The sequence below is a fragment of the Cupressus sempervirens genome, chromosome 11, assembly GCF_028749045.1.
Source record: "Cupressus sempervirens isolate cs-2001-9-10 chromosome 11, ASM2874904v1, whole genome shotgun sequence".
Lineage (NCBI taxonomy): Eukaryota > Viridiplantae > Streptophyta > Pinopsida > Cupressales > Cupressaceae > Cupressus > Cupressus sempervirens.
Window position 1 is genome coordinate 49079680 of NC_143128.1, and position 72089 is coordinate 49151768.

The window sequence follows — 72089 nt, forward strand, 5'->3', positions numbered from 1 at the left end:
ATTTGGCAGTTGGCAACCTTGTACTAACGAACAGTACAAGTTTTAGCATCACCCGAGATTGCATCACAAAATTAAAATGGAGTAAGATCTCCAAAAATTGAGAGAGGTTATTTTAGGTCTCTGCAACATGGTTCTATAGCACTTAGAATCACATTCATACCTCACATGAATTTCAAGATGTACCCCGTAAAAGACTGTTGCCCTATGACATTTAGTGACTCTTAGGGATTTTTAGGTTTAGTGTAGCTAAGAATGTTCAAGGACTCAAAGGGATGGGATGAGATTAGGGCTAGGGTTTACCTAACCACCTAGAGCTAACATAATAGACAATTCACTCCCACAATGAATGGTGAGGAAGATTTGGCAGTTGAAATTTGTGTACTAGCCAACACTACAAGTTTCAGCATCATCTAAGATGGCATTGCAAAATCAAAATAGATAAATATCTCCAAAAAGTGAGAGAGGTTATTGTAGGCCTCTGCAAAATGGTCCTATAGCATCTAGAATTTCATCCATACCTCACACAATCTTTGAGATATGCCCCATCAAAGGTAGCTACCTAATGAAATTTAGTGAATCTTAGTGATGTTTTGGTTCAACATGCCCAAGAACATTCGAGCACTCAAAGGGATAAGATGAGCTTGGAGATAGGCTTTACCTAGACACTCAAAGTGAATAAAATATATAGTTTGATCCCACAATGAAGGGTGATGGAGATTCAACAATTGGCAACTTTGTACCAGCCAACACTACAAGTTTCAACATCACCTAAAATGGTGTCACAAAAATAAAATGGATTAAGATCTTCAAAAGGTGAGAGAGGTTATTGTAGGTCCCTATAAGATATTCTCATAGCACATTGAATTGCATCCATACCTCACACAAGCTCTGAGATATGCCCCATCAAGAATTGCTACCCTATGACATTTCGTGACTCTTAGGGACATTTTCATTCGGCATGCCAATGAATGTTTGAGAACTATAAGGGATGGGACAAGCTTGGGGCTAGGGCTTACCTAGCCACCTAGAGCTAGTATAATAGATAGTTCAATCCCACAATGAACGATGTGGGAGATTTGGCAGTTGGCAACTTTGTACTAGCCAACATTACAAGTTATAGCATCACCCGAGATGGTATTGCAAAATTAAAATGATGTAAGATCTCCAAAAATTTAGAAAAGTTATTATAGGTCTCTAATATATAGTCCTATAACAAATAGAATCACAACCATACCTCAAATGAGCTCCAAAATGTGCCCCATCAAAGATTATTTCCCTATGGCATTAAGTGACTCTTTGGGATGTTTTGGTTCGGCATGCCTGATAATATTTGAGCACTCAAAGGGACATGATGAGCTTGGGGCTAGGGTTTACCTAACCACCTAGAGCTAATAGAATAAAAAGTTTAATCCCATAATGAATGGTGAGAAAAATTTGGTAGTTGGCTACTTTGTACTAGCCAACACTACAAGTTTCAACATCACCTAAAATGATGTCACAAAATCAAAATGGAGTAAGATCTCCAAAGAGATAGAGAGGTTATTCTAGGTCTCCACAACATGGTCCTATAGCACCTGGAATTGCATCAATACCTCACACGAGCTCTGAGATATGCCCCATCAAAGATTGTTGCCCTATGGTATTTAGTGACTTTTAGGGACATTTTGATTCAGCATCCTTGAGAATGTTCAAGCACTAAAAGAGATGGGATGTGCTTAGGGCTAGGGTTTTCTTAGCCACTTAGAGCTAATGGAATACACAGTTTGATTCCATGACTAATGGTAAAGGAGATTTGGCAGTTGGCAACTTTGTATTGGCCAACACTATAAGTTTTAGCATCACCCGAGATTGTGTTGCAAAATCAAAATGGTATAATATCTCCAAAAAGTGAGATATTTTTGTAGGTCTGCGCAACACAGTCCTATAGCACATGGAATTGCACTGATATCTCACACTAGCTACAAGATATGCCCTATCAAAGATCACTGCCCTATGATATTTAGTGACTTAGGGACATTTTGGTTTGGTGTGCCAAAGAACATTGTAATGTCCCCATCTTTTTAGCCTCTTCATGGAGTTCTTAACCTTTCATTCTTTGAAGGCTAAGTGGAGAAATAAGGTGAAATAATTAAATTAATTTCTTATAAACTCATTAAATAATTTAAAAATTAAAAGGTGACTTTATATTTAATTAATTTAATTAAAAAGTTACTAAAATAAATATTAAATCATAAGTCACTAAAATAATATTATATTATATGGAAAAGCGAATCTTCTAGAAGCACAAAAAATTATTGTTGGAAAGAAGGAAGCTTCTAGAAAAGTGCAAAAAAAAAAAAAAAATTATGTTCTTCTAGAAGGGGTGAAGGAATAGAATAAATAGAGGAAAGAGCCTCATTATAGGGCGTCCAAATTTGATATTGACATTTGCTTGTGCACTTGTGGAGCCAAGGGTTTCTGTAGGACATTTTAGTCATTGAGGATGATAATTCTATTTGATTAGCAAATTTGAGGCTATAAAACTATCAATTAATATCGTTGCATTTGTTGGAGGTGATATTTTAGTCATCCCATTGAAGCTTATTGAGTTTTTGTAGCAATTCATGAAGAAGATACACTTCGAATTTAAGGGTCATTCGATGCCCTCATTTTATTTTCACTTTGGAAGGAGTTAAGTAGCTAATGCAAAGGCATATTAGGAAGTTTATACCCCTCTTCTATACAAGTGTTTGACGAAATTTCTAAAAGAAAATTTAGCAAGTTTCAATTATTGGACAAGGATATTATAGTGGTATCAAAGCTTTCATCCTGCCATCTGGTTATTAGTCAAACAATAGATGAGTGAGAGAGAAATCAGATATTATAGTAGGGAAAAATAAAGATAACAATATCAAAATCCTCAAGTTGAAGGGAATCCATTCTTAGAAGCATTAAGAGAAAGAGATACTGAAAAAATAGTTCAAAATATGGCTGAAGAAGAAAATAGGGATTCAAGAGCTGAAATGAAATTTGATACCATGCTTGATATGATGTCACACTTATTAGCAAAAATGGATCAGCAACCCACTCAAAATCAAAACACAGTTGAAAATAGTGGAGTTAATGAGGAAAGGTCTATACATCATGCTCAAGATACTAGAGGGTTAACCCCTAGGCCTCTTTTTCAAACCTTTAGACCAAGAGAATAACAACAACATGCTACTCTAGCTATTTCTTTTGGAGATGAAGCTAGATAGGCCTACTTGGAGTATACCACTCTCCCTCCTAATATGAGAGAAATATGGACATTTGATCAATTCATGAATCAAAGAAATAGGAGAGGAGGAAGGAATTATCACTATGCTCTCAAAAATGACTATCAAGAAACACTTGTTAAGATTTCCATGTCTTACTATGATGGAAGTAACAAATGCACAACTAGGTCTTGGGTTCAAAAGCTTGATAATTATCTTTCATTGAGACCAATGCCTAAAGAGGATGCCATAATATTTTCCACACTACATCTTGAAGGAGTTGCTCACAAGTGGTCGTATAATGGGTTAGTCACTCTTGGACATAAACTTATCACTACATATGAGGAGTTTACCAATAGGCTAATTGAAAGGTTTGATGTCAAAGATCCTGAGGTGAGTTTCCATGAATTGGCACAATTAAAAGAGCATGGTTCCCTTAATGCTTATGTGAATGACTTCCAATAGTTATCGGTCATGGTTCCTAACATCAGTGAAAGAATATTGGTGGTCATATTCATGGAAGGATTGATGGAGCCATTGAAGGGTTGGTTGAAAGCATTTGATACTCCCTCACTACAAGAAGCAATGAATAAGGCATGAAGAATGGAGTTCACTACCTCTACCAGAAAGTTTACGTAAAAAGAAACATTTTACAATTGTAACAACAAGAAGTTTCCTAAGAAGGAGCACAAAGCTAAAGGTAAGTCTACTTTTCCATTTGACCATGAGACTCTTAATGATTTAAGGAAGAGGAAACTATGATTCTATTCTAAGGGACCATATGATATTATCCATGACTACCCTATGAAATGTAAGGGGAAGTCAAATTGTGCAATGTGGGAACTAATTGAAGATTCTAATTTAGACCAGCAATCTAAAATTAATGAGTTAGAATCATGAAAATTGGAACATGATGAAGAATTAGATGAAGAAGTGAAGCTTAAAGAGGCTCATTTCACAAGTATTTAGCAAGAAGGGTCTTTTAGGGTGTGAAGGGTTCTTGCTAGTCAAAATATTATTACCCTTCTTGATACAAGTGTGACACACAATTTTGTTGATGCTAGGCTTGTTGAGAGGCATGGTATACACAATAAGGAGTTTGAGGGAATTTGAGTTAAGGTTACTGATCGTTACACTCTTAGGTGTCACTAAACCCTTTGAGTTGCAGTGTGACACTTAAAGTGAGGGGATTGGAGCTATCCTTATGAAATACAAACATCCAATTGCATATGAGAGCAAGAAGCTAAGAGGTCCTAAGAGGAGCTACATTATATATGACAAGGAAATGTTGGCCATTATGCATGCATTGGCCAGGTTTAGGCAATACATAGTGGGTTGTAAGTTCATTGTAAAAATAGACCATAATAGGTTAAGACATTTCCTTGGGCAGCGAGATCTTAATGATCATCAAAAGAAGTGGGTAAGCAAGTTGCAATCTTACAACTTTGACATTTCTTTTGTCAAAGGTTCATAGAATATAGTCATTGATGCATTGTCTCACCAACCACATTTGAGCTCTATGGCTAAGGTTTCAAAGGACTGGAGTCATTTGATTGTCGTAGAATATGCTATGGATTCTTGGGCTCCAAGTATTATTGATGGGTCACTCTAGGATGATAGGTACATAGTGGTGAATGATCTTATCATTTATAAGGGGATGATCTTCTTCACTCCAGGATCAGAAGTAAAAAACATAATATTAAGGTTCTTTCATGATTCACCATTGGTAAGCTAGCCTGGGTATTTCAAAACCTATCAATAGGTTCAAGAGAGGTTCACTTGGAAGGGACTAAAATCTAATTTTCTATAATATGTGAGGGAGTGTGTTGTTTGTTAGGAAACAAATAGGACCATACACATCCTGCTAGTTTATTACAGCCACTTCAATTTCCATACTAGAAGTGGGAATGTATATTCATGGATTTCATCACAAGGTTGCCAAAAGTGTAATGTAAGGATTGTGTATATGTGCTGGTTGATAGCTTGACCAAGTTTTCACATTTCTTTCTGGTCACTATTTAATATTCAGCCATATAGGTTGCCAAACTATTTTTTGTGAGGTGTTTAGATTGCATGGATTACCATGAAACATTGCTAGTGACTGAGATAGTTGGTTTATGAACAATTTCTAGCAGGAGCTTTTAGATTGTGTGGAACCGAGCTTTCTCTGAGTACTAGTTACCACCCTCAGACAGATGAAGATAGTCAACAAATGGGTGGAAGGGTATGGTAGAAATTGTATTTTTCTATAGCAAAACCAGTGGATTAAGTGGATTTACCTTTTTGATTATTGCTACAATACCACTTACCATCTTTCTATTTAGATGACACCATTCATGGCCTTGTACGGTTATGAGGCTCCTAGATTTATTGATTTGTTGATGAGTGATAGTAGAGTACCTAGTGCTAGAGAAATGTTACAAAAAATGGAGGATATCATGAAGGTTCTTTGTGAAAACGTCTGGAAGGCACAAAACCAACAAAAATAGTATGCAGACCAGAAGAGAGTGGAATTCTCTTTTGACATTGGGGACATGGTGTATTTGATGTTGCAACCCTATAGATAGTCTAATCTCAAGAAGAGTGGTGTAGAGAAGTTTAAGCTATGATACTATGCACCCTTCCAGGTCATTAGTTGTGTGGGTGAGGTGGCTTATGAGCTAGAATTTCTAGCAGATAGCAAAGTGCACAATATTTTCTATGTATCATGCCTCAAGAAAGCATTGGGACATCATGTGGTTCCTTTTATGGTTCTACCCCCCTTAGATGATAAGGGGAAGTTGATTTTGATACCAAAGGCTATATTATATTTTAAAGAGAAGTAGTTAAGAAGCTATGTCATTTGAGAATATTTGATTAAATAGAAGGACCTACCTATTGAGGATGATACATGGGAGAGTGAGGAGATTTTGCAACATCTAGAGTTGATATTGCTTGGGGATAATGAATTTCTACAGAGGTCGATTGCAATGTTCGCATCTTTTTAACCTCTCAATGGAGTTCGTAGCCTTTCATTCTTTGAAGGCTAAGTGAAGAAATAAGGTGAAATAATTAAATTAATTTCTTATAAAGTCATTAAATAATTTAAAAATTAAAAGGTGACTTTATATTTAATTAATTCAATTAAAAAGTGACTAAAATAAATATTAAATCATAAGTCACTAAAATAATATTATATTATATGGAAAAGGGAATCTTTTAGAAGCACAACTAATTATTGGTAGGAATTAGGAGGAAGCTTCTACAAAAGTACAATAAAATAATATTTTATGTTCTTCTAGAAGGTGTGAAGGAATAGAATAAATAGAGGAGAGAGCCTCATTGTAGGGAATCCAAATTTGATATTGACATTTGCTTATGCACTTTTGGAGCCAAGGGTTTCTACAAGACATTTCAGTTATTGAGAATAATAATTCCCTTTGATTGGAAACTTTGAGGTTGTGAAACTATCAGGTGATATTGTTGCATTTTCCAGAGGTGATAGTTTAGTCATTGGATTGAAGCTTATTGATTTTTTGCAGCAATTCATGAAGAAGATACACTTGGCATTTAAGGGTCATTTGATGCCCTCATTTTATCTACACTTTGGAAGGAGTTAAGCAGCTAATTTGGAGGCATATTGAGATGTTTATACCCATCTATTGTACAAGTGTTTGACAAAATTTCTAAATGCAAATATAGCAAGTTTCAATCAAATTTGGACATGGATATTACAAACATTCTATCAGCTAGGGTTTACCTGACCACTCGGAGCTAATAGAATAGTCAATTTGATCATACAATGAATGGTGAGAGAGATATGAGCAAGATATATATGGCTAGGCTACTTTGTGCAAGATATGAGAAAAAGTTGCTAATTAGGAAAAATTGGGTCTTTTTGAGTTTTGGATCAAGATAGCCTAGGATTAGGTGTTTTTTTTTTTTTTTGTTAATAGTTTGGAACCTTTTCCAAGTCTTAGAAGTGAAATCTAGTGAACTTCGCAAAAGTTGCACTTTTTGTGCAAAATTACGAAAGTTGTAAAATTTTCTTCAAAATGCAAATCTAACTAGAAACCTTCTAACATTTGAAAAAATATTTGTCATGCTCACATACCCAAGCATGAATAGTTACAACTTCCCAAACTTCCATTTGCAACTTTTTTACAAAAACTACAAAAGTTGCTCAAGCAACTTTTTGAGCAACATTGCAACTTTTGTGCAATTTTTGCTCTTTACATATTTAGGTCAAATGGGTCCATGTAGGACTATTTTAGGACCCTAGTTAAGATTCCTAGGACCTATTAGGTAACCAAATACCTTAGTTTCCCATGACTAGTGAAAGACAATGAATAAGCAATTAGCTACCAGCTATAGATATTTCAAAGACATTGAAATCAATATATATTATTCTTTAAAGAAAATTGAAGTACTGATTCTAAAAAAAAATTGAAATTATTCCCATTAGTGGCATGGCTAAGAACTACATTTTTTATATATTGACCAATAGGTTGCCTCACTCAGCATGCCTTGTCATTCCTATGGACAAAAGCTTAATATATAGAGGAATTGTAGCTACATCTATTAAATATACAAAGGAAGATATAGAAAACCTATTTAATAGGGAGATTAATCTAAGAGAAAAGGACATTTCAAAAGAAAATGGTTATCTTAGTGCCATCCAAGGTATGCCAATTACTTAGGATGAAGAGACAAAACCTACAGCTATTGGGAAAGAGTGCACATGTACACAAACAAAAAAAATTTAAATAGAAAAGTAACAAGTGCTATAGATTTGACCACAAAGCAATGTGAAGTGAAGCCTCAAATTAGCTCATTAGTAGGAAAAGAATTTGGTCACACACTTCATTCCAGTAGCACATATATTTCAATTAGAAATGCCTATTCATCAATGGCCTTGCATTTATAGGACTTTCAAAGATAGGATACTCAAGTGTGGCATGATCCCTTAAATTTCTCATCAAAATATATTATTGATCTTAACAGAACAACAAAAAGCTCATAGCCACCTTTAAATGGAGACTTGAGTTTAAATGGAGATTTCCAATTATCAAACATGTCATAGTCAAGTAGATGACTGGTGCAGGAGCACCCATTCTAGACTCATCAAAGAGGGCACCTAAGGATCCTAGATAGTTCACTTAGGATAGGTTGTGATACAACAGTGCATGGTGGAAGCTTCTAAAAGGCAAGCCACTAGGCGATTAGACAAGTTTGGAATCCTTCAAACTTCCCAAAAAGAGGGTTTAGTTTTGGGACAGTTATCACAAGCATCAATAATGAACTTATCAGGGGTTATCACAACCCAAACAAGGTAGGGAACCTAATCACTAGGTTTTCCTAAATTCAAAAGCACAAAAACATAAGGGTTCTCCAAAAGCCTAATAAGGGAACATACCCACAAACATGAATGAAAAGAGAACAATGACCCTGGAATAGAATAAAAACATACCTTAGACCTATTAAGGTTTCTATATAGCAGATAAAGTGATTCTATTGTGTCCAAACAACAGTGATATACAATTACAGCAGTGTGCCATTGAAAAGGCTAGTAGCCCTTCAAACTATAAATTGAATAGAATATGGAAAAACCATAAATGAAGATAGAGTTTAAAGTGATATTAAAATACCCTTTTAGGACATATAAGACATATATAAACCTCACAAACTGGAAGAGACTAGGAGCCATTGTTGTAACAACATTTCAAAAGTGTTGATAGGCCTAATTAGGTTGTAGTTACAATACAAGTACCCTTTCACACATGTCAATCTAAAAAATAATTATTGGAACATCTAGGGGCATCTGAAACAAGTCCAAATCCAAAGTGATAGACCTTGGATCACTCTATAGAAAAAGTTATAGTGATTGCAGTGAAATGTGGAATGGTGCATGTATGAAGCATACACCTAGGGTATGGTGGAAAAATTCATTCCTTTGCCATTTGTAAAACCTAAAAAATCATGAAGTATACTAATATGGCTTGCTTTCCACTAGGGGGCATCAAATTCCATTGGTGTAAAATGCCAAAACAACAATACCCTAAGTGAAACATTTGGTTCACTGTTGATTTCTGGACACCTTTAGCAAAACTTGAATAACTCAAGAAAACTACAAAAGATAAAAAAATGAAACCAAGTGAAAATTAAAGGTAACTCACGCCTCTAACTCATAGGGTCATCTCAATGTTAGTACTAGTTTGTACAATAATTTGAAACATAGAATTTTACAAGAAAAATAGGTTATTTTATTGATTTCTTGCCAAAATAAGTACATCATAACTATCACTCACCTATAAGGGCTAATATAGGTTGTCCTCAATATTTATAAGGTTAGTTTGAACCTACTAACCCTTTGGGAAAGATTTTTTGAGAGTTTAAAAGCTTTTTAAGAAGTTTCTCAAAAGTTGTCAAGCAACTTTTTGAGCAACTATGAAAAGACAAACAATCAAACCAAAATTCCTAAAACAAAATTGTTCTAAACAAGCCAATCTACCATGGAAACTAGTACAGTCATGCCTTAAAACTTAGAAACTTAGTAATTTTGTTTTCGAATACCATGCTATAGCATGCTAACCATACACAATGATATTAACTTCTCTCATTTTAGGGTCTGGAAAGTCTTTATATCTCCTCCTAGGTATTTCCCCTTCATTGTTATGCTTTGCATTGGCCTATTTCAAGTTTTAAAAGGTAAATCCATAATTTCTTTCAAAATTAGCATTTTGTAAAAAATACAAAATTGCAATATGGGAACATTTGGATTTTTCTTGCTTGCTCTTCTTAACACTACTAACTTGTTATTTAGGCCATTCCTTAGTAATTTGATGCTTATGACTAATGACTCATCCCTTCGGTTACTAATTTCCCTATGGAAATGTATGCCTTGATTTTTATGCCAAAATAATGACTATTCTAAGGACATTAAATGACATCCAATACCCTAACTATCACACCTAGGTCCAATGACCCTTATTATATGTACAAGGCTCACCTAATGGAGCATAACACAACCAAAATCAAAAGGTGAGGGCCTTATGATTCAACATGCCCCTGACCCTCTCTCTCTCTCTCTCTCTCTCTCTCTCTCTCTCTAATGAATTGACTCAATATGCTTTACATTTTAATGTCCCAAGTATTGCCTCATGGTCTGATTGGCAAGCTTTCCAAAGAGTCTTATTATGTGGTTTTCCACCATATTTTATCAAGTGGAAATTTGATGTGACAACAAGGTTGACTAATGTGACAACAAGGTTGAATAATGTAGAATCTTCCTGTCTATTTTCCTATCCTCAAATAACCAAAAGTTTGGGTTCTTCATAGAACATCATCTAAGCCATGTGCTAATTATGACCACGGCATCGATATGGTACTCTAAACCTTCACCATCTATAACCAAGTGATCCAATTTTTGTTTGGATTGGATAAAACGATACAAATAATAATATGTCCCTTCTTCATTCTCTTCAGGTGCAATAACAAAAACAAAAATGGCCCATAGTGATAAATGCACAAAATGCAGTCATTAATTCAAAAAATACTTATGTAAAAGTTATAAAGTTACAAGTAGTCAAAGTCAATGGATGAATTCATCTCTACCATTTCTAGTGCTTGTGGGGGATGATAGGTGTCAATTGGGTCCAAAATCTATATATCCCATTTGTCAAACCATTTAGTCAGCTCATAGTCATCCCAATTTTTCTCTACACATGATGGACAACAGCATGCCATTTTTCATGTGTGGATACTCCATGAACCTACATCAAAGCTTCTAAAAGAGTGCAACTAACTTGATCTTGTTAGTGTGCAAAAATCCTCATATGGTGCAATGTTAGTTTTACCTATCAACCAAAAAAATCTATGAACTGTAGAATCATCTTCCTTACCTAGACCCATTGTAGTGTTACATGACTAGAGATGGATTTTGTGTCTGTCAATATTGCTCCATCTTTGCACTTTATTTCTGCATGAGTTAAGGCTCTTTTGATGCATGTGCCTACACCATCATGCTCTCCCTTTCCATGACCAACCTCTGTGAAATTTCACATATATTGAATTCTAGACAACTTGTGCATCTTGCTCAAAAAATAGAACATCCATGCATTCATGAATTGAGATGTGCAATTGTTTAACCAAATAAAGTGGTGACAATATTGTATGCCCCTGTTACCCAAATCTCCATAAAATAGTTGAAAACAAAAATGTATAGACTCTATAGAACGTGATCAATCATTTCTAAAGTAAAAATGGTATTCCCTCAAAATCTTTCTATCATCCTTTGTACTTGTAGGTGAATGCATGAATGTTATGCAAACAAATATGGAAACTTGTTGAGATGTATAATACTTTTCTTGCACCCCATTTTTTGGTTGTAGTGTTTAGTTCTATGCGAAGTCTACAACTAGAACAATGGTATCCAATGGAAACGTATCCTTACACAACTTGGATTCCAAATCTAGCCATCAAGCTCTATGTATATGCCTTGCATACTCGTAAATAATTTTTTCATGAAAAATCTTCATGAGCTCATACACTAGAAACTTTTCAATGACTAAATCACATCTTTTACCCTATTTCCCATCTTTTAGAGTATATGTCATTGTCTTGTATTTTTCATAATATACTATTTTATTTCCAATTGCATGTGTACTATCCATATGTTTGCAAGTTGGTAAAAGTTGCAAAGAACCACAAAATAAGCATGTACCATACAAGAATGATGTCTTTTAAAAATTTTGGTCATCCCTTATTTTACATAAAATGTTGGATATGAATTCCTTTGAAGATCTAGGTGGCTCATTTATGTCACAATCCTGCAAAACAAACTTAGAATGCAAAAACACATATATATGCCTTAAAACATCAAAATGGTTAGAAGATTCAATATGTATGCTATAACAAAAAGTTGTGTGTGTCTGTGATTTATCTTCACATAAAAAGGTTTATCCATCTCAAAAAATCATTGACTTATTCATAATTGAGGGTACATACCAGTAAACTTTGCAAAAAAATTGTGTTTGAATTGAGTCCAACAAATATTTTGCATATGGGTCATGATTTTTCCTACCAATCCTCCTTCTTTCAAAACCTCTTTGACTAGGGGAAACACGTGTTATTTTTTCAAAAGTATTCAATCAATGATTTCAAAGCTTCATTAATTTCTTTATCCTTTAATGTTAGTCTACCACTAAATGTCCATAACTCATTTTTTTCTAGATCTTCCAATCTCTCATGCCTTAGCATGGCTCTCCTTAGAATACCTCAACTGATTTTTAATTTTTTGCTTATCTTTCTCATGATTCAAGATTTCTTCATTTGGATACTTGCTATTTTTGATGTAAGTACTCGTCTTGTGATATTACTATCTTTGGTGTGTGATTTAGAACCTAATTTGTCATAAACACTGATTAGATTCTTCACAATTCTTTTTTCATTTGAATCGTGCATCATTCTTAGCCCAAGAATCTTCATGATAGGCCTAAATCTTAAATTTTTCATCATTTCAACAAATAATTGGTATTGACCTATAATATTTTTTTGTTTAAAGAATAATCTCCACATATGACTAACTTTTCTTTGACAAGTGCACTTGCTAATCTTGTCAAGCATCAATTTCAAAATATTAGTATCAATATCAATCAAATATTTTGGTCTTATAAAATGAATTCTAGAAGGTGTTATAATCTCTTCCATTCCCTCAACATTTTGAACATCAACATAAGGGGGTGAACCCACAATACTGGGTACCACTTTTGGGGGACGAAAGAAATTGCGAAATGATGAAAAATTTGCATATTGAATTTTATGTATGTTTCCTTGAACATGCAAACAATGTTCGTGTGAACATATAATTATTTTATATTTGCATGAACGCATTGAGTTTAAATAAGGTATTTTTGTGTGAATATACTTTGCTAATGTGTTCATGCAAACATACTTTGCTAATATGTTTGTGCGAACATACTTGTAACGGTGATTTTGCAATTAAAATTCCTCTTTTTCGTTTGAGATCTTGATAAATTTGCCCTTTTTGTATGTTCATGCGAACACAAATAATTTTACATGTTCACACGAACATGTTAAATTGAATTTTTGATTAATAGATTATTTTTCTCATACATTCATGCAAACATGTGTTCACACGAACATATTAGACATGTTTGAGCAAACATAATGTTCATGCAAACATCTCAAATTACAAATTTTTGGTGTTGTTTTCTGGAGAAAAAATGAAATTGGCTCTTTTGATCCCTAAAATTGAGATTGAATGATCTCCTACTGTAAAATTAAAAAATGTCAAGTTTGTGCTACTCGGAGCAAGCTTTCTAATGATTATAATTGTAATACATATTATATTCATTAAGACTTTCAGATATGAGTTTAACTCATTATAGGTTCATTACCTATTAAGCATCAACTGACTTCAACACCTTAGGAAAATTAGTAAATTAGGTCAAATTTTTTTTGAAAAATATGTAGGAACTAGCTTATTGAGATACCTTTCTATTCAAAAAAAAAAAAAAAGGTTTCTGATAAATTGACTTCAAATTATCTGTGTCAAACAAAACGTATGTCTGAATTACAATTCGTGTCAGTTCAAAACTTCATAAACTATACAATATTCAACCAAAATGAATCAAACCAAATGCATCCTCTAGATATTGATGTTATGAATCTAACACTGAAAGAATTACATCATTATCATTTCTAGAAAAAAGGTTATGTGTGTCAAGTAGACTATCACTCTTTAAAATATTGAATTTTATTATGTACCACTTTTTGAAGGAGATGAAAAAAATTGACCTAAATATTTTTTTTTTTCAGATTAAAAAATATGGTTACAAAGTAGGAACAAAGTACTCAAAATCATTAGTTTATGTCATCTTAAAATTATTTATAGTTTTCTAGTTATAGTCAGTTGAACATGATGTTTGTTGCAAAAATATTGATTACAATGTCAAAATTCGTCAAAAAGTGGAAACCATTATTGTGGGATCACCCAAGGTTGAGTGCTTTGTGTACCTTGAATTGAAGATGATGTGCCTTGGCAATAAAACACAAAATATGGAATATCACCTACTTGATATGTTGATGGTGTGCCTTCAACATGACATGATGGAGTGTGTACATCGTCAAATCTAAAAATTAGTGTCTCCTCAAAAAGAGATGATGATATGACTCCAACATTGAAAGATGGTGTAGCTTCACAATTCAATTGCCTTCTTGAGCATAACAATCTTAATTGTTCTCATTGTCTTTCCAATTCTTCCTCTTTATTTATTTGTATCAGCAGTTCTTATTCCTATTCGAAAGTCAATTCTTCATTATTGCTTTGCAATTTTCTTTATTCAAATAGTAGTTTCACTTTATCTCTTTTAATTGCCAAATCTCTTTCCCTCTCTTCTATTGTTTGACTTTTTCATTTCTTACTTAGGATGATGATGATTTCTATATGTCAAATAATTCAAACATCTAAATTACTTACAATTTGTAAATTACAAATCATTCAAATACATATACAAATTACAATTATTTCAATGAATACACAATATATATTAAAAAACTTGTCAAATTTCCAACCATTTCCAAATAACAATTCATTCAAACATACAAATTTCAAAAAATTTACTATATATTAATCAACATGTCAAATTATAATCAAATTTGTCTCTATATAACAACAAAGAGTAGTTAAAAAGGATTGTACTAACCTTTTCTATAGAAAGAATATTCAAAAAGCCTTCAAATAATGTATCCAATGACTAAATTTGGCATTTTCTATCTTCAAATAGAATGAAAGAATGTTCAAAAATCCTTCAAGTAGTGCTTTCTAACCTCCAATAGCTTGAAACCCATGTTTTCTATCGAACCAATAGAATAAACGATAGAAAAAAAGCAGAATATGGATCAGTAGGGACCGAAACCTGTGTTATGACCATTTTTTTGGTGTTTTCATACAGAGCGTACACATTGTGAAAATAAATCTCTCCCTATCCCACGATCCCCCATGCCCTACTCTCTCTCACTCTCTCTCACTCTGTCTCCTCTCCCATCCCATACTTTCTCTATCAATCTCTCCCATCCCCTACTCTCTCTCACTCTCTCCTCTCCTATACTTTACTCTCTCTCTCTCTCTTTTTAGCTACTCTCTCTATCTATCTCCCTATCCCACTCCATCTCCCATTGCCTACTCTCTCTTTCACTCTCTCTCCCATCCCCTACCCTCTCTCTTACACACACTCCCATCCCCCCTCTCTCGATCTCCCTCTCACACTCCCTCTCTCACTAATACTTTCTCTTTATCTATCTCCCTCTCCCACTCCCTCTCCAACTGCCTACTCTCTCTCTCTCCCATCCCCTACTCTCTCTCTCCTCTCCCATTCCCTACTCTCTCTCTCACAAACACACACTTCCATCCCCCCTCTCTTTCTTTCTCTCCCTCTACCACTCCCTCTCCCACCACTTACTCTCTCTTACTCTCTCTCACATTTGCTACTCTCTTACACACACTCCCATGTCCCACTCTCTCCCTCTCTTGCTCTCCCTCTCTCACTCCCTCTCCCACTACTACTCTCTAACTATCCATCTCTCTCTCCCATTCCCTATTCTCTTTGTCTCTCTCACTCTCCCTCTCCCACTCCCTCTCCCACTGCCTACTCTCTCTAACCCTCTTTATCCCATCTCCTACTCTCTCTTTTACTCTCCTTCTACCACCAACTACTCTCTCTCTCTCTCTCTCTCTCTCTCTCTCTCTCTCTCTCTCTCTCTCTCCCATACCCTACTCTCTCTCTCACTCTCCCTCTGTCACTATCTACTCTCTCTCCAACTCTCTCTCCCATCCCCTACTCTATCTCATTCTCCCACCCCCTACTCTCTCTCTCATAGACACACACTCCCATCCCCCCTCTCTCTCTCATGCTCTCCCTCTCCCACCACCTACTCTCTCTCATTCCCTACTATCTCTCACACACACTCTCTCTCTCATTCTCTCCCTATCTCTCTCTCTCCCATCCCCTACTCTCACTCTCACTCTCCCACCCCTTACTCTCTCTCTATCACTTGTTAATCTCTCTCACACTATCACACTCTCTCCCATCACCTACTCTCTTTTAGATACACTCCCATCCCCCCTCTCTCTCTCCCTCTCCCACTAAATCTCCCACTGCCTACTCTCTTTCTCTTGAGCTACTCTCTCTCCCCTCTCCCAACCCCTACTCCCTCTTTCATGTACACACTCATATCCCCCATTTCTCTCCTCTTCCATCACCCCTCTCTCTCCTCTCCCATCCCCTACTCTCTAGATCTCTCACATACTCTTCCATCCCCCCTCTATCTCTCCCTCCCACACTCACTCTCCCACCACCTACTCTCACTCTCTCTCCCTCCCCCACTCACTCTCCCACAACCTACTCTCACTTTCTCTCCCTCTTTACTCTCTCTCTCTCTCCATCCCCTACTCTCATTCTCTCTCTCCCATCCCCTACTCTCTTTCTATCACCCCTACTCTCTCATACACTCACACTCTCACCAATCCCCTACTCTCTCTTAAACACACTCTCATCCCCCCTCTCTCTCCCTCTTCCACTCTCCCACCACCTACTCTTTCTCTCCCATCCCCTACTCTCTTTCTTTCTCATAGGCTACTCTCTCTCCCCTCACTCATCCACTACTCTCTCTTTTACACACACACACTCTCATCCCCCCTCTCTTTCTCTCTCTCTCCTCTCCCATCCCCTACTCTTTCTCACTATCTCTCCCTCTCCCACTCCCTCTCCCACTGCCTACTCTCATTCACTCTCTCTCATCCCCTAGTCTCTCCCTCTCACTCTCTCTAATTCTCACTCTCTTCCTCTCTACTCTCTCTCCCATCTCCTACTCTCAGTCTCTCTCTCATCCTATACTCTCTCTGCCACCCGCTACTCTCTCTCACTCTCATATTCTCTCTTGCCCCTACTCTCTATCTTACATACACTCCCAAACCCCTTCTCTCTCCCTCTCCCACTCACTCTCTCACTTCCTACTCTCTCTCATCCCCTACTCTCTCTTATGCTAATCTATCTCTCCCCTCTCCCATTCCCTACTCTCTCTTTCACACACACTCCCATCCCCCCTCTTTCTCTCTGCTCTCCCACCCCATCTCTCTCCTCTCCCATTGAAATGTCCCTTTTCTGATTTTACATGATATTTCAAGCCTCAAATCAGATTTTTAAAATCAAACAACCAATATTACAAAGATCCACCAAATTTCTCAAGAAACCCCAAATCGGGTATGCTGAAAATAGTGCCAAAAGCTTCACAACTTCACAAATTATTAATAAATCTGAAAATGGACATTTTTACAGAAATTTAAGCAGCATAAAAGCCTACAAAATGAAATTTCTAGATCCATATAGCCTTTACACAACAGTTCACAAATGTAGGACAAAAACTATGCTCATCGGGCTCCCGAAATTAACACAAAAATGCTCGGAAACACCACAAAAACACTAATAATCTATCTCAGAAGTTTAATCATGTCCCAATACATATATTCACCTCTATTTTAACACCTTAAAGTCTGAAATACAGAAGCAACCCAAACTGATATGAAATACTCAACTGAAAACACCAAACTCATACAAAAAACACACCTGAAAACCCACAAATCTGCACTATTCAGCACAAAGGCAAACTTTGTATGAGCATGCACATGGAATGGCTTCAAAATCCCATCCTTAGCCTTCCTAGAAACCTAAAAACTCCCATTATTGGGTCTCCCTGGAAACCTGCAAACTCCCGTTCTTGGGTCTCCTTCTCCACAGGTTTGGCAGCCTCTGAAGAATAACAAAGAATGAGAAAAAATCAAGTTCTGAAATCAGCCCAAAATGCCTCCAAACCCCTTAAAAGAGGGCATAACCATAACTCACATCCAAGAGAGGTGAATGAAACATATTTTAATAATAATTTTCATTTATTAGTCCAACGGTTTCAGAAGATTAACCCCCTTTTTCCAAAACTTCACTTTCTTGGGCCTGCCTGCCTTAACAAAGATTATTATTTTTTTAATTAATTGAAAAGGAGACATGACAAGTCCTACCCTCCCAAACATTGTTTTTCCTCAAGAAATGGCTGAACAATAAACCAATCAATCCACCTGGATCCCAAATGTAGTCATGAACTATACTACTACCAATTAACACAGGCTCCTGCAATATCCTCTGCAATATGACCAAGAGGAATCCATAATCAAACTGACAATTATAGCTCAACCAAACTCTAAAATCACCACTACCATAGTCAAAAACCCATGAGACACAAACTCTTAGAACATCAAAACCCACATAAAGTGGACAAATCAAACTACCAACACAGTAAATACCATCAACGCATCCCACTGGCCTATACGGAATGTACAATCCAACTCTGCAACAATGGTGAACGCTCTTGAATGAAACTGTACCAAGTATGGAAAATCCACACACTGTACAACTCCTACAGTCAACACAACTCTACAAATCACTGGCCACTATCTCATAACCATAACTCCCATGCACTGCTGATGGTGAAAAGACATTACAAGATAAAGAGTAAGAAATGGAATCCAAACCAAATTTGCCTGCCATCAACTCCTCAAAACAAGGGTCAAATGCTAACTAATGTACATACCCTGCAATATAATGTTGATTAAAAAAACCAACCTCAATCAACAGCTCACCATGAACAAGTGATACAACCCACTGTGACTGATCACTAGCTAAGTCAGGAGATGTCATACCCAAAGGAGTAGAATCAATAACAACACCCACTGAAGCATCACTCCCAAACTCCTGCTCTAAGTCACATATTATCAAGCTGTCAACTACAGAACCTATCACCATGTCATGCCTATCACAAATCTCATCTTGAGGCATCAAACTATCCCATAACTGATGATAAGCACTAGGAACCAAAGTACACCTCTGTATCATCATCTCATCAACATGGTCATCAAAGGTAAATTGATGAGCGTACCTCATAGTGTAATGCCGATAGAATTTGCCAATCTTAGTCAGTGGCTCAGACTGTAATCTAGATGAAACTAACTGCAATTGATCATTAACCATGTTGGAACTGACTACTACCTTCGAAGATATCACCAAGGGATTAGTATTACTAGCCAGAACCATGCCAACTGCTGACTCACCAAAATTACACATGATCTTTGATACATCTCTAGTCTTCATGCCATCAGTACTAGAGGCCACCACCATGTCAGGCATACAACAATCTACTACAACACCCAACTCAATTGAACCTGAATCTAGTGGGAATGAACCTGATATGCCAATGTTAGTATCAAGGATGGATGCATCCCTATCTCCATTGTCTCTGACAATCTCGGCCATGGACATCCTCGAATCACCAAACAGCACAGCTTGTGACTCTATAGAATCAGGTAAAGACTGTAGTCACTCTAACTCCATGGTCACCTTAGCCAAATGAAACTATGAATCCTTGAAATCCAATAGTGTACTCTCAAGAATCTCAGAAGTCACTTCAAGCTGCTCAGTAAGCTCACTCACCTCATCTTCCTTGGCCAACAATGCATCATATGTTGTACTACCCCACTCCATAAGATAATCTTTGTCAGCTACCAACTGCATATAATTCTATCTCAAAATCCAAATAGCCTCCCATAAAGAGTGGATCTCTATCAAGGAAAGATAACTGCCTTCCTGCTCATCACTAGTAGGAGAACCCCATCCATAAACTACTAACAACTGACGAGCAGCATCAAAATGCTGGCAAGTGATAGCAATGTCTCGATCACTAACTTTCAACTGATTAGACACATGATGGCACTAGCTTGACTATCTCCAACAAACCTCCTCTGATGCACTATCTAAAGGAGTATCCTCAAAGTTACTAGTCTCTAGAGTATTGCCATCCATATCCTGTGAATCAAATCTAAAGCTCATATCAACATACAGAGTATCAAAAACATTAGCATTGCTATCCAACTCCTCTGTACCCAAGGAAACTAAGTCTTCAAAACTACCCATTGCATCCTCCTGGATGTCATCAATGCCAATATGATCCTGGGACTCATCTGTACACACTACCAAATATGAAATATCATCAACACATTCTAGCAAGTATGGTCGACTGGATATATGAAAAAAGCCCAACACCGGTGTATAAAAACTAATACCAACATTAGATAAGCTCCTAGCACAAGAAAAGACAACATCGTGCAATCTGCTAATCAAATCCATGATAGCACCCAAACAATCACTACTACCAAAAAGTGTTAAAGATTTTCAGTCAACTAAATCCCAAATGCCAATATAACAATCTCGAGTACATATCCATAAACTATAATTAGTTGGTAACTCAAACAAACTTCTCACCTGAGTAATATGACCAATACCAACTAACTCCACATACATGTCATAATGAGATAATGAAGTCACAATACTATCTTTGTTCACCTTCAACTAGCTAGACAAATCATGTGAAGTACTACCAGCCTCAACCTCATGTGATGAAGCATCTAACTATGCCTAGTACTCTTTCTTAGCAAAGTCATGAATGCTCAATGTCTGCTCATCTCTACCAGGCATCTCACCATCCTACACAAAAACATCCTCATAATCATCATCTAAACCCACTACACTATAGTCACTGCCTATTGTAACTATACCATCCTAAATACCTGTGGCATCACCCTTTGATGAGCTATAAAAAATTGTCTCAATTTGAGTATCAAGTTGACCGTTACTATCAATCAATCTGTGTAATATCCTTTCCCACCACCTCCTGTGGCAAAGTAGAATCTGAGACCTCTACCTGGCTATCAACTAGTTTCTCAAACTCCTCATGCAAGTTCTTGGGAATTTTGTCATCTGTCCTATGAGAAAATTTTCCAAATAGAAATCCAGTCAACTTATCCACCTTAGCTGGGTCGGACAACATGTCATTCATTATACGATGGTGCTCAACCAACTATTCAGACATGTCATGGATTATTTTCATAAGTTTATCTCGAATGTCTAAATAACCATCCTTTCTACTATTTTGACTCTGGATATCAATTTTCCAAGATCATGTCCTCTAAGACTCTGTACTATACCTATCCATTTTGGATAAAGTAGAGTGTAACCCCAATAGGATATAACTTCTTCAAACACCAAGAACTAACATGCAAATGATTAGAAGTAGCATGCAACCATATATTTTGACATGCAACTAATTAGAAGCAACATGCAATCATAAATTATGACATGCAAGATCTGGGTAGTTGTCAAAACTAACATGCAAGATCTGGGTAGTTGTCAAAACTGACATGCAAGGTCTGGGTAGTTGTCAAAACTGACATGCAAACTTCTACAACCACCAAATTCACCAAGAACTAACATTCAAATTATTAGAAGTAGCATGCAACAATAAATTTTGACATGCAGCTAATTAGAAGCAACATGCAACCATAAATTATGACATGCAAGATTTGGGTAGTTCTCAAAATTGACATGCAAACTTCTACAAACTCTTAGGCTGGCAAGATCATGGCTCTGATACCACTGAAATGTCCCTTTTCTGATTTTACATGATATTTAAAGCCTCAAATCAGATCTTTAAAATCAAACAATCAATATTACAAACATCCACCAAATTTCTCAAGAAACCCCAAATCGGGTATGCTGAAAATAGTGCCAAAAGCTTCACAACTTCACAAATTATTAATAAATCTGAAAATGGACATTTTTACAGAAATTTAAGCAGCATAAAAGCCTACAAAATGAAATTTCCAGATCTATATAGCCTTTACACAATAGTTCACAAATGTAGGACAAAAACTATGCTCATCGGGCTCCTGAAATTAACACAAAAATGCCCGGAAACACCACAAAAACACTAATAATCTATCTCAAAAGTTTAATCACGTCCCAATACATATATTCACCTCTATTTTAACACCTTAAAGTTTGAAATACAGAAGCAACCCAAACTGATATGAAATACTCAACTGAAAACACCAAACTCATACAAAAAACACACCCAAAAACCCACAAATCTGCACTATTCAGCACAAAGGCAAACTCTGTATGAGCATGCACATGGAATGGCTTCAAACTCCCATCCTTAGCCTTCCTATAAACCTACAAAATCCCATTCTTGAGTCTCCCTGGAAACCTACAAACTCCCGTTCTTGGGTCTCCTTCTCCACAGGTTTGGCAGCCTCTAAAGAATAACAAAGAATGAGCAAAAATCAAGTTCTGGAATCAACCCAAAAATGCCTCCAAACCCCTTAAAAGAGGGCATAACCATAACTCACATCCAAGAGAGGTTAATTAAACATATTTTAATAATAATTTTCTTTTATTATTCCAACAGTTTCCAAAGATTAACCCCCTTTTTCTAAAACTTCACTTTCTTGGGCCTGCCTGCCTTAGCAAAGATTATTATTTTTTTGATTATTTGAAAAGGGGACATGACACCCATAACCTACTATCTAGATCTCTCACACATACTCTCATCCCCACTCTCTCTCCCTCGCCCACTCCCTCTCCCACTGCATACTCTCTATCTCTCACTCTCTCTCTCTCCCTCTCTAATCTCTCTCTCTCCCATCCCCTACTCTTGCACTCTCTCACACATCCCCTACTCTCTCTCTCCCTCTCCCACTCCCTCTCCCACTGCCTAGTCTCTCTCTCCCATCCCCTACTCTCTCCCTTGGGTTACTCTCTCTCTCCCCTCTTCCATCCCCTACTCTCTACCTTTCACACACACATTGCCATCCCCGCTCCCTCTCTCCCTCTTCCACTCCCTCTCCCATTGCCTACTCTCTCTCACTCCCTTTATATCTCTCCCCCATTCCCTACTCTCTCTCTCTCTCTCTCTCTCTCTCTCTCTCTCTCTCTCTCTCAAACACCCCTACCCTCTCTCACACTTTCACACTCTCTCCCATCCCCTACTCTCTCTCTTATATACACTCCCATCCCCCTCTCTCTCCCTCTCCCACTCCCTCTCCCACCGCCTAGTCTCTCTCTCCCATCCCCTACTCTCTCTCTTATGCTACTCTCTCTCTCTCCCCTCTCCCATCCCCTACTCTCTACCTTTTAGACATACACACACACTCATATCCCCCCTCTCTTTCTCTCTCTCCCCTCTCCCATCCCATACCCTCTCTCTCTCACTCACTCTCCCACTTCCACTCCCTCTCTCACCACCTACTCTCTCTCACATTCTCTCTCCCATTCCCTACTCTCTCTCTCTCACACACACTCTCTCACTCTCACTCTCTCCTTCTCTATTCTTTCTACCATTTCCTACTTTGACTCTCTTTCTCCCATCGCATACTCTCTCTGCCACCCCCTATTCTCTCTCACACTCTCACACTCTCTCCCCTCTCCAACTCTCTTTCTAAGACTACTCACTTTCTCTCTCTCTCCCTTCTCCCATCCCCTACTCTCTCTTTCACACACACACACACAATCCCATCACCCCCCCTCTCTCCCCCATTTCCCATCCTTTACTCTCTCTCTCTCTCACTCACACACTCTCATCCTCCTCTCTCTCTCTCACTCTCCCTCTCCCTCTCCCTCTCTCACTACCTACTCTCTCTCTCCCCCATCCCCTACTCTCACTTTCTCTCTCCCATTCCATACTCTCTCTTTGCCACCCCCACTCTCTCTCTCTCTCATTATCACACTCTCTCACATCCCCTACTCTCACTCTCTCGCTCACATTCCTTACTCTCTCTACCACTCCTTACTCTCCCTCTCTCTCACTAGATCACACTCTCCCATCCCCTACTCTCTCTCTTACACAAACTCCCATCCTCCCTCTCTATCTCCCTCTCCCACTCCCTCTCCCACCACCTACTCTCTCTCCCATCCCCTACTCTCTCTCTCTTTCATACAAACACTCCTATCTGCACCTCTCTCCTCTCCTCTCCCATTCCCTACTCTCTCTCTCACTCACACACTCTCATCCTCCTCTTTCTATCTCTCTCTCTTTCTCTTCCTTCCCCACTTGCTCTCTCACCACCTCCTCTCTATCTCCCATCCCCTACTCTCACTCTCTCTCTCTCCTATCCCCTACTCTCTCTCTGCCACCCCCTACTCTCTCTCTCACACTCTCTCCCATCTCCTACTCTCTCTTGCACACACTCCCATTCCCCTTTCTCTCCCTCTCCCACCACCTACTCTCTCTGTCACACTCTCTCTTCCATCACCTACTCTCTCTCTCTCTCACTTGGGCTACTCTCTATCTCTCTCCCCTCTCCCATCCCCTACTCTCTCTCTTTCCCACACACACACACACTCCCATCCCCCTCTCTCTCTCCTCTCCCATCCCCTACTCTCTAGATCTCTCACACAAACTCCCATCCCCCCTCTCTCTCTCCCTCTCCCAATCCATCTCCCACCACCTACTCTCTCTCTCTCGCTACTCTCTATTTCTCTCCCATCCCCTACTCTCACTCTCTCTCCCATCTCCCACTCTCTCTCCCATCCCCTACTCTCTCTTACACACACTCCCATCGCCTCTCTCTCCCTCTCCCAACCCTACTCTCTCTTTCACACACACACAAACACTTCCATCCCCCCTCTCTTTTTTCTCTCTCTCCTCTCCCATCCCCTACTCTCTCTCTCTCTCTCTCTCTCTCTCTCACGCACACACACACACTCTCCCATCCTCCTCTTTCTCTCTCACTCTCCCTCTCCCACCACCTACTCTCTCTCTCTCTCTCTCTCTCTCTCTCTCTCTCTATCCCATCCTGTACTCTCTTTGTCACCCCTTACACTCTCTTTCCTTTTCACACTCTCGTATATCCCCTACTCTCTCTCTTATGAATATTCCCATCCCCCCATCTCTCTCTCTCTCTCTCTCTCTCTCTCTCTCTCCCACTCCCTCTCCCACCACCTATTCTCTCTCCCATCCACTACTCTCTCTTGGGATACTCTCTCCCTTATCCCATCCCCTATACTCTCTCTTTCACACACACACTCCCATCCCTACCCCCCTCTCTCTCCTCTCCCATCCCCTACTCTCTCATACACAAACTCCAATCCCCCATCTCTCTCTCCCTCTCCCACTGCCTACTCTCTCTCACTTTGTATCCCTCTCTCTCCCTCTCTACTCTATCCCATCACCTACTCTCACTCTCTCTCCCATCCCCTACTCTCTTTCTCTTTCTCTCCCATCCCCTACTCTATCTCTCTACCATCCTCTACTCTCTCTCACTTCCTATCTCTCTCATCCCCTACTCTCTCTCTTCCCTGTCCCATCCCCTACTTTCTTTCTCTCACACACACACATTCTCATCCCCCCTCTCCTCTCTCTCTCTCACTCTTGCTCTACCTCTCTCTTTCCCTCTCTATACACTATTTAGGTCTTAATAGTGTGTGTCCACTAAAGCGCACATGTGTTATTAAGACTCAAATTTTAAAAAGATTTAAATACTGTATCCTTGCTATAGCATGCACACACTATTTAAAGTTTTGCATTATATCAAACCTAAGGCTTGGTTTTTCCTTGGGGATCCAACCCAAAAGTTTGGAGTCTCTAAATTGGTTTGAGACATGTTTTGCTACAAACATACAAAAAATGATTGATTTTTCTTGTGTTCTCTCCTTCAAGTTTCCTCATGGTTGAGCATCAATAAAATTAGGTTACATGCCATTACAGGTCTCTATGTTAGCTATATAACCATATAATTTATTTTTTATTTCAACTATTTCAAGCATCACAAAATAAAAATATTGTAAGATCTCCAAAAATAGAGAGACATTATTGTAGGTCTCCACAACACAGTCCTATAGCATCTTGAATTGCATTCATACCTCGTATGAGCTCTAAGATATGCCCTGTCAAAGATCATTTCCTTATGGCATTTGGTGACTCTTAGGGACATTTTGGTTCATCATGCTTGAGAATATTTGAGCACTCAAAGGGATGTGATGAGCTTGGGGATAGGTTTTACCCATCCACCTAATGCTAATAGAGTAGATAGTTCAATCCCATGACAAATGGTGAGGGAGATTTGGAATTTGGCAACTTTGTATTGACCAACACTACAAGTTTCAACATCACATGAGATGGCATCATAAAATAAAAATGGAGTAAGATCTCCAAAAATTGAGAGAGGTGATTGTAAGTCTCCACAACATAGTCCTATAGCACCTAGAATCACATCCATACCTTGCATGAAGTTTGAGATATGCCCCATCAAAGATTGTTGCCCTATGGCACTTAGTGACTCTTAGGGACATATCAGTTTAGCATGGCTAAGAATGTTTGAGGACTCAAAGGGATGGGATGAGCTTGGGGGTAATAGAATAGACATTTCAATCCCACGATGAATGGTGAGGGAGATTTGGTAGTTGGCAACGTTGTACTAGCCAACACTACAAGTTTCAACATCATCTGAGATGGCATTACAAAATCAAAATAGAGTAAGATCTCCAAAAAGTGAGAGAGGTTATTGTGGGCCCCCAATAAATTGTCCTATGGCATCTAGAATTGCATCCATACCTCACACAAGCTTTGAGATATGCCCCATCAAAGGTCACTTCCCAATGGCATTTAGTGACTCTTAGAGATGTTTTGATTCAACATGCACGAGAATATTTGAGCTCTCAAAGGGATAGGATGAACTTTGAGATAGGGTTTACCTAGACACTTAGAGTGAATGAAATAGATAGTTCAATCCCACGATGAATGGTGAGGGAGATTCGACAATTGGAAACTTTGTACTAGACAACACTACAAGTTTTAGCATCACTTGAGCTGGCATCACAAAATCAAAATGGATTAAGATCTCTAGAAATTGAGAGGTTATTGTAGGTCCCAATAACATGGTCCTATAGCACCATGAATTTTATCCATACCTCACATGAACTCTGAGATATGCCCCATCAAGAATCACTACCCTATGACATTTAGTGACTCTTAGGGACATTTTTGTTTGGCATGGCAATGAATGTTTGAGCACTCAAAGGGGTGGGATGAGCTTGGGGCTAGGCTTTACCTAGCCACCTAGAGCTAGCAAAGTAGATAGTTCAATCCAACGATGAATGATGAGGGAGATTTGGCAGTTGGTAACTTGTACTAGCCAACAGTACAAGTTTTAGCATCACCCGAGATGGCGTTGCAAAATCAAAATGAAATAAGATCTCCAAAATGTTAGAAAGGTTATTTTAGTTCTTCACAATATAGTCATATAACACCTAGAATCACATCTATACCTCACACGAGCTCTGAGATATGCCCCATCAAAGATTGTTTCCCTATGGCATTAAGTGACTCATTGGGACATTTTTGTTTGGCATGTCCAAGAATGTTTGAGTGCTCAAAGGGACATGATGAGCTTGGGCCTAGGGTTTACTTGGCCACCTAGAGCTAACATAATAGATAGTTTTATCCCATGACAAATGGTGAGGGAGATTTTCCAGTTGGCAACTTTGTACTAGCCAACACTACAAGTTTTAACACCACCTAAAATGGTGTCGCAAAATCAAAATGGAGTAAGATCTCCAAAGAGATAGAGATTTTATTGTAGATTTTCATAACATGGTCCTATAGCACTTGAAATTGCATCAATACCTCACACAAGCTCTGAGATATGCCCCATCAAAGATCATTTCCCTATGGGATTTATTGACTTTTAGGGACATTTTGATTTGGCATGCCCAAGAATGTTCAAGCACTAAAAGAGATGGGATGTGCTTGGGGTTAGGGTTTTCCCAACCATTTGGAGCTAATGGAATAGACAGTTTGATCCCATGACTAATGGTGAAGGAGATTTGGCAGTTGGCAACTTTGTACTGGCCAACACTACAAGTTTTAGCATCACTCAAGATGGCATCACAAAATCAAAATGGAGTAATATCTCAAAAAGGTGAGAGATTTTATTGTAGGTGTCTACAACATAGTCCTATAGCACATGGAATTGCATCGATATCTCACATGAGCTACAAGATATGCCCTATCAAAGATCACTACCCTATGACATTTAGTGACTCAGGGACATTTTGGTTTGGCATGCCTAAGAACATTGTAATGTCCCCATATTTTTAGCCTCTGCACGGAGTTCTTAGCCTTTCATTCTTTAGAGGCTAAGTGGAGAAATAAGGAGAAATAATTAAAGTAATTTCTTATAAAGTCATCAAATAAATTAAAAATTAAAAGGTGACTTGATATTAATTTAATTTAATTAAAAAGTGACTAAAATAAAAATTAAATCATAAGTTACTCACATAATATTATATTATATGGAAAAGGGAATCTTCTAGAAGCACAACTTATTATTGTTGGAAAGGAGGAAGCTTGTAGAAAAGTGCAATAAAATAATGTTTTATGTTCTAGAAGGGGTGAAGAAATAGAATAAATAGAGGAGAGAATCTCATTGTAGAGTGTCTGGATTTGATATTGATGTTAGTTTGCAAACTTGTGGAGTCAAGGGTTTCTGCAGGACATTTCAGTCGTTTAGGATGATAATTCTATTTGATTAGCAACTTTGAGGGTATGAAACTATCAACTAATACTGTTGCATTTGTTGGAGTGATATTTCAGTCATCCTATTGAAGCTTATTGAGTTTTTGTACCAATTCATGAAGAAGATACACTTTAGATTTAAGGGTCATTCGATGCCCTCATTTTATATGCACTTTGGAAGGAGTTAAGTAGCTAATTTGTAGGCATATTAGGAAGTTTATACCCCTTTTCTATACAAGTGTTTGAAATTTTTTCTAAAAGAAAATATAGCAAGTTTCAATTAGATTTAGATAGGGATATTATAGTGGTATCAAAGCTTTCATCCTGCCATCTGGTTATTAGTCAAACAATAGATGAGTGAGAGAGAAATTAGATATTATAGTAGGGAAAAATAGAGATAACAATATCAAAATCCTCAGGTTGAAGGGGATACATTCTCAAAAGCATTAAGAGAAATAGATACTAGAAAAACAGTTCAAAATATGGTAGAAGAAGAAAATAGGGATTCAAGAGCTGAAATGAAATTTGATACCATGCTTGATATGATGTCACACTTATTAGCAAAAATGGGTCTACAAACCACTCAAAATCAAAACACAGTTGAAAATAGTGGAGTTAATGAGGAAAGGTCTATACATTGTGACTAGAGGGTTAGCCCCTAGTCCTCTTTTTGAAACCTTTAGACCAAGAGAAGAACAACCGCATGCTACTCCAGCTATTTCTTTTGGAGACAAAGCTAGACAAGCCTACTTGGAGTATACCACTCTCCCTCCTAATATGAGAGAAATATGGACATTTGATCAATTCATGAATCAAAGAAATAGGAGAGGAGGAAGGAATGATCACTTTTATCCAAGAAATGACTATCAACAAACACTTGGTAAGATTTCCATGTCTTACTATGATGAAAGTAACAAATGCACAGCTAGGTCTTGGGTTCAAAAACTTGATAATTATCTTTCTTTGAGAGCAATACCTAAAGAGGATTTCATAAGATTTTCCATACTACATCTTGAAGGAGCTGCTCATGAGTGGTGGTATCATGGATTAGTCACTTTTGGACATAACCTTATCACTCCATATGAGGAGTTTAAAAATAGGTTGATTGAAAGATTTGATGTCAAAGATCCTGAGGTGATTTTCCATGAATTGGCACAATTAAAAGATTATGGTTCCCATGATGCTTGTGTAAATGACTTCCAACAGTTATCGGTCATGGTTCCTAACATCAATGAAAGAAGATTGGTGGTCATATTCATGGAAGGATTGATGGAGCCATTGAAGGGTTGGTTTAAAGCTTTTGATACTCCCTGACTACAAGAAGCAATGAAGAAGGCACGAAGAATGGAGTTCACTGCCCCTACTAGAAAGTTTACGTAAAAGGAAACATTTTACAATTGTGACAACAAAAAAAAATTCCTAAGAAGGAGGACAAAGCTAAAGGTAAGTCTACTTTTCCATTTGACCATGAGACTTTTAATGATTTAAGGAAGAGGAAACTATGACTCTATTGTAAAGGACCATATGATATTAACCATGACTGCCCTATGAAATGTAAGGGGAAGTCAAATCATGCAATGTGGGCACTAATTGAAGATTCTAATTTAGACCAACAATCTAAAATTAATGATTTAGAATCAGAAAAATCAGAACATGATGAAGAATTAGAGGAAGAAGTGAAGCTTAAAGAGGCTCATCTCACAAGTATTTAGTAAGAATGGTCTTTTAGGATGTAAGGGGTTCTTGCTAGTCAAAAGATTATTACCCTTCTTGATACTAGTGTGACACACAATTTTATTGATGCTAGGCTTGTTGAGAGGCATCGTATACACTCTAAGGAGTTTGAGGGAATTTGAGTTAAGGTTACTGATGCTTACACTCTTAGATGTCACAAGATGATTTCAAATTTGCTCGTGCACATGAATAATTATGAGTTCAATGAAGATTTTTATGTGGTGAACATGGGAGATACAAATATGCTTTTGGGAATGACATGGTTACATGACATAGGAATATTCACCCTCAACCTTCGTGAGATGGAAATGAAATTTGGGATGGATAAAGAAACTCATGTGTTGAAATGTAATATCTGTTTTTGGGCCATCTTCAGATTTGATATTTATTTATATCAATTTGATAATATTTCTTATGATGCCCTATTCAACATGCGATATCTCATATATATATCAGTCTTTTATAGAGATGTGTCTTTTCATTAATTTAATAAGGTAGTTATATTATTTAATTATATGTGATTATATATTATATATTAATAATATATTAATATTATATATATATATATATATATATATATGATTACATTATAATAATATATGATTATATATATTACATATGAATTAGTTTAATTAAATATTATTTTAATATATAAAAAAGATATAATATAATATGCTATTGTCATATAGATATATATTAATTATCTATGACATATAAATATCCAATTAAATATATGATAATATTCATATTTGTATCTTAATATAATTACAATATTATCAATTATTAATATTATATACTCTTTATAATAAATTTATATACTGAAATGGGGATATCACAACCATCCCCTCTCAAATTTTCTTGTCTTCAAGCAAAATTATTCACATACAAACTCCTTCATAGATACAGACATATTTGTATATAAAAGTCCTAAAATATTTATGAAATATATGAAGCAAACACAATGTAGATAGATGAAAACATGAATTAGACACAATGCAGATAGATGAAGACACGGGGCAAACACAATGCAAACACATAAGACACACATTATGCATTTCCTTAATTGTGAACCTGCAACCAAAAAAAATCATTAGTACACATTATATATAAATCAATCTCCTGACAAGGTGTTTGTAGTCTCAATCTATTTATTAACTCTATCATTTTCTAAATATGGGAGGAGGAACCATAATAGGGTGCCCTATTACCCAATCATTGGGCCTCACCATTAACCCTCATTATCATTACCTCTCTCCAATCATTATTTCCAAGAAGGTGCCCTTGTATGATGTACCCTAGGATATCTCATCATTGTAGGCCTTACCCGGTACCCATAGGCTTTATCTGGTACCCTAAGTGATGTCACACAATCCATTCGACCGCAGACCTTATCTCCACTTAGAGAATCATGATCTTAAGGTGATTCTATCAACTATTTTTCAATAAGAAATCTTCTAAAGCATAATCTTTGAAATATCATATAGTTAATCTTATCATTCAATTATAGGAGGAGAAACCATAATGGGGTGCCCTGTTACCCAATCAGTGGGCCTCACTATTCGCCCTCATTATCGTTACCTCTCTCCAACCATCATCTCCAAGATAGTGCCTTCGTATGATGTACCCTAGGATATCCCGTCACCGTAGGCCTTACCCAGTACTCGTAGGCTTTATCTGGTACCCTGAGTGATGTCACCTAGCCATTCCATCGTAGGCCTTACCTTATCTTGAAAGATGATGACCTTATTGATTTTACTTAATAATATTATTGGTGATAATGATTAGAAACTAATCTCACTTAGATTGAAAATTTAATTATATTTAATCATTATTTAATGGTAAATATCTAATTCAATAATAGTTTGATCATTACCTATCAACTTAAATATCAATTTTCATTACGTTCTTGATTATATTTAGGTCTCTTATTTACTTTGTCCTTTCTTATACAAATGTACTTGTTTGATTTCATAGTAACATGAGTGAAAATAATAAAAGATAATATACTTCCCTTCTAAAGCTTCAAGTATACGAAGTATCAACATCTTGTCTTCTCTGTCTAAGGTTGTCTTTAATGGATTCTTAAACTCCCTCTAATTCTCAATCTCCCTCTTTTGCAATAAAATTCTTAGAGGAAAAAACTAAAGCACATATCTCGTATAGAAATAACAACATTAACATTAATTAAAATGTTAGTAATTTAACTTATGCTTAATAGCATAAATGATAGTAACATAATTCTTTATCTTGTATTTTCAATAATTGAAATAAAATAATAAAATACTTAATCTGATACTTATACTTATAGTACTTCTCGCAACCATCAAATTATTGATATCATTTTGAATTAAAATGTCATTATTTCCTAGCACATCATGATTATTCATTTACTTTCCATTAAATATGTGTGCCTTATAAATAATCTTCCTTAATTAAATCATTCATAAAGTAATAAATAATATGTTCCCCTACATTCTTACCTTCCTTACCTCGTCATAATTGTTGGTACATATTTATGTCCCTTTAATATTACCTTTAGTGCATAGGAGTTTCTAGATCTAGCACCATTTCATTTTATTTCTATTTTTATTCAATGGATGATGTCATCTTATGTATTCATTTGGTCAAGTGTCCTCCAATCCTCATTAGGGGAGTCAAATCTTTCAAAATATGGGTCGAACTGTCAATATCATGCTTTTCTATCTATTCTTTTCCCAATGTAGATTACTCCTCCATTCATGCTCCTTGCATGCCTTGTTTCTGTATGACTCATGCCCTATGTTTCCCACTCCTTAATCCTCATCATCACGTTTCTTCACTGTGTGTTATCTCTGCTGATTACATTTTGCATGCCAGTTGTATCCATTCCTACCCAGATAGTCTTTATATGATTGTCCAATTCCATATCTCAAATCTGTACATGTAAATTAAATTGTTCTTTATTTACAGGCTTCCTTATCACGTTGCCTCAAAAATGTTGTTTCCTATCACCAAGTTAATCGAGTATGAAACATCTCCTAACCATACAACTTCTCTCCATTAATTGAGAAACAAAACTAAAGCACCGAATGTATACCTCCTCCATTTAGTTTCAATTTCAATCTCAAACTACCCTATTATTTCATTTGATATCTTCTTAATATATTATCCCTAAGTTTGAATCATATCTTCTGATGTGTCATCCTTCTTATTTTTATTGATTGATGCTAATTGATTGTTAATTTGAAAGGCTCTGACTGTGGATTTTTTAAATTGTGGGTGTTTACAACACTCCCGTAAGTAAAAGTTGCATCATCCCCATTAGCGAGAAAACATTGATATAATACCCGAGTGTGTTCTTCTAGAAAATCAGGGGTGATAACCATATTCAAATCAATAAACACAATGACAGAGCCCTTAGAATGCAAGAAGCCTAAATTCCTAGCTCTTGTTGCACCTCCACGATTCTGCTGCAGGACCTTCATATGAGGAAAGCATTTTTGGACCTGATACATTTTTCACAAGAAGGGTGTCCTTCATCTGCACTCAATAGAAAGTGGAGAGTACCATCTGTACAGCCATCATCCACTACAATTACCTCATACTCCTTAATGCTCACCTCTTCATAATTCATCTGCTCCTCCACTACCTTCAAACATTTTCTCAATATGGCAGCTGATTGTATGTGGGGACTATCACACTCCATAACCCCTCCTCCCCCTTCTCATCAATGTAAGGTTGTAGCTGGGTATCTTTTTTTAACATCATTACAATGTGTCTTCGGCTATAGCTTTTCCCCATCAAGCTTTGTGAATTTGTGCATGGCTATCTTACCTCAGCTTTACCACATGAATTGAATTGCATGGAAAAGGAAGAGAAATTTCTAGCATCCATGGAAGGATGGAGTTGCAGCATGGTGGCCTAGGTACTTGGAATTTCACCTATAAAATGGCAATGGAGCATACCCATTTAAAAGAAAAGATCGTCATTAGTTTGATTGCCATCTTTTGACCAAGTGATTTGTATCCAAATTTCATCGTTCTCTGAGAATTAATGTCTTTGATGATCTTTGTTTACTACACTTTCTACAAACTCACTCGCTCAAATCGTTGAATGTCCAAATGGGCTTCAATTTAGAAAAGCAGATTTAATATCTATATCACAGGCTAGTAGGATCTGAGCTTGATAATATTTCTTATGATGCCTTATTCAACGTGCGATATCTCATATATATATATATATATATATATTATAGATTATAGAGATGTGTCTTTTCATTAATTTAATAAGGTAGTTATATTATTTAATTATATATGATTACATTATAATAATATATGATTATATATATTACATATGAATTATCTAAATTAAATATTATTTTAATATATAAAAAAGATACAATATAATATGCTATTGTCATATAGATATATATTAATTATCAATGACATATAAATATCCAATTAAATGTATGATAATATTCATATGTGTGTGTGTGTGTGTGTGTGTATAATTATTATTTATAATTATATAACAATTTGTATTTGTATCTTAATATAATTACAATATTATCGATTATTAATATTATATACTCTTTATAATAAATTTATATACTGAAATGGGGATATCAGATGAAAGCACGCAGAGACACTAGTTGCAAGACTATTTATTTCAATAAAATAGAACATCTCTTGCATCATAAAATAGAACATCTCTTGCATCATGAAATAGAACATAGTGGTCTACAATCTGCCATGTTGAACCTGTCTAACACAGACTTCACATACTTACTTTGACTCAACCAAACTTTTTTGTTAGACCTATCTCTACTGATTTCCATACCCAAGATGTACCTTGCTGCCCCAAGATCTTTCATCTAAAACTGTGCTGACAACTGAGATTTAAAATCAGAAATCATACCCTTACCCTTCCCAAATAGCAACATACCATCAACATCTAATGCAACAATAAGAAGGCGATCATTTTTAGCTTTGAAATAAACACAATGATCTGATTTCAATCTTACAAATCCAATTGACAACACAAAGGCATCAAACTTAAGATGCCACATCCTAGGAGATTGCTTCAAACCATATAGAGATTTCTTAATCTACAAACTAAAGATTCTTTATGATGGGGACACAACCCAACAACAGAATAGACACAATAGAAAGGGGGAATTATATTAACTGAGAAAATATGCCAGTACAAACAGTGCAGAGAAAATAAACTTCAAAACATGCCCTACGGGCTTACAATAGCATAAATCTGGAGAATATTTCTCCTTTTAGCACCTCCTCTCAAGCTCCAATCCGAACTGCCTTTTACAATGCCAAAATCTCCTTAAGTAGACCCCGGAGGGTTAAGGACTAGGAGTACATTCTAGAAAGTGCTAGTAGGCATCCACCGACAAAATAGAAGGTTCCAAAAGCTGAATTAGAAGTTGGTGCAAATTTAGAAGAATCCAGAAACGGTAGCCGAACTTTCGGGAGGCATAACTTTTGAACCGTAGCTCCGATTGACGAACCATTTACATTTTTGGAAAGCTCTCGAAGTGCTCTATAGCCTTATAGATGAGCTTTGCTCGTCCCCCATTTTTTGACCCTTTTCGAGGTCATTTAATGCCCCAAACCTGACTTCGAAGCATTCTTAGGAGGTCTCCAAAACCCGAAAAACTGCAATAACTTTCAAACCGTGGGGTCTTTTGACCTGATTCTTTTTTTGGAATGCTCTAAATCTCAATTACATTCATCTGGCCAAGTCGCACCTTCTAGGTCACCAAAATGATGGTCAAATTGCATGCTCCTATTTTTTCGGGATTTTCAAATGTACTGTTAGTTGAACTATGAGAGTTGGAACCTTTATTTGAGCCAAATGGGTATCCAAAAATGTAAAGACATAAAACAGAAACTAAGTCTAAGTACATTTTTTTTGGGTGGCACAGGATTGCCCTTATACCTCTGGATGCTCCTGCATCACTTTACCTTTAACAATGTAGTGCTCAGGCTATGACATATAAATCTCTTCCTCCAAATCACCATGAAGGAAAGTTGTCTTCACAACCATCTGTTCTATCTCTAAATCATATGATGCAGCAAGAGATAACAAAAATCTAATGGATGTCAACTTTGCAATAGGAGAGAATATTTCAGCATAATCTATTCCCTCTACCTATGAATACCCCTTTGCAACCAATCTAGCTTTGTACCTTTCAACACTGTCATTTGCACAGAATTTCTTCTTGAACACCCATTTACAGCCAACAGATTTTCTCCATTTAAGCAAAGGTACAAGGTCCCATGTTTTGTTTTTCTCTAATGAAGCTATCTCATCATCTATAGCCTCAATCCAGGAACCTACATCTTCCATTCCCAAAGCCTCTTTCACAGATCTAGGCTCATCAATGTTAGTAATCAAAGCAAAAGCACAACTGGAATCTAACATAGAATAACCAAACCGTTCCAGTTGCTTTCTTTCTCTCGTGGATCTCCTCAAGCGCTGAGGTTGAGGTTGTTCTTCCTCTTCTTCTGAACTATCAAAGTTGTTAGAGCTCTTCTCATCATTACACCCAACATGGTCTCTCTGTTCAGTCTTCTCAGGGGTAGGAGGCAACTGAACAATATCTTTTTTCTTTTCTTTTTCATTTGGTTGTAGCACAACATGAAAAGATGTTAGCTCTCTAAAAATAAAATTTCTGCTATACAACACCTTACTAGTCACAGGATCCCAAAGCTTGTATCCTTTCACACTAGCACTGTACCCGATGAAAATACATTTAACAGCTTTGTTTTCCAACTTAGATATTTTCTCCTTTGGAACATGTGCATAAGCTTCACAACAAAAAACATGAAGATGTCTAATTGAAGGCTTCTTACCAGACCACACCTCCATGGGTGTCTTACCAACAAGAGCTGATGTAGGAGATCTGTTAACCAGATAGCAAGGAGTGGCCATAGATTTGGCCCAAAAGCTTTGTTTTAAACCAGCTCCACTAAGAATACTCCTAGCCTTCTCCATTAGTGTCCTATTCATTCTCTCTGCAACTCCATTTTTCTCTGGGGTATAAGGAGTTGTCTTATGCCTCTTGATACCTTGTTCTTTACAGAACTGTTCAAACTCTGCTGAGCAAAACTAACCACCATTGTTAGTTCTCACACACTTAATCTTCTTACTAGTCCGATTCTCTACAAGGGCTTTAAATTCCTTGAATCGACTAAAGACTTGTGTCTTACTTTTAAGGAAATAAATCCATGTCCTTCTACTATAATCATCTATGAAAGATACAAAAAATACAAACTTGGAGATCAAAGAAACTTTTGCAGGACCAAATACATCAGAATGAATAAGATCCAAAACATTAGAAGATTTGTGAGAACTAGAGTAAAACTGAACACAATTCTTTTTACCATATACACAGTGTTCATAGAAGTCAAACTCAAGATTGAAATCATTTAACCCCTCAACGAGATTTTTTTTTTTCAGGGTTCTAAGACCCTTCTCACCAATGTGGCCAAATCTCATATGCCACAACATTGTCTTTTCTGCAGGAAGCTTTCCTTCCAAAGTGTTTGCATTGCCATCGGAACCAATAACCATAGAATTCTTCACTTCTTGTTCAGATCGTGAGGATGAAGAACTATTACATAGAGGAATACATGCATCTAGCTGAAACAAAGTACCTCTCCTAGTACCCTTAGCAAGCACCATCAATCCTCTAATCATCTTACATCCTTCTTTTGAAAAAACAACTTGCACACCTACATTGTTCAGCATACTTACAGATAATAGATTTCGTGCCAAACTTGGAATGTGCATAACTCCATTAATTCCCTTTACTCATCCATCAGGAAATTTGATAGTGACCCTTCCGCATCCAACTATCTTCAAGTGAGAATCATCACCCAAGTACACCTTTCCACCATCAAACTCTTCATATCTTGAGAACTAGTTTCGATGAGAGGTCATGTGAAAAGATGCACTGAATCAACCAACCACACATCATCAAATGCATGGGCTACCAAAGCTACAATGAATGCATCACCATCTTCTTGAGATTTTTCAGAACCAAAATCTGAGGCTTCCTTCTTCTTCTTAGGCTCTTTACAGTCTTTATGGAAGTGCCTAGTCTTATCACACTTCCAACATTTTGCCTTGGACTTAGTGGAAGTCTTTGACTTCCCACGAGATTTGGATCTACCCTTATTGTCAGACTTATTGTCATTTTTTTTCCTCTTTCTATGGATCTCCCACGAACAGCAAGGGCTTCTTTTTTCAAAATGGAAGCCTTTCTCTGCATCTCCTTTGATAGCAGCGAAGATACCACATCATCCATTTTGAAGGTGACTAATGTGCTTCTAAGAGCCATCACGAGATGGTCCCATGAAACCGATAAAGAACACAAAAGTGTGTAGAAACGATCCTCCTCCTCTAACTTGACACCAGCTGATGTCAATTGTGCAGCCAACAAATTAAATGCATTTAAATGATCCGTTAAGGATCCACCTTCCTCCATTCATAGAGAATACAACTTATTCCTCAAGAAAAACTTGTTCAATAGAGATTTGGCCTGATACACGGCCCCAAGTCTCTCCCACAAACTATATGTGGTTTTCTCATCTAGGACATTCAGAAGGACTGCATCGATTAAACAGAGTCTTATTAGACCCTTAGCTTTATGGTCTTTGATATCCCAATCTACTTGAGTTATAGTTGCTGGTCTTGTAGCGGTTGTAGTCACTTCCCATAGGTTACGATCTTCCAACATGTCTTCCATCTTGAGTTTCCACAACTCAAAATTAATGCCATTAAATTTCTCCACCTCCATTCTTCCATATGATGAACTCACCATCTCAATCTGCAAATAAGATTTAGGATGCTTTGCACAAGACTCCCACTTAACTTGAGATTAGCTCAAAAAACCCTACCCAACAACTAGGATCAAAAGTTGATCAAGCTCTAATACCACTTGTAAGGAAACTCAGGTGCGAAAATAGCTTCCTACACTAATCTCATAAGGAAAGTATGGTGTAAATCCTTTTAAAATCTGCTACACTTACAGATTCAATATCATGTAAACAACAATATTGTAGCCAACCATGCATATAGAAAATAGATAGAGAAAGAAACACATAAAACAAAGATTTTTTTGCGGGGAAAAACCTTTTGGTAAAACAACCCCACCCCTCTAGAACCTGCACAATGTATTATCTTCAACACAAGGTTACAATACACTTGTAATGCAAGTTCAATAGCAACAATAGAAGACTCCAGCAGCACCTCGGTACCTGCAAACTTTCATCTATCACACTATTGCATTACAACATGCAATACTCCTTTTATGAACATCTTAAGACCCAACAACATGCCCATAATGGAGTTGGGCATTTTTCATGGCTCAGCCACCAAGAACAATGCACAATGCCACATGTACATCCAATACCAAGAAAATGGCATCCATCCGTTGAATAGGCAATGACAACTTGTCATAGAATCCGCCAAAAATAGCGGTCACAAGAGAAGTGTAAGGGAATCCGTCATACCAACCTATTTTTGGCATATTCTCTTACACACACCAACTACTCATTCTTGGGTGCCCAAATAGGCCTCATGTCATAAGATGCTCTTACACCTGTCATAGCTCATTCCTTAAATAGCTCTTACACATCATAGGAATCCGTCATAACCATTTCAGCCATGATCTCCTTCACACACTTCAAGATGCCGACACATGTAAGTTATCAACATGCCAACTAGACATGTACACTCACATTTACATATTATTTGAAAAAATGTATTTTACAAAACAAATAATAATAAAATAGGAATTATACAAGGTTGAGACACCTTATTCCTAATAGTGAATGATCTTATCATTTACAAGAGGAGGATCTTCTTGACTTCAGGATTAGAAGTAAAGAACATAGTATTAAGGATCTTTCATGATTCACCATTGGCAAGCCATCCTGGGTATTTCGAAACCTATCGATAGGTTTAGGAGAGGTTCACTTGGAAGGGTCTAAAATCTAATTTCCTACGATATGTTAGGGAGTGTGTTGTTTTTTAGCAAACAAATAGGACCATACATATCATGCTAGTTTATTACAGCCACTTCCAATTCCAGACCCAAAATGGGAATGTATATCCATGGACTTCATCACAAGGTTTCCAAAAGTGTAAGGTAAGGATTGTGTATATGTGGTGGTTGATCGCTTGACCAAGTTTGCACATTTCTTTCAAGTCACTATTTCATATTCAACCATATAGGTTGCCAAACTATTTTTTTGTGAGGTGTTTAGATTGCATGGATTACCACAAAACATTGTTAGTGACCAAGACAATCATTTTATGAGAAATTTCTAGCAGGAGCTTTTAGATTGTGTGAAACCAAGCTTTCTTTAAGTACTAGTTACCACCCTCAAATAGATGGATAGATGAAGATAGTCAACAAATGGGTGGAAGGGTACCTTATAAATTATATTTTTGGGTAGCAAAAAGGGTGGGTTAAGTGGATATACTTTTGTGAGTACTGCTTGCAATACCACTTATCATCTTTCTATTCAAATGACACCATTCATGGCCTTGTATGGTTATGAGGCTCCTAGCTTTCTTGATTTTTTGATGAGTGATAGTAGAGTACCTAGTGCTAGAGAAATGTTATAGGAAAATCATGATATCATGAGGGCTCTTTGTGAAAACATTTGGAAGGTACAAAACCAATAAAAATAGTATGTAGACTAGAATAAAAATAGTATGTACACCAGAATAGATTGGAATTCTCTTTTGAGCTTTGGGACATGGTGTATTTGATGTTGCAACCCTATAGAAAATCTACTCTCAAGAAGAGCGGGGTAGAGAAGCTTAAGCCATGATACTATGGACCGTTCTGGATCATTAGGTGTGTGGGTGAGGTGGCTTACAAGCTAAAGTTTCTGGCATACAGAAAGTTGACAATATTTTCTATGTATCATGCCTCAAGAAGGCATTGGGACATCATGTGGTTCCTTTTACAATTCTACCAACCTTAGATGATAAGGGCAAGTTTATTTTGATACCAAACGCTATATTAGATTTTAGAGAGAAGTAGTTGAGAAGCCATGTCATTAGAGAATATTTGATTGAATGGAAGGACCTACCTATTGAGGATGCTACATGGGAGAGTGAAGAGATTTTGCAACATCTAGAGTTGAGATTGCTTGGGGATAAGCAATTTCTAGAGGGGTGGATTGCAATGTCCCCATCTTTTTAACCTCTCAACCGAGTTCTTAGCCTTTCATTCTTTGAAGGCTAAGTGGAGAAATAAGGTGAAATAATTAAATTAATTTCTTATAAAGTCATTAAATAATTTAAAAATTAAAAGGTTACTTTCTATTTAATTAATTTAATTAAAAAGTGACTAAAATAAATATTAAATCATAAGTCACTAAAATAATATTATATTATATGGAAAAGGGAATTTTCTAGAAGCATAACTAATTATTGTTGGGAAGGAGGAAGCTTCTACAAAAGTACAATAAAATAATATTATATGTTCTTCTAGAAGGGGTGAAAGAATAAAATAAATAGAGGAGAGAGCCTAATTGTGGGCATCTAGATTTTATATTGACATTTGTTAATGCACTTGTGGAGCCTAGGGTTTCTATAGGATATTTTAGTTATTGAGAATGATAATTCTCTTTGATTGGCAACATTAAGGCTGTGAAACTATCAGCTGATAGTGTTGCATTTTCTAGAGGTGATATTTTAGTCATCAGATTGAAGCTTATTGTGTTTTTACATCAATTCATGAAGAAGATACACTTCGCATTTAAGGGTCCTTCGATGCTGTCATTTTATCTACACTTTGGAAGGAGTTAAGTAGATAATTTGGAGCATTTTAAGATGTTTATACCCCTCTATTGTACAAGTGTTTGATGAAATTTCTAAAATCAAATATAGCAAGTTTCAATCAAATTTGGACATGGATATTATGAACATTCAAGTGCTCAATGGGATGGGATGAGCTTGGTGCTAGGGTTTACCTGACCACTCAGAGCTAATAGAATAGATGGTTTGATCCTACAATGAATGGTGAGAGATATGAGCAAGATATATATGGCTAGGCTACTTTGTTCAGGATATGAGAAAAAGTTGCTACTTAGGAAAAGTTGGGTCTTTTTGAGTTGGGTCAAGATAGCCTAAGATTAGGTGTTTTTTATTTTATTTTTAATAGTTTGGAACCTTTTCCAAGTCCTAGAAGTGAAATCTAGTGAACTTTACAAAAGTTACACTTTTTGTGAAAAATTACAAAAGTTGTAAAATTTTCTTAAAAATGAAAATCTAACTAGAAACCTTCTAACATTTGAAAAAATGTTTTTCATGCTCACATACCCAAGCATGGATAGTTACAACTTCCCAAACTTCCATTTGCAACTTTTTTACAAAAATTGCAACAGTTGCTCTAGCAACTTTTTGAGCAACATTGCAACTTTTGTGCAATTTTTGCTCTTTACATATTTAGGTCAAATGGGTCCATGTAGGACTATTTTAGGACCCTAGTTAAGATTCCTAATACCTATTAGGTAACCAAATATCTTAGTTTCCCATGAATATTGAAAGATAATGAATAAGAAATTAGCTACCATCTATAGATATTTGAAAGACATTAAAAACAAAATATATTATTCTTTCAAGAAAATTGAAGTATTGATTCTAAAAGTACAATTGAAATGATTCCCATCAGTGGCATGGCCAGGAACTACCTTTTTTATACAATGACCAATAGTTTGCCTCACTCACCATGCCTTCTCATTCCTATGGAGGAAAGCTCAATATATAGAGGAATATATATAGAGGAATTATAGCTACATCTATTAAATATACAAAGGAAGAAAACCTGCTTAATAGGGAGATTAATCTAAGAGAAAAGCACATTTCAGAAGAAAATGGTTATCTTAGTTCCATCAAAGGTATGCTAATTACTTAGGATAAAGAGACAAATCCTATAGCTATTGGGAAAGAGTGCACGTGTAAATAGAAACAAAAAAAATTAGATAGAGAAGTAACAAGTGCTATAGAATTGTCCATGAAGCAATGTGAAGTGAAGCCTCAAATTGGCTCATTAGTAGGTAAAGAATCTGGTCACACACTTCATTCCAATAGCACAGATGTTTCAATTAGAAATGCTTGTTCATCAATGGCCTTGCATTTACAGGACTTGAGAAGATAGGATACTCAAGCTAAGCATGATCTTTCAAATTTCTCATTGAAATATATTAATGATCTTAACAAAGCAACAAAAACCTCATTGCCACCTTTAAATGGAGACTTGAGTTTAAATGGAGATAGCCAATTCCCAAAAATGTCCTAGTCAAGTAGATGACTGGTGTAGGAGCAACCATTCTAGAATCATTAAAGAAGGTAGCTAAGGATCCTAGATAGTTCACTTAGGATAGGTTGTGATACAAAAGTGCATGGTGGAAGCTTTTAAAAGGCATGCCACTAGGAAATTAGACATGTTTGGAATCCTTCAAATTTCCCAAAAAGAGGGTTTAGTGTTGGGACAGTTATCACAAGCATCAATAATGAACTTATCAGAGGTTATCACAACCCAAACAAGGTAGGGAACCAAATCACTAGGTTTGCCTAAGTTCAAAAGCACCAAAACATAAGGATTCTCCAAAAGCCTAATAAGGGAACATACCCACAAACATGAATGAAAAGAGAACAATGACCATGGAATAGAATACAAACACACCTTAGACCTATTAAGATCTGTATATAGTAGATAAATTGATTCTATGGTGTCCAAACAACACTGATATATAGTTACAATAGTTTGCCCTTGAAAAGGCTAGTAGCCCTTCAAACTATAAATTGAACATAATATGGGAAAACCCCAAATGAAGAAACAATTTAAAGTGAGATTAAAACACCATTTTAGGACATATAATACATATGTAAACCTCACAAAATTGGAAGATACTAGAAGCCACTATTGTAAAAAAAAATTATTGGAACATCTAGGGGCATGTGAAACAAGTCCAAATCCAGAGTTATAGTCCTTGGATCACTCTAGAGGAAAAGCTATAGTGATTGCAGTGAAATGTTGAATGGTGCATGCATGGAGCCATATACCTAGAGTATGGTGGAAAAATTCATTACTTGCTTTGGCATCTTTAAAACCTACAAAATCATGAAGTACAGTGATAGGGTTTGCATTTCACTAAGGGGCATCAAATTCCATTGGTGGAAAATACCAAAATAATAATGGCCTAAGTGAAACCTTTGGTTTACTGTTGATTTCTAGGAACCTTCAAAAAACTTGAATAACTCAAGCAAACTAAAAAGGATCAAAACATGAAACCAAGTGAAAATGAAAGGTAACTCAACCCTCTAACTGCTAGGGTCATTGGCACATGTCTCAATGTCTGTACTAGTCTATACAATGCGCTGAAACATAGAATTTTACAGGAAAAATAGGTTATTTTATTGATTTCTTTCCAAAATAAGTACATCATAACTATCACCCACCTGTAAGGGCTAATATAAGTTGTCCCAAATATTTATAAGGTTGTTTTGAACCAACTATCCCTTTGGGCAAGAGTTTTTGAAAGTTTAACAACTTTTTAGGAAGTTGCTCAAAAGTTGTCAAGCAACCTTTTGAGAAACTATGAAAAGAAAGACAATCAAACCAAACTTCCTAAAACAAAATTGTTCTAAACAACCCACTCTACCATGGAAACTTAGAAACTCGATAATTTTTCCTTCAAATATCATGCAATAGCATGCTAACCATACACAATGATATTAACTTATCTCATTTTAGGGTTTGGAAAGTCTTTATATCTCCTCCTAGGTATTTTTCCTTCATCCTTATGGTTTGCATTGGCCTCTTTCAAGTTTTAAAATGCAAATCCATAATTTCTTACAAAATTAGCATTTTGAAAAAATTTAAAATTGCAATATGGCAACTTTTGGATTTTTCTTGCTTTCTCAACACTTCTAACTTGTTAGTTAAGCTATCCCTTAGCAATTTAATGCTAAGGACCCTTTCCTAAGCTCATTACTCATCCCTTAGGTTACTCACTGCCCTATGGTAATGTATGCCTTGATTTATAGGCCAAAATAGTGACTCTTCTAAGGTCATTAAATGACATCCAATACCCTAAATACCACACCTAGGTTCAATGACCCTTATTATACTTAGAAGGCTCACTTGGAACATTAAAAAAAAAAATGAAAAGGTGAGGGCCTTATGATTCAAGGTGCACCTGATCCAGTCTCTCTCTCTCTCTCTCTCTCTCTCTCTCTCTCTCTCTCTCTCTCTCTCTCTCTCTCTCTCTCTTCCTATTCAATCTAACGAACCTATTGGATGATAGTTTTCAATTGGGTCCAAAACCCATGTATCCTATTTGTCCACTCTTTTAGTTGACTAATAGTCATCTCAATTTTCCTCTATACATGATGGACAATAGCATGCCATTTTTCATGTGAAATACTCGATGAAATTTCATCAAAGCTTCTAAAAGAGTGCAACTCACTTGATCCTGTTAGTGTGCAACAATCCTCATATGGTGCAATGTTAGTTTTATCTATCAATCAAAAAAATCTATGAATTGTAGACTCGTCTTCCTTATGTGGACCTATTGTAGTGTTACACCACTAGAGATGAATTTTGCATCTATCAATATTGCTCCATCTTTGTACTTTATTTTTTCACGAGCTAAGGCTCTTTTGATGCATTTTCCTACACCATCATGCTCTCCCTTTCCATGACCATCCTTTGTGAAATTCCACATATATTAAATTCTAGACAACTTGTACATCTTGCTCAACCAATATAACATATGTGCATTCTTGAATTGAAATGTGTAATTGTCTAACCAAATAATGTGCTGACAATATGGTATGCCCTTGTTAGCCAAATCTCCATAAAATAGTTGAAAAAAACCATATACAAACTCTGTAGAATGTGATCGATCATCGCTAATGTAAAAATGGTACTCCCTCAAAATCTTCCTGTCATCCTCTATACTTGTAGGTGAATGCATGAATGTTATGTGAAAAAATATGGAAACTTGTTGAGAGGTATAATACTTTGCTTGCACCTCACTTTGTGGTCATAGTGTGTAGTTCTATGCAAAGTCTACAACTAAAACAATGGTATCTAGTGGAAATGTATCTTTGCACAACTTGAATTGCAAATCTAGCCATCGAGCTCTATGTATATGCCTTGCATACTTGTAAATAATATTTTCATGAAAAATCTTCATGAACTCATACACTGAAATCTTTTCAATGACTAAATCACATCTTTTACATTATTTTCCATCTTTTACAAGTTGATAAAAGTTGCAAAGAACCACAAAATAAGCATGTACCATCCAAGTATGATGTCTTGTAAAATTGTTGGCCATCCCCTATTTCACATAAAATGTTGGATATGAAATCCATTGAAGATCTAGGTGGCCTATTTATGTCATAATCCTACAAAACAAACTTAGAATGTAAAAACACATGTATGTGCCTAAAAACACCAAAATGGTTAGAAAATTCAATATGTATTCTATAGTAACAAGTTGTGAATGTGTGATTTATCTTCATATAGAAAGGTTTACACATCTCAAAAAAATTTGACTTATTCAAATTTGAGGATACATATCAATAAACTTTGCAAAAAATTGTGTCTGAGTTGAGTCCAACAAATGTTTTGCATGTGGGTTGTGATTTTTTCTATCAATCCTCCTTCTTTGAACATCTCTTTGATTAGGGGAAACACATGTATTCTTTGTCCAAAAATCTTCAATCAATTATTTCAAAGCTTCACTAATTTCTTTATCCTTTCGTAGTAGTCTACCACTAAATGTACATAACTCATTTTTTCTTGGATCTTCCAATGTCTCATGCCTTAGCATTGCTCTCCTTAGAATACCTCTACTAACTTTTAATATTTTTCTTGTCTTTCTTATGAGTCGAGTGTTCTTCATTTTGGTACTTACTATTGTTGATGTAAGTACTCATCTTGTGATATTACTATCTTTGGTGCATGATTTAGAACCTACTTTGTGATAAGCACTCACTAGATTCTTCACAATTCCTTTTTCATTTGAATCATCCATAATTCGTAGCCCAAGAATCTTCATTATAGGCCTAAATTTCAAATTCCTCATCATTTCAAAAAATAATTGGCATTGACTTGTAATATTTATTTCTTCAAAGAATAATCTCCACATATGATTAACTTTTCTTTAACAAGTACACTTGCTAATCTTGTCAAATATCAATTTCAAAATATTATTATCAATATCAATCAAATATTTTGGTCTTCTAAAATGAATTCTAGAAGGTGTTATAATCTCTTCCATTCCCTCAACATTTTGAACATCAACATAAGGTTGAGTGCTTTGCATTCCTTGAATTGAAGATGGTGTGCCTTGGCAATAAGATCCAAAAGATGGAATATCACCTACTTGTTATGTTGATGGTGTGCCTTCAACATGACATGATGGAGTGTGTACATCATTAGATCTTCAAATTAGTGTCCCTTCAACAAGAGATGATGATATGACTCCAACATTGGAAGATGGTGTAGCTTCACAATTCAATTGTCTTCTTGAGCATAAAAGTCTCAATCATTCTCTTTGTCTTTCCAATTCTTCTTCTTTGTTTCTTTGTATCAGTAGTTCTTGTTCCTATTCGAAAGTCAATTCTTCATTATTGCTTTGCAATTTTCTTTGTTCATGTAGTAGTTTCACTTTATCTCTTTTAATTTCCAAATCTCTCTCCCTCTCTTTTGTTGTTTGAGTTTTTGGTTTCTTCCTTGGCATGATGATGATTTCTATATGATAAATAATTCAAACATCTAAATTACTTACAATTTGTAAATTAAAAATCATTCAAATACATATACAAATTACAATTATTTCAATGAATACATAATATATATTAAAAAACTTGTCAAATTTCTAACCATTTCTAAATAACAATTTATTCAAACATACAAATTTTAATGAATTCAGTGTATATTAAACAACATGTCAAATTATGATCAAATTTGTCTCTATATAACAACAAAGACTATTTAAAAGGATTTCACTAACCATTTCTATAGAAAGAGTATTAAAAAAGCCTTCAAATAGTGTATCCAATGACTGAATTTAGTATTTTCTAGCTTCAAATAGAATGAAAGAATGTTCAAAAAGCCTTCAAGTAGTGTTTACTTATTTCCAACAATTTTAAACCCATGTTTTCTATTGAAATAATAGAATAAACAATAGACAAAAAGAAAAATATGGATCAGTAGGGACCCAAACTTGCATTATGACAATTTATTGGTGTTTTCATATAGTGCATATGCAATATGTGAAGAATATCCTCTCGCTATCCTAGAATGCCCCATTCCCTACTCTCTCTCTCACTCTCTCTCCTCACCCATCCCCTACTCTCTCGCTCTCTCTCCTCTCCCATCTCCTACTCTCTCTCTCTCTTGGTCTCTCTCTCCCACCACCTACTCTCTCTCTACCATCCCCTACTCTCTCTCACTCTCTCTCCTCTCTCATCTCCTACTTTCTCTCACTCTCTCTCCTCTCCCATCCCCTAATCTCTCTCCTCTCCCATCCCATACTCTCTTTGTTGCTCTCCCTCTCCTCCTCCCTCTCCCACCACCTACTCTCTCTCCCACTCTCTCTCCCATCTCCTACTCTCTCTCACTCTCTCTCCTCTCCCATAATCTATTCTCTCTCTTTTCAGCTACTCTCTCTATCTATCTCCCTATCCATCTCCCTATCCCACTCCAAATCCCATTGCCTACTCTCTCTCACACTCTCTCTCCCATCCCCTACTCTCTCTATTAGTCAAACTCCCATCCCCCCTCTCTCACTCTCCCACTGCTACTTTCTCTCTATCTATCTCCCTTTCCCACTCCCTCTCCCATCACCTACTCCCTCTACCATCCATTAATCTCTTTCTTACTCTATCTCTCCCACTCCCTCTCCCACTGCATACTCTCTCTCACATCCCCTACTCTCTCCTCCCCCATCCCCAACTCTCTCTCTCACAGACATACACTTCCATCCCCCCTCTCTTTCTTGCTCTCCCTATGCTACTCCCTCTCCCATTGCTTACTCTCTCTTACTCTCTCTCTCCCATCCACTAGTCTCTCTCTTACACACACTCCCATCCCCCCTCTCTCTACCTCTCTCGCTCTCCCTCTCCCACTCCCTCTCCCACAAATACTCTCTCTCTATCTATCTCTTTCTCCCACTCCCCCTCCCATCACCTACTCTCTCCCATTCCCTACTCTCTCTCTCTCTCTCTCTCTCTCTCTCTCTCTCTCCCTCTCCCCCTCTCCTACTCCCTCTGCCACCACCTACTCTCTCTCCCTCTCCCTCTCCTATCCCCTAGTCTCACTCTCACTCTCCCTCTACCACCACCTACTCTATCTCTCCCATCCCCTACTCTCTCTCACTCTCCCTCTCCCACTACTTACTCTTTCTCTCACTCTCTCTCCCATCCCCTACTCTCTCTCATTCTCCCACCCCCTACTCTCTTTCTCATAGAAACACACTCCCACCCCCCCTCTTTCTCTCACTCTCCCTCTCCCACTACCTACTCTCTCTCATTCTCTCTCTCTCTCCCACTCCCCCTCCCACCACCTACTCTCTTTCTCACTCTCTCTCTCCCATCCTCTACTCTCTCCCATTCTCTCTCTCACTCTCACTCTCTCCCTATCTCTATCTCTCATCCCCTACTCTCATTCTCACTCTCCCATCCTGTAATCCCTCTCTCTATCACTCAGTCTCTCTCACACTATCACACTCTCTCCCATCCTCTACTCTCTCTCTTACACACACTCCCATCCCCCTCTCTCTCTTCCCCTTTCCCACTCAATCTCTCACCACCTACTCTCTCTCTCTTGGGCTACTCTCTCTACTCTCCCATCCCCTACTCTCTCTTTCACACACATACTCCCATCCCCCTCTCTCCTCTCCCATCCTCCCTCTCTCTCTCCTCTCCCATCCCCTACTCTCTAGATCTCTCACACACACTCCCATCCCCCCCTCTCTCTCTCCCACTCACTCTCCCACTACCTACTCTCTCTTTCACTCTCTCTCCCTCTCTACTCTCTCTCTCCAATCCCCTACTCTCTCTCACACACACTCACCAATCCCCTACTCTCTCTTAAACACACTCCCATACCCCCTCTCTCCCTCTCCTAGTCTCCCACCACCTACTCTTTCTCTCCCATCCCCTACTCTCTTTCTCTCTCATAGGCTACTCTCTCTCTCTTTTACACACACTGTCTCATCCACCTTCTCTTTCTCCCTCTCCTCTCCCATCCCCTACTCTCTCTCACTATCTCTCCCTCTCCTAGTCCCTCTCCCACTGCCTACTCTCCCTCACTCTCTCTCATCCCCTACTCTCTCCCTCTCCCTCTTACTCTCTTACTCTCACTCTCTCCCTCTCTACTCTCTCTCCCATTCCCTACTCTCTCTGCCAACCCCTACTCTCTCTCACACTCTCATACTCTCTCCCATCTCCTACTCTCTCTCATTCCCTACTCTCTCTTGGGCTACTCTATCTCTCTCCTCTCCCATTCCCTTCTCTCTCTCTTTCACACACACTCTTATGCCCCCTCTTTCTCTCTCCTCTCCCATCCCCGTTTCTCTCCTCTCCCATCCCTTACTCTCTAGATCTCTCACACACACTCCCTTTTCCCCCCCCTCTCTCCCTCTCCCACTCCCTCTCCCACCACCTACTCTCTCTCTCACTCAATCTCTCTCCCCCATCCCCTACTCTCACTCTCTCTCTCCCATCCCCTACTCTCTCTTACATATACTCTAATCTTGCCCCCTCCCTCTCTCCCTCTCTCACTCCCTTTCCCACCACCTAGTCTCTCTATCCCATCCCCTACTCTCACTCTTTGGCTGCTCTCTCTCCCCCCTCTCCCATACCCTACTCTCTACCTTCCACACACACACACACACACACTCCCATCCCCCCTCTCTCTCTCTCCCTCTCCAACTCCCTGTCCCACCACCTACTCTCTATCACTCCCTCCCTTTCTCTCTCTCTCCCATCCCCTACTCTCACTTTCTTTCTCTCCCATTCCCTACTCTCTCTTTGCCACCCCTACCCTCTCTCACACTCTCACACTCTCTCCCATCCCCTACTCTCTCTCTCTCCCTCTCCCACTCCCTCTCCAACTACCGAGTCTCTCTCTCCCATCCCCTACTCTCTCTCTTAAGCTACTCTCTCTCTGCTCTCTCCCATCCCCTACTCTCTACCTTTTAGACACACACACTCTCCTATCCCCTTGTCTTTATCTCTCCCCCCTCTCCCATCCCATACCCTCTCTCTCTCTCTCACTCCCAGTCTCTCCTTCTTTACTCTCTCTACCATTTCCTACTCTAATTCTCTTTCTCCCATCCCATACTCTCTCTACCACCCCCTACTCTCTCTCTCACACTCTCACACTGTCTCCCATCCCTACTCTCTCTAAGGCTACTGGCTCTCTCTCTCACTCTCCCCTCTCCCATCCCCTACTCTTTCTCTTTCACACAAACATAATCCTATCACCTCTCTATCTCCCCCCTCTCCCATCCCCTACTCTCGCTCTCACTCACACACTCTCATCCTCTCTCTCTCTCTCTCTCTCTCTCTCTCTCTCTCACTCTCTCCCTCTCTCCCACCACCTACTCTCTCTCTCCCCCATCCCCTACTCTCACTCTCTCTCTCCTATCTCGTACTCACTCTTTGCCACCCCCACTCTCTCTCTCACTGTCACACTCTCTCCCATCCTCTACTCTCACTCTCTCTTTCCCATCCTGTACTCTCTCTTTGTGACCCCCACTCTCTCTCCCATCCCCTACTCTCACTCTCTCTCTCCCATCCCATAATCTCTTTGCCACTCCCTACTCTCTCACACACTCTCACACTTTCCCATCCCCTACTCTCTCTCTTACAGACACTCCCATCCCCCCTCTCTATCTCCCTCTCCCACTACTTACTCTCTCTTTCACATCTCCTACTCTCTCTCTCTTGGGCTACCCTCTCTCCCCTCTCCCATCCCCTACTCTCTCTCTTTCACAAAAACACTCCCATCCCCACCTCTCTCTCTCCTCTCCCATCCCCTACTCTCTCTCACTCACACAGTCTCATCCTCCTCTCTCTCTCTCTCACTCTCCCTCTCCCACTTCCTCTCTCATTGCCTCCTCTCTCTCTCTCTCTCTCCCATCCCCTACTCTCTCTCTCCCATCCCTCACTCTCTCTCTATCACCTCCTACTCTCTCTCTCACGATCTCCCTTCTACTCTCTCTTCCACGCACTCTCATCCCCCCTCTCTCTCTCACTCTCCCACTCCTCCCACAACCTACTCTCTCTTTCACACTCTCTCTCCCATTGCCTACTCTCTCTCTCTCTCTCAGGATACTCTCTATCTCTCTCCCCTCTCCCATCCCCCACTCTCTAGATCTCACACACACACTCCCATCCCCCCTCTGTCTCTCCCTCTCCCACCACCTACTCTATCTCTCACTCTCTCTCTCACTCTCTACTCTCTATTTCTCTCAAATCCCCTACTGTCAATCTCTCTCATATCCCCTACTCACTCTCTCCCATCTCCTACTCTCTCTCTCTCTCTCTCTCTCTCTCTCTCTCTCTCTCTCTCTCATACACACACTCTCATTCCCACTCCCTCTCCCATTGCCTACTCTCTCCACCATCCCCTTCTCTCTCTCTCTCTCTCTCTCTCTCTCTCTCTCTCTCTACTCTCTCTCTTTCCCCTCTCCCAACCCTACTCTCTCTTTCACACACACACACACACACACACACTTCCATCCCCCCTCTCTTTCTCTCTCTCTCTCTCTCTCTCTCTCTCTCTCTCTCTCTCTCCTCTCCCATCCCTTACTCTCTCTCTCCCTCACACACTCCCATCCTCCTCTTTCTCTCTCACTCTCCCTCTCCCACTCCCTCTGCCACCACCTACTTTATCTCTCTCTCTCATCCCCTACTCTCAATCTCTCTCTAGCATCCTATACTCTCTCTCTCTCACACACACACACACACACACACACACACACTCTTCTATCCCCTATGCTCTCTTACACACACTCTCATCCCCCCTCTCTTTCTCCCTCTCCCACTCCCTCTCCCACTACCTACTCTCTCTCCCATCCCCTACTCTCTCTCAGGCTACTCTCTCTCCCTTATCCCATTCCCTACTCTCTCTCTTTCACACACACACACACACTCCCACCCCCACCCCTCTCTCTGTCCTCTCACATCCCCTACTCTCACACACACACTCCCATCCCCTATCTCTCTCTCCCTCTCCCACTATCTACTCTCTCTCACTCTATCTCTCTCTCCCTTTCTACTCTATCCCATCCCCTACTCTCACTCTCTTTCTCTCTCATCCCCTACTCTATCTCTCTACCACCCCCTACTCTCTCTCACTTGTTGTCCCTCTCATGCCCTACTCTCTCTCTCTCTCTCTCTCTCTCTCTCTACTTTCTCTCACACACACACACACTCTCATCCCCCCTCTCCTCTCTCTCTCTCACTCTCACTTTGCTTCTCTACTGCCCTCTCTATGCACTATTTAGGTCTTAATGGTGGGTGTGCACTAAAGTGCACACACACTATTAAGATTCAAATTTTAAAAAGCTTTAAATAGTGCATGTTTGCTATAGCACACACATGCTATTTAAAGCTTTGCATTCTACTAAGCCTAAGGCTTGGTTTTGCCTTGGGGATCCAACCTCTCTAAATTGGTCTTAGACATGTTTTGTTGCAAACATACAAAAAATGATTAATTTTTCTTGTGTGCTCTCCTTGAAGTTTCCTCATGGTTGAGCATCGATAAAATTAGGTTACATGGCATTCTAGGTCTTTGTGTTAGCTATATAACCATATAATTTATTTTTTATTTAAACTATTTCAAGCCTTTCAACTATAATTTATTTTGAATGTATGTCCATTTTTTGTTAACAACCAACATGTACTAATTGGGCTATGAATTTTAGCTCATTCATCAAATTTCACAACTTCGTTTTTTTGAAACTAGACTCCATTCTACACACTTTGGAAAAAAGAAGTTTTAATTTTAGATTGTTTTTCAGTCATTTTTAGGGGGAGCATATAGATATTTTATGTTTTTGGGATGCATCTAATTAAAAAATTCATTAAAAAAATACACATTATAAAATTACCCAAAAATTTTGGGATAAACCACATAATGTTAGGTAAATTTTTACCAGAGTGGTTAAAGAATTTCAAAAAAATAGTTAAAATTTTAGCGGGGCCACACTTTGTACCATGTTATGTTTTTTTTCTGAATAAATAGTACCACTTTCTATGGCCCTCTTTTTTGAGGACATAAAAGTAAACCATTTTGAAAAAAAATTAGCAATTTAGAAGCTAGATTCAATGGACTACTACTTTTTCTTTTGTCATATCTTAAAATTTTGAGGGTAACTATCTTTGAATTTTTGTTGAAGTTCAAAATTTTCTGATTTCATAAAAAAGGTGTCCACTTATACCCCCTTTTGGCACAACAACTTGGTGCACTTACCCCTTAGGAAAATATCCAACTAACTATCCAACTTAAGTGCTAAGAGTTGTGAAATAAGGAATAGTAACCATGGCAATTAATGAATGAAACAAAGCATTTGGGTTTTTCATAGGCTCAACTCAATTTGAACATGAGTATAAGCTATTGAAAATATCTCAATTTTGTAGATGGAAGCATAGAGTGTAGGTTGTGTATTAATGTAATAATAGAAATATTAGCCCAAATCTAAGCAGTTCCCACAAATGTTGAATGTAGATGTGTATTTTCATGAATTCCCAATTTTATATAATAATTTTTTGTGTAGAAAATTGAAAGATCGCCAAGAAAGATCAATTGGACTAGTGAGAAAATATGAATTTTGCAAGAAGAAATTCACTTTAATAAATATTTTTTTGTGAATTATACCATATAACTAGTACTAGATAATTTTAACAACTATGGAGGCAGAGACTAATGCAAAAAAAATACCAAAAACTATAGTTACTACATTGAATGGAAATGATTAATAGATTTCTAAAGAATTTTAAAAATAATTTTAATATTCTTAAAAATATAATTACTCTCTCTCTCATTTTTAAGAAAAATTGGCAAGCCATTATAATATTTTATTAAACTAATTCAACGAAGTCAATTGGGAAAGAATTAGTAAAGAAAACCCAATGTCATCCTTATAATATACATAATTTATATATTTGGAAGAATAATTGCAAAGGGTGAGGTTGCTACCTCCCATCAGTACATCAAGATCAGAGTATAAATCCATACAAAAGGTCTATCAGTTCTATACATTTAGTAGGATCATCAATATCTGAATGATATAACTAGCAAAAAGAGATCAAAACAGTGAAATACATATCAACAATATCATTCAATCATATCCTCAAAACCATGTAGGAACTTACTATCAGCATTTGGTAACCCCTCCCAAACTGCCTAATTGCCACCTTCTGAATAGCCATGTCCACCCTGCCAATCCCTCCTAGAATTAGAATGAGGCCCCTAGCTAGAGCATGTATCTAAAGTATTTTGGGACCAACCTTGATCTACATTAGGCTCAAATACTAATCTCCAAGCATACTAGTCATGTAGCTAGAAGTTAATACTTTCCCCACTCAAACCCATGGGGTTTGACAAGTCGGAGAGCCATTGGAGATCAATAAGGGCATGACCCACCTTCCTAACTCTCTCTTCCATTTGGAATCAAAGTGCACGTCAAGCAACTTGCAATGCATTCTTAATATGGATGAAGCTGCAATTTTTAATCTATTTTTTGATGGCTTCAAACACAACAAAAAACTCATGTTTGTGTAGAAGTTGTGAATGTGAAAACAAGCCACCAACTATTGCCATACCATTCCCTAAGTCATATTACAGCATAGCCAATGACAGTTTGTTACCAACAAGGAAATGAGCATGTATTACCTTTTGGGGCAGAGAATGAAGCATCGCAAGGGACTATATGAGATCCATGTCATCTAAGAGGAATATATAAATAAGTTGCAATGCATAGAAGTATTAATAATAGAAATATTAGCCCAAATCTAAGTAGTTCCTACAAATGTTGAATGTTAATTGTGTATTTCCATGAATTCCCAATTTTATATAATAATTTTTTGTGTAGAAAATTAAAAGATCACCAAGAAAGATCAATTTTACTAGTGAGAAAGTATGAATTTTGGAAGAAGAAATTAACTTTAATAAATATTTTTTTGTGAATTATACCATATAACTAGTGCTAGATAATTTTAACAACTATGGAGGCAGAGACTAATGCAAAAAAAATACCAAAAACTATAGTTACTACCTTGAATGGCAGTTATTAATAGATTTCTAAAGATTTTTAAAAATAATTTTAATATTCTTAAAAATATAATTACTCTCTCTCTCATTTTTAAGATAAATTGGAAAGCCACTATAATATTTTATTAAACTGATTCAATGAGGTCAATTGGGAAAGAATTAGTAAAGAAAACCCAATGTGATCCTTATAATATACATAATTTATATATTTGGAAGAATAATTACAAAGGGTGAGGTTACTACCTCCCATCAGTACATCAAGATCAGAGTATAAATCCATACAAAAGGTCTATCAATTCTATACATTTAGTAGGATCATTGATATCCGAATGATATAACTAGCAAAAAGAGATCAAAAAATTGAAATACATATCCACAATATCATTCAATCATATCCTCAAAACCATGTAGGAACTTACTATCAGCATTTGGTAACCCCTCCCAAACTGCCTAATGTTAATTATTGTTAGTTGGACAGTTGTTATTTTTTACTCAGAAATAGCAGTAGTATTTATGGGTAGCTTGGACAGCTGTTCGTCCTTATCTATGTATAGCAGCACTAGTTATGGGTAGTTTGGATAGTTGTTTGTCAACTTGCCAATAATTAGTAAATGGTTATTATCAAGATAATTATTTACTAATTTTAGTGATTCCCTTTTGGACACCTTGCTACCAATTCTATTATTGGCTGTCAAGTTGTCTTAATCTTAGCCGTTGGTTTGATTTAATCTCGGTCATTGGTTTTTCCAATAGGGTAGTATAAAAAGGGGTCATTGGCTCATTTCAAGATAACAAGTTTTGGAGAAGCATTTTGTAGTGATAGCAAATAGTCTTGCAGTGTTAGCAAGGTCACAGTGTTAGCGTGGGAATAGCAGTGGGGAATATCAAAGGGATAAATTAGGAGGTTGTCAGAATTTTGCCAGTGAGAGGTAAGGAATTTTGTATCTCTTGATTTGCTAAAGTTTAATATAATTCCTCATCTATAGAATTGGTTTTCCCTTAGGGTTTTTTCTAGGGACAATTTGTTCGAAAATATTGTGTTCATTGTGTTACGCATTTCTTTCCATATTTTTATAAGTGAAGTTGCAGTTGTGTTATTCTTTGATATTAGCTGGGAATTTATTTTTAGCAGTTTAATAATCATTTATGATAGGAGATTAATAATCAATGACTGCAATAGTTAAATTTTTCACATAGTATCAAAGTGTTGTTAAGGGTAGAAGAATTCTTCCCTAGGAAAGAAATTTTGATCTCTTTAGATTTACTATTTCTTTAAACCCTTGAGATGGCTTCAGCTAGTTTGAGAGATCAGGATAGATTGGATGGTGCCTCAAATTTTGGTGTCTAGAAGGCCAAAATTTATTTATTGTTGGAAGAGAATGGTATGAAGGATTATGCTACCTGTGTTGTACCTGTACCAACAAATGCAACACAGCTTGCAGCATATAGAAAGGACAATGCCAAGGCAAGGAGGATAATCCTTAATGGTGTCAAGGATCATATTGTTCCACACATCTTAGAGCTAGATACAATGAAGAAGATGTGGGATGCCATTTTGAATATGTACTAGAATGCTACCACAAACAAGAAGTTGATTCTTAGAGAGAAGCTAAAGAATACCTGGATGAATCAGGAAGAAGATGTCACAAGTTACCTCACCAAGATCAAACTTGTCAAGGATGAGTTAGCAGCTGTTGGAGATAACCCTAGTGATGACGAGCTAGTAAGAATAGCCCTAAATGGGTTTACTAAACAATGGAGTGTCTTTTTTCAAGATGTCAGTGGACGAGATACTTTACCGAGTTGGGATCGACTATGGACTGATCTCACTCAGGAGGATTTTAGACTAAGTCTTGTCAATGGGGCCAACAAGAGTTAGAAAAATGAGGTGGAACAAGAGAACATTTCCCTAGCGGGTAAAGGGAAAGCAAAGAAGGGATCTAGCAAAGGATCAAATTCACAAATTGAAAAGAAGGAGAAGGACCTTTCTAAGGTCAAGTGCTTTGGATGTCACAAGTTTAGCCACTATGTCAGTGATTGCCTAGAGAGGAAAAAGGGTAAGAAGCAGGTGGTAGCTTCAGCAAGTGCGGAAGAACTCTACAATAGAATGGAAGATGAGTTTGTACTCATTGCTTGTATGGTTAGCTCAACCTCACAGTGTGTTTGGTATATAGATAGTGGGGTGTCATTTCATATGAGAGGAGTTAGAGAGTACTTCTCTAGTTACAAGGAGGACACCAACATCCAGATTTCTATGGAAAACTTGTCCAAACTCAACCCTGTTGGGAAAGGTATTGTTTAGTTTCAGAGGGAGAATAGAAAGATAATCCCACTTCATGATGTGTTTTATGTGCCAGGCTTAGGTATGAATTTGATTTATGTATCTATTCTTCAGGATAGGGGGTATAATGTACTCTTTAGAGGGACAAATGTGTTGATTAAGCACGAGGATTGGAAATCACCCATAACTATTGGAGTTAGGAGTGGTCGCCTTTATAGATTGTAGTTTGATACTCCTAAGGCACTTATGAGCAATAGTAATCCTAGAGATCTTGGAGAGCTATGGCATAGGAGGATGGGCCATATTCATCATGGAGCACTTCAATTGCTTCGTGAGACGGTGACAGGTGTTCCAGAGGTGAGCACAGAGCATGACAATGTATGTAAGAGATGTGTGTTGGGGAAGTTTGCAAAAGCATCTTTTCCAAGGAGTGACACTAGATCTAAGGTTGTTCTTGATCTAGTACATTCAGATGTTTGCAGACCGATGTCGACGAAATATCTCAGTAGATATGAGTACTATGTTACTTTTATTGATGATTTCTATAGAAAGACCTAGATATACTTCTTGAAGACTAAGGATGAGGTTTTTAGTTGATTCCAAGAGTTCAAGGCTCTTGTGGACAACTCGAAAGGAAAGAAGATAAAGGTTCTTCGATCAGATAATGGAGGCGAGTACAAAGGAAATGTCTTCCAGGAGTTCTATACTAGAGAAGGAATCAAGAGAGAATGGACTGTTCCTTACAATCCATAGTAGAATGAAGTTGTTGAGAGGAAGAACCATTCTATATTGGAGGTAGCAAGAGCTATGCTACATGACCAAGACATGGCCCATTACTTATGGGCAAAGGCATGTAATACAGTAGTCTACATTCAGAATAGAGTTCCACATAAGGTGCTAGGGAAGATGACACCAGAGGAGGATTTCATAGGGAAGAAGCTAGATGTTAGTCACTTTAGGATATTTGGGAGTTTGGCATATTTTCATATTCCTGGAGATACATGTACAAAGTTAGATCAGACTGCAGACAGGGGGTACTTTGTTGGGTATAGTGAGACCTCAAAGGCATACAAGATTTTCATTCTGGGGACTAAAAGAATTATTTTCAGACGGGATGTCAAGTTCATGGAGGACAAGTCATTCAGGAGAACCAGAGATTTTCCATTAGATGATCAGAGTGAGTAGCCAACAGAAGCTCCAAGACCAAGTCAAGAGCAACAAAACTCAAGTACAGTTACCAGTACGAGTGTAGACTCAGTTAGTGAAGATTCATAGAGTATGGAGCAACATGTGCAATAGGAAATGCATCTAGAAGACTTAGAGGTTGACATTTCATCCTCTATAGTTGGCACCAGGAACCATGTGGTTCTAGATACACAAAGGGATACTCAGGATTTTGTAGGAGCTCCTAGGAAGAGTACTAGATAGCGAAGACAACCAGCCAAGTTCAATGACTATGCGGCATTAGTTAATGAGTTGGTAGATAGTGAGCCTTCTAGCTATCAGGAAGCTATAGAAAAATAGGTATGGCGAGATGCTATGGTTGAGGAATATTCTTCAATAATGCAAAATGATGTGTGGGAGGTAGTACCTAGACCAATAGATAGGGCTATAGTTGGATCACGCTGGATCTATAAGATAAAGCACGGTGCAGATTGTAGCATCAAGAAATACAAGGTGAGGTTCCTGGCAAAGGGGTTCTCTCAGAAGGAGGGAATAGACTATGAGGAGACATTTGCTCCAGTAGCTAGGTATACTTCTATACGAGCTGTAATCTCACTTGCAGCACAGATGGGATGGAAAATCCATCAAATGGATGTCAAGACAACATTCCTCAATGGTGAGTTAAAGGAGGAGGTATACATAGAAAAACTAGAAGGCTTTGTAGCACATAGCAAAGAGACCCACGTGTGCAGATTAAAAAAAGAACTATACGGACTCAAGCAAGTTCCTAGAGCATGGTATGAGCGCATTGATACATACTTACAAAAAATGGGCTTTGTGAAGAGTGAAGCAGATGCTAACCTCTACTACTTGATGGTTGGGGGTGAGATTCTCATTCCTTTTCTTTATGTGGATGACCTATTTCTTATAGGTTCACTAGGGCTCATAGTGGATTGCAAGAGGAACCTTGCAGAAGAGTTCGAGATGAAGGATTTAGGACTTATGCACTACTTTCTAGGCATGGAAGTGTGGCAGACAGATGGGGAGATTTTCCTTGGTCAAGGGAAATATTACATTGAAATCTTGAATAAATTTGGGATGGAGGATTGCAAAGCCATGTCTACACCCATGATCACGAATTGGAGGAAGGTAGATACAACTAAGGAGAAAGATGTAGATCCCACTTTATATAGATAGTTGATTGGTTCACTTATTTATTTGGTCAACACTAGACCAAATATAATATTTGCAGTAAACTCTCTTAGTCAATTCATGGTTGAACCAAAGAGAATGCATTGGATAGTGGCTAAGCATGTGCTACATTGCTTGCATGGTATAGTTGAGTATGGGATCAGATATGTTTGAGGTGAAGGTATTAGGTTGATAGGCTATACTGACACAGATTGGGCAGGAAGTACAACAGACAAAAGGAGCACTTTAGGGTGTTGTTTTAGCTTGGGATCAGGAGTTGTATCTTGGTTCAGCAGGAAGCAGAAGTCGATGGCTCTAAGTTCAGAAAAAGCAGAATACATAGCAGCTAGCATGGTGACATGTGAAGCTATATGGCTTCGAAAGTTATTAGTAGCCTTGTTTGGTCAGAAGGTTGAGACTACTATGATACATTGTGTCAATCAGAGTTGCATCAAGATGTCTAAGAATCCAGTGTTTCATGATAGCTCTAAACATATAGATATCAGATATCACTTCATCAGGGATTGTGTACAATGAGGTATTGTTCGACTACAATACATACCTATAGATGAGAAAGTAACAGATATTCTGATAAAGGCTTTGGGAAAGGCCAAATTTATCTTTTTCAGAGATAAGTCAGGTTTCCTACAGAACAACTTCCTCGCTAAAAGGGAGTGTTAATTATTGTTAGTAGGATAGCTGTTATTGTTGACCCAAAAATAGCAGTAGTATTTATGGGTAGCTTGGACAGCTATTTGTCCTTATCTATGTATAGTAGCATTAGTTATGGGTAGTTTGGACAGCTGTTTGTCCACTTGCCAAGAATTAGTAAATGGTTATTGCCAGGATAATTATTTACTAATTTTAGTGATTCCCTTTTAGACACCTTGCAACCAATTCTATTATTGGCTGTCAAGTTGTCTTAATCTCAGCCGTTGGTTTGATTTAATCTTGGTTGTTGGTTTTTCCAATAGGGTAGTATAAAAAGGGGTCATTGGGTCATTTGGAGATAAGAAGTTTTGGAGAGGCATTTTGCACTGATAGAAAATAGTCTTGCAATGTTAGCAAGGGCGCATTGTTAGCATGGGAATAGCAGTGGGGAATATCAGCGGGATAAATTAGGAGGTTGTCAAAATTCTGCTAGTGAGAGGCAAGGAATTTTGTATCTCTTGATTTGCTGAAGTTTAATATAATTCCTCATCTATAGAACTAGTTTTCCCTTAGGGGTTTTTCTAGGGACAATTGGTCCAAAAATATTATGTTCATTATGTTGTGCATTTCTTTCCATATTTTTATAAGTGAAGTTACAGTTGTGTTATTTTTTGATATTAGCTGGGAATTTATTTTCAGCAGTTTAATAATCATTTATGATAGGAGATTAATAATCAATAACTGCAATAGTTAAATTTTTCACACCTAATTGCCACCTTCTGAATAGCCAGGTCCACCCTGCCAATCCCTCCTAGAATTAGAATGAGGCCCCTAGCTAGAGCATGTATCTAAAGTATTTTGGGACCAACCTTGATTGACATTAGGCTCAAATACTAATCTCCAAGCATACTAGTCATGTAGCTAGAAGTTAATACTTTCCCCACTCAAACCCATGGGGTTTGACAAGTTGGAGAACCATTGGAGATCAATAAGGGCATGACCCACCTTCCTAACTCTCTCTTCCATTTGGAATCGAAGTGCACGTGAAGCAACTTGCAATGCATTCTTAATATGGATGAAGCTGCAATTTTTAATCTATTTTTTGATGGCTTCAAACACAACAAAAAACTCATGTTTGTGTAGAAGTTGTGAATGTGAAAACAAGCCACCAACTATTGCCATACCATTCCATAAGTCATATTGCAGCATAGCCAATGACAGTTTGTTACCAACAAGGAAATGAGCATGTATTACCTTTTGGGGTAGAGAATGAAGCATCGCAAGGGACTATATGAGATCCATGTCATATAAGAGGAATATATAAATAAGTTACAATGCATATAAGAACAAGGGTGTCGAGGGACATAGGAGCTCTTCACCAATTACATAAAATATGGCTCTTCTTACTGTAGGTGAATGCATAATGAACATTTGATCAAACACCACATCGGTAATATCACTAGGCAGAACATCTTCCTTAGAAACCGGTGGTAACTAGATGCGAAAGTTCTTTGGCAAGATGGCACAATGTTGTTTATGGCACAAATCATAGACCGAAGAAATATCCTACCTACGATACATCTTGGATCACAATTGCAGACCAAAAAAGTGAGAATTTGCATAAGAGTGTGGTTAGAAGGCGAGATAAATATGGATTTCTTTCCACAATCCATAAATTGGAAAGTGTGAAGTGTCATAAGCCATGTGTTTTCACACATATTATGTCCTTGAATAAGATGGAATTAATACCATCAAAACTACACCATAATGACTCAAATATTGCCACACGAAAAAAGATGAATTCATAATATGTAGATTGAATGTCACTAGCAAAAAATTTGCCCTAAAATGACCAATTCATATTCCTTAAGTCATGTCAACTTAAAACTCCAAAAATTCCATACGATATGTGAAATATTCGGAATGATTAATGTGAGCTCAATCCAATATCCATATCTTCCTAAATAAGATTTTTTAAAACAACATGTTTCTCAATAATGGGTAAAGGATGAAGTGATGAATCAATAAGCCCATCACAACCAAAATTCAATAAATAATCTACAACTTGATTCCCTTCTCAATAAGTGTGTGAGATAAAAACATCCCTACATTCATGAAGAATCCTCCAAATTTGGTTAAGCATATATTTTAATTTCCAAGATAGGATATGCCTATGGATACAAGCATCAATAATGACAGAAGAATCCCCTTCTATATGCAGCTGATGGAATTTACCTTGCTTTGCTAATATTAGACCAGCTAACAAGGCATGTGCCTCTACCATGTTGTTTGTGTTAATATGAAAAGGGGATACTATGATTGCCACAACCTCACCAATTGAGTTTCTAATACATGCACCAAAACCTAAAGGACTTGGATTTCCTCTAGATGCAACATCAAAGTTCAACTTTCAAAACCCATTGATTGGAGGTCTCCAACTTTTATTCTTACAAAATAAGGAAGAAATGGATGAGTTACTAATTTTCCAACCATCTACTATGAATAAATGTTTCCAATTTCAGACAATTTGAGAATCTCATTGATTAACAATCAGATTAAATTTAGTCTTTTTCAAGCTGGAATTTGTGACCTCTGAGATAGATCTTTCAATTCCATCCAAGAAAATTTCTAATGGATGACACTCCTTTTTGCAAATATTTTTATTTTTTTCCCACCAAATAGTCCAAACAACCAAGGCTAGGATACGTTTCCAAAGGTTTGCAAATAATGAGCTTTGATAAAAAGAACTGGCCAAGCTTGAAAAAGATCCCAAAGGTTGTTTTGTAGAGGAGTAAAATAGTTTAGTTTGTTCAAAAAAAAGCACCAATAGTGATAAGAAAATGTGCATGTGACAAAAAGATGATCCACTATTTCTTCATGTTCATCACAAAAAACACATTTGAAAGAGGGACCAATATGCAATCTATTTAATCTATCACTAGTTAAAATCTTGTCCTTTAGAGCTAGCCATGAGAAACAACCTTCCTTAGGGAGCACAACATGATTCCAATAGAATGAAAATTCCCTACAAATAATTTTATTGAAATCAGTTTGCTGCAAAATTTTGTACCCCTCTTTTATCGAATAATTTCCATCCTTGGCTGGGGCCAAAAAAATCCTATCTTTGGTTCTAGAAAAGAAGACTTGTCTGGAATTCAAAATTTCATGGAATTGATAGATTTCCTGAGGTGAGAGTGGTAACACAGCTAAATCCTTCCAAAATACTTTCCCTAAAAATTCATAGACAAATGCTACATATTGATTAAGTTGAGCTCCACAGTGCAGTTTAGATACTTCAATTATATTCAATTAAATCCCACTATTAGAAAGGGGAATTTGACTATTCCAAGAATCTTTCCAGAAGTTAATTCTAGAACCATTGTTGACTTCCCAAGAAACATAGTTTACTACAATATTACGGAAGCTATCATGAAATCCCAAATAACCGAACCTTTTGGAGGATCTAAAATAGTGAGAATTCTAGAAGGATCATTATTATCTAGATACTTTTGCTACATGATTTTGCACCAAGTGGACTAAGATTTTCTATACTTTTGCCAAACTAATTTCTAACCAAATGCTTCATTTATTTTGGAAAGATCATGTACTCCTATCCCTCCAACTTCTGGAATCTATGACATGTCCTACACAGAAATAAGAGGGATCTTGTGAGAGTCATCCATATTTCTTGTCCAAAGGAATCCCTTAATTATTGTTTGAATTTGAACCAAAAATTTGGTGGGGACTTTAAGAATAGAAATAAAATAGTTTTGGATTGCAAATAATACTGATTTAATCAGCAATACTCTCCCAACCAATGACAACCATCTAACATTCTAGGCTACAATTCTACTCTGAATATGCTAAATGACAAAAGACCAATATGAAGACTTATTTGAACCCATAAAGAAAGGAATGCCCAACTATACAAAGGGTAGAAGTCTTCTAAAAAGCCCAAAATCTATTTGATTTTATCTAAAACAATTTTCTTTGTATTAAAAAAATAGATATTGGATTTCTAAGCATTAATGGCTTGACTAGACACTGCTAAATATAGATTGAGAATATAAAGAATTTGTCGAGCCTCCTGAACATTTGACAAACCAAACAATAGTGTATCATCTACAAAAAAGGGAATCGATGATAGACATATTTGTACCTGAAATAAGAGCACCTCACCATTTGTTAAGCATATGTTGGTGTGAGATGGTCTTGCTAAAGGTTTCAACTATAATAATAATAAGAGTTGGGGATAGAGGATCCCCCTGTCTAACCCCTTGAGTAGAAGAAAAGAAACCTGCAGGTTTACCATTAATTATCACTAAAAATCAAGCACCTGAAATACATGCCTTAATCCATTTACACCAATTTTTTGAAAAACCCATTTTAGAAAGTACTTGAAGCAAAAATTTCTAACAAAATCTATCATAGGCTTTCATCATATCAAGCTTAATAAAAAAGTTTGAAGACTAAGTTGAATTTATGGAATGGAGAACTTCATGTGCCACTAGAGCCCCTTCCATATTTTCACTTCTTAAAAAAAATCCACCTTGCTCTGGAGAGATAATATGAGGGATACAATGTTGCATCCAAAAATATGTAGCTTTACTTATGATCTTGTAGGACAAGTTACATAACAAGATTGGCCTAAAATTTGCAAAAGTTTGTGGATCCTTAATTTTTGGGATGACTGAAATATTGGTGGTGTTAAAATACTTAAGCATTCTTTTAGACCTTCTAGATTCTTCAACAACTACCAATAAGTCTCATCCAATGATATTCCAATAGCTTTGATAAAATAAGGCAGTAGAGCCATCTAGATCTGGGGCTTTATCTGGTGGAAAAGAAAAAACAACCTTGCAAATTTCTTGAATAGTAAAAGGTGCCATAAGCATATCATTGTCTTGGGGTGTAATCATCTTTGGAAGAGAATCAAGAAGTTTAGCAACTTGTGAGATAGTAGGAGAGGGCATGATATCAAGTGCAAGAAGATTCTTAAAGAATTTCACCCCTTCATTCCTAATAAGATTTTCATTAGGAAGGAGATCACTTGAAATAGCATCTTTGATATGAAATATTGAATTATTGACTCTCTTTTGTTTAGCTAATGCATGGAAAAATTTAGTACTTCTATCCCCATCTTGAAGCCATAGCTCTTGAGACTTTTGTCTCTAGTAAGTTTCCTCTCTAGCACATAATTCCTTCCATTCAAGTTGTAGATTCATCTGAGAAGTATATGTTTCTTCATTCATACTATTTTGAATGATCTAGTTATATACTTCATCTAACTATTGTTTGACTATAGCCTTTTGAGAAAACGCATTTTTGAAGACCTACTGATTCCAAATTCTAATTTGAGACTTGACGTATTTCAACTTTAAAGAAAATTGATGAATTTTAAATCCATCCACTAGAGCTTCATTGCACCACTGTTGAACATTGGATAAATTTTTTGGGTGCCTAAGCCACATACTTTCAAATTTAAAGGATGAATGAAATTGTTTCTCACTACATTTGTCTTTGATGATGAGATTTAGAGATATAGGGAAATGATCAGATCCTGACAATGTAAGAATCTTTAAAGAAATATCCAAATAGCTAAACTTCCAATCAAGAGATAAGAGAAACCTATCAAGATGAGCAGCAATATGTGCAAACCGAGATCTCTTATTTGTCCATGTAAATGATCCATTTGCTAGATGAATATCCATAAGATTATTATTATCCACAAAATAGTTGAAGTCTTGTAGATTTTTAGGAGCAAGAATGATGCCTCCTATTTTCTCTCTTTGGGATAATAAAGCATTAAAATCACCTCCTATAACAACTTGCTACTAATCTTGATCTTGAAGAGAATGAGTGATAGAATCCCATAAACATGCTTGATCCAAAGATGAAGAAAGTTCATAGATATTAATCAAAATAAAAGATATGTCAAATGAAAATATATGTATCATCTACCAATTGTTATCTTTCTAGAGGAGCTATGCATTAATTGGTAGAGGATTCCAAAGAACTGCTAGACCCCCAGAAGCTCTCATTCCACTTTGGAATTGTTTTATCAAAATTACCTTGTGACAACTTGGTACCTTGCAATAAAATAATATCTTCTTGCATAGAATCAATGACTTGTTTGATTCTCTACCTTTTGTCAGAGTCATTGATACCCCTAACATTCCATGAATTGATTGTCATTGTGGACAAGGAGAACACCATGTTCTCCTTGTCAATCTTTTGGTGATAGAAAAACTACTATCCAATTTTGTTTGAATACCTGCTACAATTTCTATTTTAGTTTTAGAGCCCTTTGGTTTGCCTCTCAACTTAGGAGTTTTAGCATTGGGAACTACTATGGATGGAGTTTGGAAAATTGATAAGGGTTGAATCTTAAGAATTTCTTGAGCTTCAATAGTAAATACATCATCCTGCAAAGATTGAACTTGCTCATACTAATAATAAGAATCTTGAGGAATCAAATCAATAGATTTTTACACTTGCTAATAAATATTGGTCTCTAACCCCATAGAGTCTTCTACAATTAAATCTTCATCTACTGCACCATTGGACTGAGGTAGATAGATAAGATTTCTCTTGCTATCAGAGATCTGGTACCAATTTATTCCAAAACTGAAATTCTCAAAGCAACTTATCAATCACAAGTGAAATATAGTCCTTCTCATGGATACCCTCTTCTTTTGCAATGCCAAAAATGATAGAAGTAGCAATTTTAGATAAAATTTGATCACAAATAAGTCTCATACAATAGGAGATGGCTAGATAGTTAGGTGCCAAGTAGGCCATATTGATAATGAGAAACTTCTATTTTGGAGAGTGATCAAATTTAATGGTTTTGGAACTTATAATTTATGAAAATCATGCAAAGTAGATGATTTTGAACTCACATCTATAGAAGAATCCAAAACAAAAGAAAAAGCATCTAGTAGAAACACTTTATTGCTCTTAGAAACCCATTCGAAGAAAACCATAATCCAAAAAATATGTTGAAAGTGAATCATATTCATATGGTTAAATGTAAATGGGTTTTGCATATTTAGACCATTGTGAAGATATGTATGATCGTGTTCACTTGACTTTACTTGTATATTATGCAAATAATCCTAATCCCTTGGTTTAGAATGAATGTTCTTGGGCTCCAAAGTACAAAAATCATCCAACTTATTAATTTTCTAAGAATTTTATTTTGGATCAGAACAATGATCTAAACATACTTCTAGAACATCCACTTGACTAGTTTGGCACATATTGCTGAAATGACCAAGATTAGCTTAGAATTTATTAACCACAGATGTGTCCTAAATCTTAACTAACTGTGACAAGCTACCCCACTTAGATATGAGAGATATAGAGGTAGGAAAGGGTTTTCTCATATGAAGCAGTAGACAAACTCTAACTTTCAAGTGACAAAACCAACCCTTCTGCCTACGAACAACATCTCTCTCTTCTTTGGTGTTAAATATAGTAATAAAAAGCTTTGACTTTGGATTAGGAAAAAAAAATCCTTGAGGCCAAACCAAAATTCAAAATCCCAGCTCTTAATGTGCAAAAATGATAAGGAAGAAGAGGAAAACTTACCTATTAGGGCTAATTGTCAAAGAGATCAATCGAGTTTTGGAGCATATGAGTAGGGAAAATGACATGCAGTTGTGGATCATGTTTAGGGTTCTATGGAACTTGATCCACATTACTCTACACTTTCATCTGCCAAACCTTATTTGGAATGAAGGGGGCTCTTGAAAAACCATTTGAAAACACTTCAAACCATGTACCCATCTTGTCTTGAATCAAACTATCTTGCAATTGACTAGGCGAACCAGGAGGAGTTCCCTCACAGATATCAAATATGGGTTGTTTTTCATAAACCCTACAATTATGTCTTCTCTATGGCAAGGATTTATGTTTTCTTTTAGATTTTTACCTCTTCACTAGCACCTTTGATGCTTCTCTCTAAGGAGGCAAAGTTTCCCACACTTAATTATTTTGAAATATCTTTTCTCGCTCAATTTTTTTTTGAAGTTTAGAATGATGGCTTTGGTAGGAAGATTCACCTTTTTCAAAATTGGATGATTTTGATCAAAGCTTTGGATTTTCAATACCTGATGCTTGAGATTTCAACCTAGACCATCGATCATGGAAACAAGGGTTAAGGAAGAAAGGTTATGTTGGTTGGACAATTGCCTTCCCTTTGAAAATTGATTTGTCAATATCACTCTTTTGGAATTTATATTTCTAAAGGAACACTTCTGGAATGGAAGAGGGATTAAAGTAGATTTGACTGGTTGAACCATTGGGGTTGAAGAAAAAAATCTGTTTGAAATCATGGTCCCGTGCCGGTTGAAAAATTGGTGTATTAGAGAAAACAGAGGTAAAGTTAGAAGGAACAGGATCAGAATTAGTCAGTGTGCCCTTATCCTATCAATGAAGATGAACTATATTCAAGACTGAATCTTGACAGTCATTCTTATTTTGGACCTAGTTTCACACCTCCATTAAAAACCTCCTTGCGTCTTCCTCGCAGCTGCTCCGCCATCGTCCTAGAATACAATTGCTCTCTTATCATTTATATTTTCCATTTTAAAAATTTTCAAGGGTCTTGCAATAATTTAATTATATTTTTGCATCCAAGACTATAATATTTTCTTCTGTAATTATTACTTTTGCCCACCAACACCTTTAAAAATATGGCAATGTCTTAATAAAAAAAAAAACTTTCATTCTCTTCATATGCTCATTTAAATTTGAAAAGTAGCATAAGCTACTAAAGAACTCCCAATTATGTAGATGGAAGTGAAGGGTGAATATTCGTCTAATAATAGGAACATTAGCCCAAATCCTATCAGGTTCATGCAAATGAGATTTTTCTAAGAGGCAACTGTCATCATCCTCGATGCTAAAAATGATATAGGTATGTATTTCTACAACTTCCCAATTTTGTGCAACGCTTTTTTTTGTAACTTTTTTTTTAAGGTGGCCAAGAAAAAGTAATTGGAGGAATGAAAAATTAGAAATTTTAGAAGAAATTCACTTTAATATATAAAATTTTGTGAATCATATTATATAGAAAATGTTGTAAAATTTTAATAGCTATAGAGAAAATAATAAATCAAAATAAATACTAGAAAATTATAATCCCTTCTTTAGGTGACAAGGACTAATAACTTTCTAAATCACTATCATATACAAATAAAATTATTTATTTAACAATAACATGTAAGTCATTAAAAATATTATAAAAGAATGTTAGTAATTTTTAAAAATATAATTACTTTAATGAAATCACCTAACTTAATAAATGACAATGAATAGGATAGATGGGCAGAGGCACAAAAAAAAAAAGAAAAAATACCAAACACTATATGCTGCCGCACAATAAAAAGATGTTGTATTCCATTAACCATGATTTCAAATGAATACATACTGCCTTTTTATAGGCAAGTGTACAATATTGTAGAGAAATCTAACATTAGCCAATAAGATAAAATATCTACAAATTAAAGAAAAATACTAGAGCCAACTCAAACTTTTTGAAAATACTTCAGCTGACACAACCTAAAGCTTATAATTTAGAAACATCTAATGATGAATGATTAATTCTTAGTAGAAATTACTATTTCTAACACTCCTCCCTATTTTTTACTATCTATGTCATGAATATTTACAATTCCCAATGCTTCCCTAAAAATTTCAATTTGTTCTTGTGCTAAAGCCTTGGTGAAGATATCTGGAAGTTGCTCCTCTGATTTGTAGTTGTATATTAATTTCTCTATTATTAATCAGCTCTCTAATGAAATGATACCTTGTGTCAATTTTCTTTGTGCTCTTGTGAAACACATGGTAACATGGTTTTTTGAAAGTGAAATAGCACACTTGTTATCACAATAGATTGTAGTAAGTCCATCTTGATCTTACATTAAGTCTTTCAAAATCATTGACATGTTGTTGTTGTTCTTGCTACATACTCTACTTCAGCTAATGAAAGAGTGACTATAGGTTGCTTCTTTGATGCCCAAGCTACAACACCTATCCCAAGATGAAATAC